At 37.1% G+C, this 72,089-nt stretch overlaps 2 protein-coding genes across 2 annotated transcripts in view; both read left to right on the top strand.

Moving 5' to 3' along the window:
* LOC122748224 (short-chain dehydrogenase/reductase family 16C member 6-like) overlaps positions 1–24,402 on the top strand; it is a 28,099-nt gene extending 3,697 nt beyond the window's left edge. The window contains exons 2-6 of the mRNA XM_043993900.1: positions 5,726–5,857; positions 7,000–7,099; positions 13,290–13,434; positions 21,359–21,484; positions 24,276–24,402. Coding sequence (XP_043849835.1) covers positions 5,726–5,857; positions 7,000–7,099; positions 13,290–13,434; positions 21,359–21,484; positions 24,276–24,402 — 630 coding nt within the window. The remainder of the gene's footprint in view (positions 1–5,725; positions 5,858–6,999; positions 7,100–13,289; positions 13,435–21,358; positions 21,485–24,275) is intronic.
* Positions 24,403–31,503: 7,101 nt separating this feature from the next.
* SDR16C5 (short chain dehydrogenase/reductase family 16C member 5) lies at positions 31,504–64,629 on the top strand. The gene is made up of 7 exons (XM_043977465.1): positions 31,504–31,588; positions 38,384–38,730; positions 49,035–49,166; positions 51,158–51,257; positions 54,936–55,080; positions 59,948–60,073; positions 64,299–64,629. The coding sequence occupies exons 2-7, from the start codon at positions 38,398–38,400 to the stop codon at positions 64,405–64,407; spliced, it is 945 nt and encodes a 314-aa protein (XP_043833400.1). The 5' UTR covers positions 31,504–31,588; positions 38,384–38,397; the 3' UTR covers positions 64,408–64,629.
* The last annotated feature ends 7,460 nt before the right edge of the window (positions 64,630–72,089 follow it).

Raw genomic sequence — 72,089 nt, 5'->3', positions numbered from 1 at the left:
ACTGTCTCATTTGATCCTCCAAAACCATTCTGTGAGGCCTATAGTATAAGCATTACTCCCATTTTACAGAGGAGGAAAATGAAATTCATAGGGGTTAAATGGCTTGTCCAAGGTCATAAAAATAATAAATAATAGTGCCCAGATTCAAACTCAGGTTCTTTGACTCTAAGTCAACTAATATTTACTGTATTCCTCTGAATTTTTTTTATACATTTTCTTTGGTGGGGTGATGAGGGCTAAGTGATTTGTCCAGGACCACACAACTAGTAAGTGTCAATTGTCTGAGGTCGGATTTGAACTCAGATCCTTCTGAATCCAGGGCCGGTGCCCTATCCACTGAGCCACCTAGCTGCCTTTTTTTCTTTTTTTATTCCTCTTTATTTTAATGAAACTTCTATATTTTCCCCAAATTCTTCTCTCTTACATGAATTTATCTTGCTTTTAGAAACTTCTGACAAAAAACCACAAATGTCATTACCAAACAGTATATCTCCTAATGTCTTTTCTTCTTGCCCCAACCCCAACCAACAGGGAAACCTCTACTAGACAACCTTAAATCTACCATCCTTCCAAAATCAAATTGCTTATCATTTTTATTTACCTTCTTTTTTTTCCTCACCTCAAATCCTTTCATCACAATGAACCTGGAAACCAAAGACATCTCAATCAAAGATCAAAGAAACCTTTGACATCTCATTAATAACAATAATAATATACCCATCAGAGCAGTATAGGAGTTAGCTAGCTGGGTCTAGCCGAAGGAAGACCTGGATTCAAATCACACTTCTGATACATTCAAACTGTACTAGTCACTTCAATTCTTAGTGCTCCAGGTAACTATCAGGTTATCAATTATAATAGCAGGTGCTAATCTCATTGGTAGAGAAGATTCCCTCATTAAGAGTTTCCTAGACAAATGAAATCACAAGTCTGTTCCAAAAACATTGGCAATAATAAATAACCACTTGTTGTTCAGTCATTTTTTGTTCATGTCCTACTCTTCATGACCCCATTTGGGGATTTCTTGGCAAAGAGACTGGAGTGGTTTGTCCATTTGCTTCTCCAGCTCATTTTACAGACAAGGAACTGAAGCAAACAGAGTTAAGTGACTTGCCCAGGATAACAGTAAGATTCTGAGGCCAGATTTGAATGTAGGTATTCCTAACTCCAAACCCAGTGTTAAATCCATTGTTCTAAAAACAACTTCTAAGAGCTTTGTGATCATAAAGGATTCTTGGAAATTGTGCTATTATCCATAGTCACGTTACTTGACCACCTAGCTGCCCAATAATAACCTTAATTAACATTTACATAGTACTTTAAGGCCAGGACATTTAAGGACATTATTTAACATCCTTGAGATAATCAAGAGTGGCAAAATAGTAAGAAGTGGCATTCTGAAGGAGTATGTGCACAAACTAATCGATTAATATACATGAAGAAACTTCTGGTCACTTACCAAACTACAATGTTTTTAAAATCCTACAATCAACCAAGTCTCAGAGTTGTCATAACTAGGTTTGCTTTTATTCTCAACTAAATCCAAGTCTTATCATTTATAAAATAATACAGTCAGAGGTCAATAGGACTAGAATGAAATTTAAATGTCATCCAGTCCAAAGTCACCCCCAAATAAGGTATTTTTATCCATAATAATAATTTTGTCAGTATGGCGACTTTTATATCTTGGCTGTGCAACCCCATACAACTATATTGTTCTAAAATCTCAGACCTTCTTCCTTGACAGGTAGCTGGAATAATCCCTCTGAGGAATCCCTATGATATCTCATATAACAAATTGCTTCTTTTCATTTTATTTTCCAAATGAGTCACAAGTTGTAGTCATGCCCCGCCTGTAGGTAGAGGCCTACATATCAGGTAATATATACTATGGAGAAACATCAGCACATAGTATGGTAGGATTCTTAAAACTTTTTTATGTCATGGACCCTTTTGGCAGGCTGGTGAAGACCATGGACTCATCAGAAAAATGTTTTTAAATACATAAAATAAAATTCAGAGGACTAGAACGAAAACCTATTATATTGAAGTAGTCATCAAAATATTTTTAATTAAACAAAACAAGTTCACCAACCCCAAGACTGGATGATCTCCAATATTCCTTCCTGTTCTCATATTCTAAGAGCTTCACAGCAGATTGACCTGACAAAACAATAGATTTGGTGTGGATGTCTTGGGACAATAGAGTCCTGTAACCTGAGACCAAAAGAGGCAGATGGTGAGTGTCAGAGAGTGGCAGGGTTCTTGATAGATAGAAAGGATTGACTATCTGGTGATGGTCTTTAACCATACCTCTAAGAGTCTTGATGACAAACAATAATACTGTGGATAGGTGAACCATTTATGAATCAACATAAGCTAGGAAACAAATAATTTCCATTACATTAAATTTAAAAGGTTTTGTACAAATAAAACAAATGTGCCCAAGATCAGAAGGAAAGCAGAAAATAGGGAACAAATTTTATAGACATTTCCTCAGATAAAGGTCTCATAAGAAATATATGAAGAACTTTGTCAAATCTATAAGAATATGAGTTACTACCCAATTGATAAATGGTCAAAAGATATAAATGGGCAGTTTTCCAATGAAGAAATTAAAACAATTTAAAGTCACATGAAGAAATGTTCTACTTCATTATTAATTAAAGAAATGCAAATTAAAACAACATTGAGATAACATTTTACACCTATCAGATTGGCTAAAATGATTGAAAAGGAAAACAATAAATGTTGGATGTGTCATTTTGTGAGAGAAAAATTCTGTCATGTTTGTTCATTTCCTAAGAAAACATGAGTAGGATATTTTTGTTTGATTTACTGATAATTCAGTTACATAAAGTTGGTTTTGTGTACATGTGTGTGTTTTGTTTTTATTAGACCTATAATTTCACTGGTTTAGGGAACTCCCAATGATGAAAATGGCTTTATTAATACAGATCTGTCCATACTCTGAAATTTTTAATCCTAGAGTTTCCTAAAATACTGAAAAGGTAAGTGGCCTGCCAAAATAACACAGACAGTAGGTAGGTGTTAAAGGCACAACTTGAACCCAAAACACCTTAATTTGTTGTTCAGTCATTTGAACTGGTGCTATATGCACAGTGCCACCTAGCTTGTTACACTAATATATAAGGGATAGTGTATCTTAATACATTATATACATAATATGATTTCTTCTAAAGGCATGATTACAAATTGCTAAACTGTTTCATCTTAGACAATGAAATCTTGATTTTCTAATTGAACTAGTTAATCAATACCTGTGCCAGATACTGAATTAAAGGGTGGAGATACAAAGACCAAAAAAAGAAGTAGTCCCTGCTCTCAAGGATCTTTTGAGGAAGATAATTATATGTGTTCAGACACAATAAGTATATACAGGAAAAGTATAAAACAAATGCAAGGTATTTACGAAGCAAGGGCACTAGCAATTGGGGAGAATGAATCAATCAATAAGCATTTATTAAGCTCTCATTACCTGCCAAGAACTGTGCTAAGCATTAAGAATTCAAAAAAAAGAAAAAAATAGTTCCTGCCAGAGGCAGCTAGGTGGCACAATGGATAGAGCACCAGTCCTAGAGTCAGAAGGATCTGAGTTCAAATCCAGCCTGAGACACCTACTAGCTGTGTGACCCTAGTCGTCACTTAACCCTGTTGGCCTCCATTTCATCATCTGTAAAATGAGCTAGAGAAGAAAATGGCAATCTATTATTCTTAATTATATTATATTATATTATATTATGTTATGTTATGTTATGTTATGTTATGTTATGTTATGTTATGTTATGTTATGTTATGTTATGTTATGTTATGTTATATTGTATATTATATATTATATTATATTATATTATATTATATTATATTATATTATATTATATTATATATATTATATTATATTATATTATATTATATTATATTATATATATTGTATTGTATTATATTGTATTGTATTATATTGTATTGTATTATATTGTATTGTATTGTATTATATTATATATATTATATATATTATATTATATTATATTATATTATATTATATTATATTATATTATATTATATTATATTATATTATATTATATTATATTATATTATATTATATATATTATATTATATTATATTATATTATATTATATTATATATATTATATTATATTATATTATATTATATTATATTATTATATTATATATATATATTATTATATTATATATTTATTATATTATATTATATTATATTAGCCAAGAAAACCCCAAAATGGGATCACAAAGAGTTGGAAATTACCAAAAAATGACTGGAAAACAACAAAATGAGACATGGAATATCATGTATGAAAAAGAGAGATGCCCATTTGGGTGGGTCTAAGAGTGAAAGGAGATGAATAGTGCCTATTGAAGCTAAAAAGATCAGATGGGGGCAGATTATGAAGAGCTTTAAAAGGCTGACAGGGGATCCTAGAGACAACAGAGAATGCTTTGATTTTATTAAGTAGGCAAATAGGGTTGGCCTTGACCTGCATTAAGGCAAATCACTTTGGCAGCTCTGTGGAGGATGTATTGAAGTGACAAGGGACATGAAGCAAGCACACAAATTAAGAAGTCATTGTACTAGTCAAGAATTTAGTGGCATTCTTACCAACTGTAGATTTTCAATTTAATTTATTTCAATTAAATCTTACTTAATTCAACATACATTCATTAATTACACACTATATGTTATGATTTGAAAATGATAGATTAAAAAAATAAATCATTGCAATAGTCCAGGCAGGCTTGAACTAAAGTGTTAGCTGTGTGAATAGAAGGAAGAAATAATATGTGACAGGAACATGTGTGTAGGTAGATATAGTGAGTCTTACCAATTTTTTTAGACATATGGGGTCACAAAGAGTAAGGAATTGGAATAATACAAACCTGGGAGACTGGAAGACTTGTAATACCTTCAATAGAAATAGATGTACTGGGGGAGAGGAGAGTTACTCAGGTGACCCTTGATTAATTCATTCCCCTCCATGTAGTTGATGGTGTCAGTCAGTGATAAACATTTATTAAATACCGACTATGTGCCAGGTTCTTTGCTAAGCATTAAGGATGCAAATACAAGAAAGAAATATAGTCTCTGACAAAAGGAAACTGAAAGGAGGGAGCAGGACAGAAAAGAAAATATGTGGTTTAGAGATATGAGGAAAGTTTCAACAGGGAGATAGATGCTAGTCACAAAACCTATAACAGCCTAGATAATATACTATATATGAGTTCCCTCTCTTCCAACTGAAGCTGTATGTAGTTGGCAGAGAATGTGCCCCAGGTTTACATTGAGATTGTTTGGTTCCTATTGCTCTCACATCATCTCAGTTAACAACTTTGCCATGAATTAATTGTGTTTCCTGGCTATCTATGAAATGTGAAGGGATTACTGATGACTTGTGAGCTATAGTTTTAAGAGTTTAAAGCAACGAAGTACCTTGAACCTAGGGCTAGCCAAGCCTTACAACGTTCTTCCCTAAAACTATGAGTTGGAAGGATGGTTAATAGTGGGGTGGTATATCAGGGAATTTAGTAGAAGAGAGTCATGGGGGAGAAAGATCATGAGTTCTGCTTGTTGATCCTGAGATATATGATAACTGTGTAGCAAGGTAACAAAGCCTTGGAACAATAAAATTCAAAGAACACAGGTTATATAAATTATTTGGGGGTTTTCTCCTATTCAGGTTAAAAAAGAAGTCGGTGATGTTACCATCCTCATCAACAATGCTGGAGTTGTAACAGGAAAACAATTCCTTGAGACTTCAGATGACGATGTGGAAAAAACTTTTCATATAAACACCTTTGCTCATATCTGGGTAAACTGTGTATTTTTTTTAAGTGTAAAGATTGTGTGGCTAATTGCATTTCTCTAAATATCTGTTTTTATCTATTCGCTTATGAAAAATCTAATAGGGATACAGTTAGACTGACAGAGCAGTTACTGGTGATCTGGTGTGGCCTCTTTCTCATTCAGTTTCATCTGACTTCTGCAGACTTATTTTATTTATGTTCCTACTACAAAGCTCTTCTGGTCTGGTCCCAAACATGATCCCCTTTCCCAACTCCCTCTAATTAGATTGTAAGTCTTTTTAGACTGGCTAGAAATTCACTGGCTAAAAAGATGGAGAATGTTGATAACAGATATTGTATGAAAGATAGAGAATATCTAGAAATTTTACTGAATGACAGGGAGATAGACACTAATCAGAAAGTCTACGACAGCACAAAAGATATATATAGATATAGATAGATGTATATATATGTGTGTGTGTGTGTGTGTATACACACACATATATACATATATGTGCATACATATATGTGCATACATATATAATATACATGTGTGTGTGTTACACATTTAATTCCATTTTGTAGGGAATAGAAATAGTGAAAACAATTTAAATACTCTCTTTGCAAAGATATGAAGGTGTCACTATAATTTTCAATGAAAAAATGCATGAATCTTATTAAAATAGCTGATAATATTTTGTAGCCAACTACTCCAAATCACTTGACTAAATGGCCAAGAGTCATTTTTTCTCACAGAAAGTTATCTTCCTCAAGTGTCTTTTCCCTCATTTTGCCTAGTTAGCTATCTTTTTTCGTGGTATCTTTGTTTTTGTTCAGATATGGAGAGGAGAGGAGTGAAATTAAATTGTTATAAGAATATTTGAAGTCCAAATGAAAAGATACACTTTAGCAGATTAGAAAATTAATGGTCACTTTCCATACTAAAAAACCAAACCTATAATGCTTCATTGATTCAGTTTGTAAAAACATTTTTATTAATGTTGCACTTATTTACTGAACATTTGACTAGACTGAAAGTTTTTTGAAGGTAGGGTCCACATCTTACATTTCTTTGTGTCTTCCATAGTTACTAGCACACAGTAGGAATTCAATAATATTAGTGGAATCAATTCATAAAATGTTGGGGTTGACTATTTATGTCTCCTAGACTTACAAAGCCTTCCTTCCTGCCATGATAGCTGCCAACCATGGTCACCTGGTCTGTATTTCAAGTGTAGCTGGGCTGGTTGGCATAAATGGACTAGGGGGTGAGTATTTAATATTGTTGACCTGATCCAGGGTGAAATGGACACTGCACTTTGGGTCCCGCCTAAATTGATAAGAAAATTTCCTTAATGAATTTGAGCTAACCAACGTTCAAAATAAACTAATCCCTCTCAGCCCCTTGTCAGTGTTAATAGGACACTGCTTGGAAAGAAAAGATTAACTTACATGCTGGTTTTGTTTGGTTGGTTGGTTTTGGTTTTTTGTTTTGTTTTGTTTTTTGTTTTGTTTTTTAGTGAGGCAGTTGGGGTTAAGTGACTTGCCCGGGGTCACACAGCTAGTAAGTGTTAAGTGTCTGAGGACAGATTTGAACTCAGGTACTCCTGACTCCAGGGCCGGTGCTCTATCCACTGCGCCATCTAGCTGACCCTGCTGGTTTTTATAATAAGAAAAAAATTCAAACTTTGGTTTGAAAAAAATGGGTTGTTTGGCATTTTATATTTCCTCAATATTAGAAATTTCTAAGGGACAAGGGATGCTTTATTCTTGAAAATTAATTTGAAAGTGTGTTTTATTCTAAGATGGACTAGTGGTACTTTGGGGGGATAATAGAAGGCAAGAAGAAATATGGTATGAGTTAGGGAAGAAGCTTCATAATAGGTGCAAGATTAAGGTTTCCAGTTCAAATCCTGACTAAAGCACCTTCAATATAATGTTCACAGATTACTGAGGGGAGTGAAAAGAATAAATTTAGGCCAAGGTTGAATGCCACTTGTCAAGGATATTATACTTGAAAACCCTGAGTGGAGTGGAAATTTGGACGATATAAACCTAGTGGGCAAACCTAGTATTAATCAATTGCATCTAGTACTATTTTGTATCAACAATTCTTGGATATAAATAATGAAATTTCTCTTGATGTCCTCTTACAAAGCTTCATCATAGTGTGGAGAGGACTTTGAGATTTTGAGAGGTAAGCCAATGGAGACAAGTTCTGGAAAAACTTATCTACATATTATTAAAAAACTGTACACTTGAAAAAAAGATGATCTCCAAGAACTAACTTCATCAAGTACAGGGTTTATCAGTATCCCATAGAATATATCATTATCTAGTAGAATATAAAGCTCTTCAGGGCAGGAGCAGTTTCATTATTTTTTTCTGTGTACTTCCAGTAGTTATTGCAGTGCCTTGAATTAAACTAATATTTTTGTGAAAATATTATAATATTTATGTATCATCAGTAGTATTTTATAGATATAGTTTATCTAGTTTTGGCAAGGCATTTGACAAAATATCTCATGCTATCTGAAAATAATCTGGAGAGGTATGAGAAAGATGACAATACAGTTAACTCTATCAAGAACTGGTAGAATGACCACATGATAGCCAAATGACAGCAAAAGAAGTATTCAATAAGGGCTTGATGTCACACTGGATTGAGAGTGCCTTAGGGATCTATCATAATGTTTTCCTGTATAACATTTTAAATTATGACATTAATAACATTCATATCAAAATTGTAGCTGATGCAAAATTAAGATACTGGGCAACAAAACTGATATCTAAAACATACATAAATACATACATATATATAGGACACAGTAATTAACTGCTATAAGATGGAATTTAATAGAAATAAATGTAAATTCCTATATTTGGCTCCCAAGTATTTTATATTGGCCACAGTTATTTTAAATGGGATTTCTCTTTCTATCTATTGTTGATGGACTTTGTTGGTAAAATATAGAAAGTCCTGTATTTGGGTTTAAAAATTGGTGGCACCTAGTCATTGACAAGTATAGGACTTGCATGATAAGTGTATGACAATATATAGGAAAGTCAATGGCAAGCATAGGAAGGAGAAAGCATGACTTGACCACAGTTTACATGGGGGGGAAAAAATCTGAGAAGTTTAGTGGACCAGAAACTCAATATGAGCCAAGAAAATAACAGGGCAGGGGCAGCTAGGTGGCAGAGTGGATAAAGCACTGGTCCTGAATTCAGGAGGACCTGAGTTCAAATCCAGCCTCAGACACTTGACACTTACTAGCTGTGTGACCCTGGGCAAGTCACTTAACCCCAATTGCCTCACAAAAAATAAAAAAATAACAAATAAAAAATAACAGGGCAACTTTTAAAAGTCCATGAGATGTCAGATCATGATCTTAAAGATCACAAGACACACATTAATGGAAGCATATATCTAGACCAAAGGAGATGACAGTCCTGTGCCCTGATCAGACTACATCTGTGTTCAGTCCAGGATGACACATTTTAGGAAAAACACTAATAAATGGGAGACTATCCAGATGAGAGTGATCATGCTGGCAAATAACAGGAGAACATACTCTATGAGGAATGGGAGAAAAAACTGGGAATATATATCCTGGAGAAGAGTAAACTTAAAGGGGACATGTGAGATAGTTTTAAATAAGCCATAATCTGTAAGAGTAAAGTCAACAAACATTTATTAAGCACCTACTATGTGCCAGATATGTACTAAGTGCTGGAGATACAAAGAAAGGCAAAAAATGGCCCCTACTTCCAAGGAGTTCACAGCCTAATGGCGAAGACAACAAGCAAACAGCTATGTACAAAGAAGTTACAAACAGTATAATTATAGATGATGAGCAGAGAGAAAGCACTAGCCCTACAGGGCAAGGTTTCTTGTAGAGGGTAGGATTTTGGCTGGGATTTGAAGGAAACTAGGGAGGCCAGAAGATGGAGATGAAGAGAAAAGGAATTCTAAGCATGGGAGACAGTCAGTGAAAATGCCCTGTCAGGAGATAGATTATCTTGTTTGAGAAGCAGCCAGGAAGCTGTTTCACTAAATTATAGAATCCATGGTGTGGTGTGAGGAGGAAGGAATGGAGAAGGCGTGTAGAGATGTAAAGTATAAAATAACTGGAAAGGCAGGAAAAGTACAGGTTATAAAGGGTTTTAAAAGCAAAAAAAAAAAGATTTTTATGTCTGATTCTGGAGGCAATAAGGAGTTATTGAATAGGAGAGTGACATGATTAGACTTATGCTCTTGGAAGATTAATTTGATAGCTTAATGATTGGAGTGGGGAGAGACCAAACAGAAGGCAATTGCACCTAGTCCAGGAATGAAATATTGAAGACCTGGACTAGAATAGTGGTAGTATTAGAAGAAAAAAGGAGGGTATAGATGACAGATGTTATGAAGGTAGAACTGACAAAATTTGCCAATGGATTAGATATGGGAGAAAGAGGAGAAACAAGAAAAAGTAAAGAGTCAAGAATGACACCTGGGTTGTGAGCCTGGGTGACTGGGAGGATGGTGGTGCCCTTAACAATAACAGGAAAGTTAGGAAGAAGGAAGGGTTTGGGGAGAAAGATGATCCCACCTTGGAGCATATTGAGTTTAAAATGTGTATGGAACATCTTATTTAAAGGAATTAGTTGTATTCTTCTTGGCTTCAGAGGAAAGGACTAGGAACAATGGGTGAAAGTCACTGAGAGGCAATAAGATCAGGGGTGAAACAGGGATATCCATTATCACCTCTATTATGTACTAGAAATAGTAACTTTAGCAATCAGAGAGGGAAAAGGAATTAAAGGAATTAGAATAGGCAAGGAGGAAACAAAACTTTCACTCTTTGCAGATGATGTGATAGTAAAATACTTAGAGAATCCTAGAGAGTCAACTAAAAAATTATTTGAAAAAATTAACAACTTTAGCAAAGTTGCAGGATATAAAATAAATCCACATAAATCATCAGCATTTCTATACATGACCAACAAAGTCCAGCAGCAAGCAATAGAAAGAGGAATTCCATTTAAAGTAACAGTAGACAATGTAAAATACTTGGGAGTCTACTTGCCAAGACAAACCCAGGAACTATATGAACATAAATACAAAACACTTTTCAAACAAATCAAATCAGATCTAAATAACTGGAAAAATATCAATTGCTCATGGATAGGCAGGGCTAATATAATAAAAATGACAATTCTTCCTAAATTAATTTACTTATTTAGTGCCATAACAATCAGACTACTTAAAAATTATTTTATAGAGCTAGAAAAAAAATAACAAAATTCATCTGGAAGAACAAAAGATCAAGAATATCAAGTGAACTAATGAAAAAAAATGCACAGGAAGGTGGGCTAGCTGTACCAAATCTGATGCTTTACGATAAAGCAGCAGTCATCAAAACTATTTGGTACTGGCTAAGAAATAGAGTGGAGGATCAATGGAATAGGTTAGGCACAGGAGACACAGTAGTAAATGGCTTTAATAATGTACTGTTTGATAAATCCAATGACTCCAGCTTCTGGGATAGGAACTCGGTATTTGACAAAAATTGCTGAGAAAACTGGAAGAGAGTATGGCAGAAACTAGGCATAGACCAACATCTTACACCTTATACTAAATAAGGTCAAAATGGGTACATGATTTAGACATAAAAGGTGATACCATAGGTAAATTAGAAGAATAGTTTACCTCTCAGATCTTTGGAAAGAACAGTTTATGACGAAACAAGAGATAGAGAATATGATGAAATGCAAAATGGATGATTTTGATTACATTAAATTAAAAAAGTTTTGTACAAACAGAAGCAATGCAGCCAAAATTAGAAAGGAGGCAGAAAGCTGAGAAACAATTTTTACAGTCAGTGTTTCTGATAAAAGCCTCATTTCTAAAATATATAGGGAACTAAATCAAATTTATGGATGCAAGTCATTCCCCAATTGAGAAATGGTCAAAGGATATGAATAGGCAGTTTCCAGATGAAGAAATCAAGCTATCTTTTGCCATATGAAAAAATGCTCTAAATCACTATTGATTAGAGAAATGCAAATTAAAACAACTCTGAGGTACAACCTGACACCTATCAGATTGTCTAATATGACAAGAAAGGAAAATAATAAATGTTGGAAAAACTGTGGAAAAATTGGAACACTGATGCATTGTTGGTGGAGCTGTGAACTGATCCAACCATTCTGGAGAGCAATTTGGAACTATGCCCAAAGGGCTTTAAAGGTGTGCACACCCTTTGACCTAGCAATACCACTATTAGGTATTTTTCCCAAAGAGATCATAAAAAAGGAAAAAGGATCCACATATGCAAAAATATTTATAACTGCTTTTTTGTGGTGGCAAGGAATTGGAAATTGAGGGGATGCCCATCAATTGAGGGATGGCTGAACAAGTTGTGATATATGAATGTAATGGAATGCTACTTTGCTGTAAGAAATGATGAGCAGGTGGATTTCAGAGAAACCTGGAAGGGCAGACATGAACTGATGATGAGTGAGATGAGCAGAACCAGGACAACATTGTACACAGTATCAACAACATTGTGTATTGATCAGCTGTGATAGACTTGACTCTTCTCAGCAATACAATGGTCCAAGATAGTTCCAAAAGACTCATGCTGGAAAATGCTCTCCAAATCCAGAAAAAAAGAACTGTGGAGTCTGGATCCAGATTGAACCATACTATTTTTTACTTTTTTTGTCTTTCTTTTTTGAGGTTTTTTCCTTTTGCTCTGATTCTTCTTTCACAGCATGACTAATGCAGAAATATGTTTAATGTGATTGTACATATGTAACCTATATCAGATCGCTTGCTGTCTTGAGGAAGGCAGAGGGAGGTGAAGGAGGGAGAAAAATTTGAAACTAGAAATCTTATAAAAACAAATGTTGAAAACTATCTCTATATGTAACTAGAAAATAATAAAATATTTTTATGAAAGTCACTGAGAGGCAGCTTTCAGCATGATATAAAAGGAAACTTTCAAACAGTTAGAAATCTGAAACTTTTGAAGGTAGTAGATTTCAAATCCCAAGAAATCAAGAGGAGGTTGGATAGTCACTTGTCAGGGTTATTATAGAGTGCATACGTACTTGTGTACCAGCTTGTAAAGAGGATCTTTGAGAGTCCTCCCAACTCTGAAATTCTGAGACTCTTCATTCCATACTTATTACATCATAGAACTAAAGAAGAGGGCAGCTAGGAGGTGCAGTGGATAGAACACCGGCCCTGGAGCCAGGAGGACCTGAGTTCAAATCCAGCCTCAGACACTTGACACTTACTAGCTGTGTGACCTTGGGCAAGTCACTTAACCCTCATTGCCCAGCCAAAAAAAAAAAAGAACTAAAGAAGATCCACTACCTCTGGTGACCTTTGAGTTTAAAAAAAGTTCTAGGAAATAATGTTAACATTCTATTAATAATAATGTCACCATCTCTTCTATATTTCAGATTATTGTGCAAGTAAATTTGCAGCATTTGGATTTGCAGAAGCCATTTATTTTGAATTGAGAAAACTAAAGAAGGATGGAATTAAAACCACCATTGTCTGCCCATATTTCTTCAAAAGTGGAATGTTTAATGGTTGTTCAACCAAGTAAGAGAATGATTTTATTTTTGTATGAATTTTTATATATAACAGATTCTGCCATGGCTGAGACAAACTGACACATTCCAAAGATCACTGGATGAATAGACAGAATCCCTACTTTTCCACTAACTAGCTGAGTGACCCTGGGCAAGTCATTTCATCTCGATAGACCTCAGTTTTTTCATTTGTAAAATAAAAAGGTTGGACCAAATGATCTCTAAGGATTCTTGATGAAAAATAGTCACCTAGACTCCTTTTAATACTTCAGGTATCCACAATTTCATCACAGTGGGCACTTCTTCCACTGTTACAGATTATAACCCCTCCATATTTTATCCTTCATGAATTACAATTAGAAAAAAAAATGCCATCTGTTAGCTGACCTGTGTTTGCACTTTACCAGACTCAGTTACCTTAGGATTGATCAAAAGACCATAGATTGGGAACTAGAAGGGACTTCAGGGGCTGTGGAGTCCAACCCACTCATTTTTGAAGTGAGAAAATTGAGGACCAAAATGTTTAAATGACTCTGCCCAAAGTGACATAGATACTCAGAGTCTGGGATTTGAACCCAGTTCCTCCTTAGAAAATTGATCTATATTCTATCACCAAGTCCATACTAGAAGCCTTTCCATCTTGTGAGGAACTGTAAGGAATAGCCCTCTGCTGGCATAGTATTTGAGGGCTGAGTCACTTCTATGACAAGATGAGCTATCAGAGTAGGACTTGGGTGTAGGTGTCAGTGAGGCCATATTAATAAATATAGGTGGGGGCAGCTAGGTGATACAGTGGATAGAGCACTGGCCCTGGAGTCAGGAGTACCTGAGTTCAAATCCGGCCTCAGACACTTGACATTTACTAGCTGTGTGACCCTGGGCAAGTCACTTAACCCCAATTGCCTCAAAAAAAAAATTTTTTTAATAAATATATAAATATAGATGGAAGGTTGGGGAGTTCCCAATCAGATTATGCTAATAATCTGATAAAATTTGGTTTTGTTTTTTTTAATCTGCCCTGAATTTTATACTTATACATTACCGGGGATCTTAAATTCCAAATGGAACATTTAAATACTTGGACATCAAAATCAAGTTTGTTTTCTAACATTTAGTGTTGAGCAAGAGAAATTCATCTCTGAAAATCTTTGCCCACTAAAGAGAAAGAATATTTTTATTAAATAGTTGAGTGTGTATGGAGAAGCATTGGGGTAATGACAGATATTGTGATAAGTGTAGGTTGCTGAATGACTCCCATAATTCAGGGACTGGCACTGGGAACAAGATCAGCTGATGAAATTCTGGTAAGCAGAGAAGCAGTCCTAGAATATAAATGTATCACAACAGTTCTACACTGTGTGGGTGTGGGGAAAAGGTCAGGAAGAGGCTCAAGAGGGAGGAGCCAGACTGAAATCATGCTGAGAACACCTGTGCTATGATAAAGTAATTATTCAAAGAGAGAAAACTCAAAGGCCAAGGCTCCATAGTGCCATCACCTGGCATCTCCTGACATCTTCCCAGAAAATCACTGCTCTCACTCTTTCATAGTAAATCCACAATGCTCTAAGGCTCATCACCATCTGGTTACCCTGTAAAACCTAATTTTAACTCCTCTAGCCCAAAACACTTTACTATCAAGAGTCTGAAATATCATGGGCCTGGCAGTCAGAGGTGCTATGTTGAGAAACAAAACATACCCCCCTTTTCTCAAGAACCTTACAGTCTAAGAAGTTGCATCAACCAATGAGTCTGCAAGGATTTATTGAGAGGGAAAGAAAAAAGAAAATTAAACAGTCCTTGTTATGGAGTAAATTACATTTTATTGGGGAGAAGGGAGGAGATAACTATAAAAATGACAACTATGCAAAAGATAAACAAATGCAAACTATACAAAATTAATATTAATAATAAATAATAATTTAACAATAAGAGTATTTCTATTTTAAGGGTTATAAAGAATTTTATATGAGCAGCATTTGATTCTCACAACAAATCTATGAGATAGATGCTATTATCCCAATTTTACAGATGGAGAAACTAAGCTTTAGCGAGATTAAGTGTTTTGTCCAGTATCAAATAACTGTGTATTTGAGGCAGAATTTGAAGTCAGGTCTTCCCTGACTCCAAGTCTAGCACTCCACCAACTATATGACCAAATAAAGAAAGGAGACAGAGTGACCAGTTATTCAGTTATGGCAATAGACTAGTTGAAAAATGGACTAGGGCAGTGAGTGGCAGACAGAGTGTAAAGAAAGATTGACAGAGACTGCAATTGGAATGTCATGACTTAACAACCAATAGGATATGGAGAATGAAATGAGGGAAAAATCAAGGGTGATTCTGAAGTTGTAAGCATCTGGGTGAATTGGAAATGATAGTGCCAGCAAAAGAATTAAGAAAAATTAAGAGAAAAAGCAGGGTTTGGAATGGAAGAGACTAAGTTCTATTTTGGATGTTAAATTTGAGACATCAACCAGATATCCATGGCTATCCAATAATCAGTTGGAAATTGGTGCCTGGAGCCTGAAGGAAAGGACAATGCTATAAAGAAATATTTGAGATCTGCTTAGAGGGTAGCAGGTATCTCTGTGAATGGCAGCAAAAAATCCCAAGAGTCATTCATCAATGGCAGGAACATGTTCGGTGGCAGCAAAATTGCCACAATAGAACCCAGAATCCTGAGGTCCACAAAGGATTTATTTAGTAGTGATGAAATAAATGGACACAGCAAGTGCTATTTAAACAATCTTCTCAATTTATTTCAATTATAGTAAACAAAAAAAAATTTTAATACCTACCTGTATGAGACATTGGGCAAGGTGCTTGGGATTTTTTATTTAGTCATTTTCAGTAATGTTCACCTTGAAGGTGTGGTGTATTTCTTCACAATGGTTTACTATTTCCTTCTCTGGCTCATTTTATAGATGAGGAAACAGGCAAACAGGGTTAACTGATTTGCTCAGGTTCACACAGCTGGTAAGTATTTGAGGCCAGATTTAAACTCAGGTTTTCCTCACTCCAAACTCAGCACTCTATCCACAGCACCACCTGGGATACAAAAGCCAAAAGCAAAGCACCTCCTCCTATCCAGGACAGGATTATACTTGTATTCTACTGTGGCATACAAGCAGTACAGAAGTAAATACAAAGTATGGATGTGATGATTCAGAGAAATTTCGAGAGGAACAAGTAAGGCCCAATGTAGGAGGTGGTTCCTGAGCTGTGCTTGGAGGGAAACCAGAGGTCAAGGTGAGAAGGAGGTGCATTTTAGGCACAAGGGACCATTTGTACAAAAGCCCAAAGGAAGGAAATGGAATGTTATATGTGAGCAACAGCCTATCTGCTTTCAATGACTTGCACTGTCAGACTTGCAAATGATAAAAATTTAGAAAGAATCATTAACCCTGGTTGAGAGAAGATCCAGCAGAGATCTTGCAGATTGGGCCAAATTTAATATGAATAAGTTTAATAGGTATTAATGTAAAGTACTACACAAGTTCAAAATGTGACTGCACAAGAAAAATAAAGGAGAGGTTAGATATCAGCTTTCCAAACAAAAAAGTTTGAAGGCTTTAGTAGAATACAAGTTCAATATGAGTTAACAATGGGCCATGCCAACATAAAAAATAAATTAATTTTAGGCTTTATTAAGGGAGGAACAGCAGAGGAACTGGTAGAAAATCAAGTAATCAGTAAGCACTTTTTAAGTGCCTACCATGTGTTAGGTACTGTTCTAGGTCCTAAGGATATAAATATAAAAAATTAAATAGTCCCTACTTTTTTAAGAATATAAGGTCCTCCTTTATTAATTTTTGTTTTCTATAAACACATTTGACTTGGTAGTACAAAATGCACAGAACTGACCTCCAAAGGTACATGTTTGGGGAAGTTAGATGGCACAGTAGATAAAGCACCAACCCTGGATTCAGGAAGACCTGAGTTTAAATCCAGCCTCAGACGCTTGACACTTACTAGCTGTGTGACCCAGGGCAAGTCACTTACCCCGCTTTGCCCCACCAAAAAAAAAGGTACGTTTGACAATTCTCTTATTTATTCCCCTACTTTCAAAAAGCTTACATTTTAAGGGGGTGAGGTGGGAGGAATACACATATAAGTATAGACAGAATTAAAAAAGAGAATAATTATAAATAAATTCAAAGTGGCTTGGGAAAGAGGATACTATAGTTACTCATACTAGAGGTAGGCAGGTACTAGAGATGTAAAGAGGTACTAGACAGTACTAGATGAAGAGGTATTAATCTTCATGTTGAAGATAGTGCTTAAGTTTCTTCCTGAAGAAAGAAAGGGATTGTATGAAGTGGAGGTGAGGAGAAGTGCATTCCAGCTATGAGAGATGGCCAGTGACAAGGCACAGAGATGGGAGACAGAGTATGATGAGTAAAAAGGAGATGACCAACTTGGCTGAATCACAGAATATAGAGAAGCGAGTACTGTACTGTGACATTTTAAAAGTTCAGAAGACATAGTTTCTGTGTAATTAATCATTTTATTAATGATACTAGCATTTTATTAATAAAAGGGTCAGTGACACTCTTGAATGCTAAAGACAAATCATGGCAGTGGGTTCATGGTTTAAATGCCCTTGGAAGACTGGGTGTTCCTGAGGGCAGTAATCAACTCAGATTGGTTAATAATTAATGAGAGAATGAATATTACAATGAGAAGCAGACCTATTCTAATGAGGGGCTGGGGAATGTAACTTTGATTATGTCATTTACTTCTGTTTTTGTTTTTTTGCTTTTTGTTTCTTTGTTTTTGTTTTTGTTTTTTCTGGGGCAATGAGGGTTAAGTGACTTGCCCAAGGTCACACAGCTAGTAAATGTCAAGTGTCTGAGGCTGGATTTAAACTCAGGTCCTCCTGAATCCAAGGCCAGTGATTTATCCACTGTACCACCTAGCTGCCCCCATGTCATTTACTTCTAAATTACACAGCCTTGGGCAATCTTATCAAAGAATTTATCCCCACCCATACCTGTGGCTTCCCCACCTTAGATTAAATTCTTTTTAAGGTTGGGTGGCAGCTGAGTCAGAATGAGGAGAAAACTAATTCAATTTCATTACCAGCAATGTCCTTCAGAGACTGAACCTTGAAATGAGGACTTTGGAAAGAAAGGAGAACTTGGGGCAGCTAGGTGGCGCAGTGGATAGAGCACTGGCCTTGGAGTCGGGAGTAAGTGAGTTCAAATTCAGCCTCAGACACTTAACACTTACTAGCTGTGTGACCCTGGGCAAGTCACTTAACCCCAATTGCCTCACTAAAAAAAAATTTTAAAATTAAAAAAAAAAAAAAGGGCAGCTAGATGGCACAGTGGATAGAGCACCAGCCCTGGAGTCAGGAATACCTGAGTTCAAATCCAGCCTCAGACACTTAACACTTACTAGCTGTGTGACCCTGGGCAAGTCACTTAACCCCAATTGCCTCACTAAAAAAAAAAAAAGAAAAAAAAAAGAAAGGAGAACTCTACATCTCCCCAAATCATTGGCTATTAATAATCATTTCTCTCAGTACAATGAGGCCAGAAAGGTATTTTGGAGCCAGGATGTGAAGGACCACAAAAGCAAAAGAGAGAAATTTATATTTGACCCTAAAGTCAATAAGAAGCCACTGAAGTTTATTGCTCTGCCCTAGTCAAACTACATAGGGAATGATATGTTCAGTTCTAGGTGCAACATTTTAGGAAGGTGATTGATAAATTTAAGTGTATCCAGAGTAGAGCAACCAAAATGGTTATACCGTATGAAAATAAATGGAAGAAAAGAAAAAAAAACTGGAGATACTTAGCCTAGAGGAGACAAGATTTAGGGAGAGAGGGATGATAATCTTCTTCAAGTGCTACAAGGGCTAGCACATAGAAATAGGACTAGGCTCCTGCTGCTAGACCACTGGGGGTGGAAGAAGAAGCAATGGGAGGGAGATAAAGAGGGGGTACATTTTTACTTCTGTTAGAAAGACTTCAAGGCAGCTAGGTGGCTCAGTGGTTAGAGCACCAGCCCTGGAGTCAGGAGGACCTAAATTCAAATCTGGCCTCAGACACTTAACACTTACTAGCTGTGTGACCCTGGGCAAGTCACTTAACCCCAATTGCCTCACTAAAAAAAAAAAAGAAAGAAAGAAAGACTTCTTAGTACTTAGAGCTTTCCAAAAGTATAATAGGCTGCCTTGGGAAATGTTGAGTTCCCAGTCACTGGAAAAATTCAACCAGAAACTAGATGATCACTTGTTTGCTGGACATAAGTTGGACTAGATGGTCTCTGAGATCCTTTCATGCTCTAAGAGTCTTTGATTCTGTTCTTTTTATTCAATCTCCGTAACCAGTGGAGAGAAGATATAATTATAACAACTCTATTTGTATAATACTTTTCTTGGGGTGGGGGCTGGGGAAGCTCTTTATAAGTGATGTCAAATAAATAAGTATTTATTAAGCATTTACTAAGTGCCAGGTATCTGTGGCATGATAGAGAAAGTCCAACAAGTCAGGAGTACAACCTACAAAGGAATGAAGACATGGAATGAAAGGAGGGATGGTGGCCTCAGCAAATTTAGGAAAATATAAACACACACACACTTAAAGGCATATGAAGAACTTCTGGAAAAGAAAAGACACATAATCCTAAAGACCTAAAGAAGGAAGGAATGTACAGGAGAACAAGATTTTTCACTAAGCTTCTCATTTGTCCAGGAGTTTGTTCAGTTTCAATGAATAAATTTTTCAATTAAAAAAATTAACATTTTGAATGAAGCTGAGAGGCCTCACAAAATTACATACTTAATTTCTACTGCACAAGGACCAACCTTACTAAGTTTTCAGGGGCTCATCAACATAAGAATAGTCACCAAGCAGTGACATTCTGTCTCTCTGTCTCTTGTCACTGTCTCTCTCTGTCTCTGTGTCTCTGTCTATCTCTGTTTGTCTCTGTCTCTCTCTGTCTCTGTCTCTCTGTATCTCTGAGTCTCTGTGTCTCTCTCTGTCTCTCTTTCTCTGTCTCTTTGTATCTCTGTCTCTCTGTTTCTGTCTCTCTCTGTCTCTGTTTCTGTCTCTGTCTCTGTCTCTCTGCGTCTCTGAGTCTCTGTGTCTTTCTCTGTCTCTTTGTATCTCTGTCTCTCTGTGTCTCTGAGTCTCTGTGTCTTTGTCTGTCTCTGTCTCTCTCTCTCTGTGTCTCTCTTCCTCGCCCACAGTTACTCATGAACATGGAATAATCAAGGCATAGAAACACCATCAATCTGTGTCAATGTAAGACATGCTTACCCTGAGGAAAATAGGATACTTGAAGTATTGATGACATGATAGAGAATTAGTCAGATGCCAAGAGATGGTGGAATGGTTGAAAATGGTTGAAAGACAATAGGAGTACAAAGGAGACACGTAAAAGGGAAGCATAAGGAGGAAAACAAGAGACTTTGCTCTGGTACTTTAGCAGCACTTTGTTTACACTCTCACCAGGGTTCAAGTTTTCCTGATTTGATTGAACTCATTTCATAACCATTTTAGTTCTTCTTGGTACTCCCAGTGCTATGTGAATGCACGATTTGCAATTAAGTCATGCTTCACATGGGTCCCGAGAGAGACCTTTCTCTCTTGAACATGACTTTTATGCTTTGGGAAAGGATTATTTATTGAGGCTGTTTGCTGGGCATACAGGAAAATGCAACACAACCAACAGGGAATGTTCCTTCCATTGACCTCAGCAGCTTCATAATCAGAAACCATAAAGCCAAGGCAGGAAATGTATTATAAGAAAATGAGGCATGTAGCCATGAGCCCAAAAGTGGTGGAGGTAAAGGAGGAAGTATGCTGGCCCCTACTTTCCTCTTCTTTTAATGTGCATGACTAATTAAAGCAATACATGTTATCGGCATGTCTGAAATAACCATTGAGGAAATGGTTGTGGTTTTGTTTTGTTTTGTTTTCCAGGTACCCGTCCTTATTACCTCTTATGGAGCCCCAATGCGTAGCCCATAAAATCGTGAATGCCATTCTGGAGGAGCAGGTTTATCTGCTGATTCCCAAAATGACATATATTGCAGTGTTGTTAAAACAGTGAGTTACTATGCATCTCTTAATCTTTCTCTAGCCCTCTTTACCTGTCAATAAAATAACTATCATTTTTTTTTCACCTGGGAAGTCTTCTACTTAAGTCCTTGTGTTGATATGAGTAGGACCTTGGATTTTCAAAGACTACACCAGCCAAGTACAAGGTTTGGCAGGTCCCCCAAAATCTTGATAACCTGGCTAAACACAGAAAGACTTGTCATCAGAAAGCTGGTCACGGGGGGCAGCTAGGTGGCACAGTGGATAAAGCACCTTCCCTGGATTCAGGAGTACCTGAGTTCAAATCTGAACTCAGACACTTGACATTTACTAGCTGTGTGACCTTGGGCAAGTCACTTAACCCCCATAGTCCCACACATAAAGAAAGAGAGAGAGAGAGAAGAAAGAAAGAAAGAAAGAAAGAAAGAAAGAAAGAAAGAAAGAAAGAAAGAAAGAAAGAAAGAAAGAAAGAAAGAAAGAAAGAAAGCTGGCCACTATGTGACAGGGTTGGGATTTGGTTTGATTTGGTTTTGTGTTGTTTTGACTGTAGGAACTCAGGATACCATGTACTATAGCACAAAGAGGGTTCCAGTTTGTATTAGAAGGGAAATTCACAGTTCCTTTAAATATTACCTAGGAAGTAGCTTCCTATTTGGTGAAGACTTTATAAAATGAATACATTTATGCAATGTAATAAACCGTTATAAGACCTTTATGGAGTAATGAGATACAGTGGAAAGAGCACTAGAATTAGAAGCCAAAAAAGATGTAGCTTTTAATCCCAGCTCCACCACTGGTTAGCTCTATGACCTTGGACAACTCACAATTCCTCTTTGACTCCATTTTCTCATCTTTAAAATGGCAATGTAATTATGCTACCTATCTCATAAGGAAGCTTTGAGGATTAAATTATGTGACGTATGAAAAGCATTTTATAACAGAAAGTACTGAATAAACATAGGTAATTATTAACTATTATTTTTATTAAGAGATGTTGCCCTGTTTTTTTCATATGCTATACTTTCTTATGTTCAAGTAAATTCATCCAAAGTGAATTAAATACAAAAAAAGATCATCCTTAAAAAATGTTTTGATTTTCATTGAATTATTTAGGTAATTCAGTTGAAGTGAGGCTATAATTGGAAAAATTAAGGACAAACAACCCTGAATATTCTGTTGAAAAATTATAAAAGATAATTGATGGGGGAAGTTAGGTGGCGCAGTGGATAAAGCACCAGCCCTGGATTCAGGAGGACCTGAATTCAAATCTGACCTCAAACACTTGACACTTACTAGCTGTGTGACCCTGGGCAAGTCACTTAACTCTCATTGCCCCCCCCCCCAAAAAAAGATAATTGATGGTTAAACTTTCTTTTCTGATTACAATTCTTCCCGTTTATTTCTGTAATTTAAGTGATTTCATGGAATCATAGATTTTGGGCTCAGAGAGACCTTAGAGGGCCCTCAAATCCAATACCTTCATTTTACAAATAAGGAAACTGAGAGTGACAGGTTAATTGACTTGTACAGAGTCAAACACCTAGTAAGTATCTAAGGTGGGATAGAAACTCAGGTCTTCCCAGTTCCAAGACCAACACTCTATCTGCTGTGCCATCTATCTGCCTTATTCTTTTTTCCCATGAGTAATAATCAAATAACTCACATTTGTATAGTACTTTAAGGTTTACAAAGCTCTTTCTTCATAATAAATCTAAGTTAAGCACCATAATATTATTATTGTATTATTATACCCATTTTACAAGTGAGGAAACTGAATTCAAAGAAGTTAATAGCTTTTGTTTATAAATCTAAGTCCAGGGTTTTTTCAGTTGCAATTCTCTGTCTCTTCATGGCCCTATTAAGTTTCCTTAGGTCACATAAATGTATTCTTTTTACAGTCAAGCCTCTACAATGTCTTAGTAGGAGATTTAAAGAGTTGCCATGGAGAGAAAAATCTCCCTGTCCCTGATGGCCATCACTCTGATGATGGATCCCTTTCAGATCAGCTAGGCTGGTCCTCAGACTGTGTATTAATTGTCCATCACTAGGCCTGTAATTAAAGACTATTAGGATCAGTAGGACATGTTAGAGGTTATACTTCATAGTCGGAGCCTTCAAAAAAAAATCAATCAGGTTAATGTAGTCTACACCACGCTGCCTCTAAGGTATTCACTGCCATTATTCCTCAGCAAATTGTTCTAGCTTCAGTTATATAATCATTTGTTGTCATTCAGTCATTTTTAGTCATGTCTAACTCTTTGTGAAGTTTTCTTGGCAGATACTGCAGTGGTTTGCCATTTCCTTCTCTAGCTCATTTTATAGATGAGGAAACTAAGGTAAACAGGATTAAGTGGTTTGTCCAGGATCACATAGCTATTAAGTGTTGGAAGCTGGATTTGAACTCAGGATGATGTCTTCCTGACTCTAGGCCTGACACTCAATATACTTCACCAACTACGTGTCCCTATATGAGCATACCAAGCTCTGTTTTTTACTGGTTGCTAAGTGGTTGGACTTGGTGAAAAAAAACCTCTGTCTCTGGAACCAGAGGACCTAACTTCGATCCCATCTCTGATGCTTACAATCTGGGTGATATTGGGCAAATCACTACCCCTACCTAAATCTCAGTTTCTTTGTATGTAAAATGGCCTCTGAAATCCCTTCCAGCTCCAGATCTATGATCTTCTTATGATCCAGATTAGTATCTAAAACTATTGTTGTTGATGTTAATAGATTTTCAAGGATAGTAGAGAACCTTTAATTGATACTGTAAACAATATTATTTCTCTGTTTTCTCTAGTTCGATATCTACAAAAATGGGTCTGGCCCTTGGTGATTTCCTTGGAGTTTTCAATTCTTTGGATAATTTCCGTGGTAGAGTGGAAACAGATAAAGTCCAGACTGTAGCAAACACAACAAACCAATAATTCAAATTCCAAATACAACAACATAAGGAATAATTTTCACTTTTTTGTTTGGTTGGGGTTTTTTTTCTTTCTCATGGTTTTTCCCTTGTGATTTTTCTTTCACCACATGATTGATGTGGAAATAGGTTTAACATGATTGTACTGTGTAACCTATCCAATTACTTGCTGTCTTGGGGAGAGGGAGGAAAGGGGGAGAAGGAGAAAAAATTGGAACTCAAAAGCTTACAAAAGTTAGTGCTGAAAACTATCTTTACATGTAATTGGGAAAAATTAAATAGTATTAAGTGAAAAAAACCCACAAAACAACATAAGGAATATAGTAAGTGATAAAGAGCAACCCTCTTCCAGAGAGGTGCTGGCAATTCCAAATGTGCCTACTCTATTCCCAGAAGTTTCTATGTTCATTTGGCATTCATTTCATGTGGCATTCAGAATTTCATTGTAGTTCTTGTTACCCCCCATTCCTAACTACCTCACAGAGTTCCAATTATCTTGGTGAATGGTGTTAAATCCTAAAAAAAATAAAATAAATAAGAATCTTTCATTATCTTCATGTACTTTCATTTTTTTAAACACAAGACATGGAAGAGGAAGGAGATGCCACAAAAGCAAACAAATTATGTCATAATTTCAAACTATTCTAGACATAATCCCTAACAAAGTAAAATCCTTCATGAGAATTCTAATACTTAGAGTACTCACTCAGTGCCCCTACCCCACCAGCCTCCAAGCAGCAGGCACAAGATCACAAGAAAGTTCACAAGCTTGTGGAAGACCTAATGGTAGAGGGGCAGCTAAGTTGGTGCAGTAGAAAAAGCACTGGCCCTGGATTCAGGAGGACCTGAGTTCAAATCTGGCCTCAGACACTTGACACTAGCTGTGTGACCCTGGGCAAGTCACTTAACCCTCATTGCCCTGCAAAAAAAAAAAAAAAAAGAACTAATAGCAGGGTTAGGTAGGGGACCCCAAAGGCATAGGTGGCTACATGGAGCCTAAAAGGAAATGAACTAAATCTAAATGGGAGTCAGTCCTATCAAGACACAAACCCAGACTAGCAAAGGCTACATCTTCCAACTATAGGAGAATGGGGCAGCCTAGGGATTCTACTCACTAGCAAAGAAAGAGGGGGCACAAAAGTGAAATTATCAGTGAAATGTTTTTAAGTTGAAAACATAAAAAATATCAAGAGAAAGGCCCAGGAAAAGTTCAACACACAAGCAGGTAAGTAGAAATGACAAAAAAACAAGCTGGAATATGAGTAAAACATCAAAGGGAATATGAAGCTCTCTTTTAAAATATTATAATACAAAGGAAAGTGAATTGTTGCCTGATGAAAATCAGAATTCTATGGACTCCCTACAGTGCACAAACCAACAAAATAGGGTAGAATGGTTTAAAAGAAAAAATAAATTCATAAAAGAAAAAAAACATTTACAAAGGTCAGAAATTACAGTTCTCAACATAAAATTTAAAGTTGCAATTAGAGGATTAATAATATTAAATTGATGATAGAAATTCTCTCTAATGAAGTGAGAATTTAACAGATTTTGAACAAAAATATATTCATGTAAGCTGGGGAAATGTTGGTAGAAAAGAAGCCAAAGATAAAAATGTTAAAAGAAACATAAATTCTAGGCAAATCAAAGTGACTAATCTTGAAGATGGAATGCAGAGAAATTGTTTAAAATGTAATTGTTTTTAAAAGTTTACATGTAATTTGTAATATTTAATGAAATAAATAAAAATAATTTTAAAAACAAGGAATTCAAGGTGATCTTAAAACTTCAATAGATCATCTTGGTCACATGAAATTGAGAAGGTTTTGCATGAGCAAAACTAATGCAACTAGAATAATAAGGTAAGCAGTCTACTGGACAAAGATCTTTGCATCAAATATCTGCTAAGAGCTTGATATCCAAGGTATGAAAGGGACTAAAATAAATTAATTAGACCAGAAATGGTCAAAAGGTATGCACAAACTGTTCTCAAAAGAAGAACTGCTATTAGCAATGATATAAAAGAATATTGCAGATATTAGTAATAAGAGAAATGCAAATCAAAACAAATCTGAGGTTCCACCTCACCTGACTGATGCTGGTTGACTGAGTCTGCTTTTTTTTTACATAAATGGCCCTTTGGGGAGGGACATTTAGTATTTTTCTTTATTTCACCATTGTCAAAGAATCCATGACCAATTGGTTCATTTCTGTACTTGGACTGATTCTCAAATAAGCACTGTCAACTAGCCATATATCAGTCAGGTGTGAGGTGTAATCCCAGATTTGTTTTGCTTTGCATTTCTTTTATTAATAGCTGAAATATTCTTTTATTTGATTGCTAATATTTAGAATTTTTAAGAACTGTTTGTTCATACCTTTTGACCACTTTTGGTCTATTATGTTTGCTTTAGTTCCCTCCATATCTTGGACTTTCCTTTCCATTCTGTAGAGATGGTGGCAAATTGACAGAAAAATAGGTAGAGGGTACTAAAACCACACAATCTTTAAATCATTTATAAACATAAATGGAGCTGTTGGCATTATAAAAGTGAAATCCTTGTCCAATGACCAACAAGTGTATGTACTACTGGAGGAACTGAATTATTACTAGAGAAATTAAATTATATCAGTCTTGATCTCTCTACAAATCAAAAGACAAGAGACTTGCAGTTAAATGGAAGGATGAGTCAGTTTTTCCTGGGTGAGATACATAAAGGATTTGATTTTATTGTGTGATCAAAGACAATAGAAACCATCATTTCATGGGAGTTTTGGTTCCTCCTATTGCAATTGGTGATTTCATATTTGGAAAAAAATCACTACAAAAATAATGACAACTCAAGCACCATCATCTGCTTCAGAAAATGAAGCAGAGAAAGTCTATGAGGAAGTTGATTAGACCCTTCCAATTAAATTTACACAAACTTTGATTTGTAATCACTTTAATATAAAGGTGAATAGGCAAGAACGTGAATGCTGAAAACATAAGGAATAGGTGTTCACTTTGGCATTACAATGATACAGAAAAGATAAGAAAAACCTGTAGGCAAAGATTACATTTAAATTTGTTAAGGATCCCATATTTAAATGTTTATTTGCTAAATTCATAATAAAAAAATAAAATTTACATTTAAAAAGTAAATATTTAATATTTTTAAATCAATATATATCATATGTATATATTGCAAATACTATATATTTGCATGTTACATCATAATATGCAAATAGGTAAAGTCATATGTACATTACAAAAAACAATATCTTCTTTTCAGGAGGAGAAACAAAGTTAATTGATTTTTTTAAAATAAGGAATGAGAGAAGCCAAAGACACATATCAAAACCTCATGCCTATTCATTATGAAAACTTTCTTTCCTTAAAAAAAATGAATCACAAAGCACTAAACATAATAAGCACTGAATCACATCACAAAAAAGTAAAATTTATTATATTCTCATTCACAGGGAAAAACTCATTACTGATACAAGAGCCATACCAGAATCAGCTATCTATCTACTATACTACTAGGCTACTAAATTGTTAGAAGCAATAATCAAAATTAGTACAAAATAAGGGGGAGAGAACATTTTTAAATGAAGTGAAATGTTTATTACCCAGGGGAAAAATAAGTAAAATTAATACTGAGATTTAAAAACACAAAAAGCTTGGAGGAACAAGGCATAGTTAGCAAAATATTTTACTTCATAAGCATGTGATAATAAGACTGGTTATGGAGACAAGTGGGGAAAAATGAACTGGGAAAACAAGGATTGGTCAAGTGACCAAAAATAACAATGAGAATGAAAAAATAAGTTTAAAAGAAATGCATATGAATACAATAACATCTTCCAAATCATTAATAAGAAAAATGCAATTTAAAGAACTGAGGGATTCACTTCACACTCCACAAATAGGTAAGACAATATAAATGCAGAAATTGTTCATTGTTGGAGGGGTAATAAGAAGACACACACTAATACACTTGGTGGAGCTATGATCGGATCCAACAATTTAGAAAAAAGTATCTGCTTTTCTTCATATACATATTACTGGTTTATATAATGACTGAGCCTAGAACAGTGGCCCTCAGCTAGTATCAGGTTCTAACCAATGAAGTTACTCCACCAAAAAATTAACATAAACTTGAACTGTTTTCTGGGAAGTGGAATATTTGTTATCTGTTATCAGTTATCTTGCCTTTGCTTAGAATCTGGGAGAGGAAATGGGCCTTTGAATAAACATGAGATAAAATAGATTATATACAGATAAATTTAGAAATTTCAGACATAATTTTGCCACAGAGCCATAGATATGAAGCTTTTCCTTTCCATGAACCAGAAATAATTGTGGCCATGATAAATTACAGAGATAGGATATGGAGAACTCAGCCATGATGAGCCTGGTAATGTCTTTAGGTTCTTAGGTTCTCTAGACCTTCATAGATAGGAAAAAAGGGAGGGAGGAGAAAAGAAGGAAGAAGGAGTGAAAGAAAGAAGGAGGGACTCAGATTTTTAAACATCTTCACAACAAAAAGGGTAGGAGAAAGAAAAGGACTGTTTCCCTATCACCCAAGATTTTCTACAGGACTCATACATTGAGAAGGCAATTCCTTTATCTGTCCTCCTAAAGTCACATGTTAAATCAGCTATTCCAGGAAAAAAATATTCAGAAATGAAGTATTTCAAACTACTTCCCTGCAGATTGGGTGGGAGGGAGGAGTGATCCTGTTTAGAGGAATCCTAAATGTCAGCTGGCTTTTTAAAATACCTAGAGGTAAAAAAAAAGGGGGGGGGGATAAGTGGAGTGAACTTGGTTTCCAAAACTAGTGCTAAATTTTAAAAGATTTTTTGTAAACCCAAAGAGTTTGGGTTGGGGTTTTTTTCCCCCTGACTGATGCTCTCAAGACATACTTGTACTAAGCCTAACTTCCTTCCCAATAGAAGAAAGAAGTAGGGTCCAGTGAAGAGACTGATAGGATTAAAAGAGTTGAGAGCCTGGCTTTAGATCCTGGCCCTATATCTTGGTTTTGCCACTAATTACCTGTGTGACCTTGGACAAGTCACTCTCCCTTATGGGATGTTGCTTCATCAATCTGTTAAAAGATGGGTTTGGGATCAAATAAAAATAATATATAATAAAATTGTTATTTTTTTAAAACATCAATATTAAAAGAGTGAGTTTAGTGAGTGAAAAGAGGGAAAACTGTAAAGATACAATGTGGGGGCAGCTAGGTGGCACGGTGGATAGAGCACCAACCCTGGAAGTCAGGAGTACCTGAGTTCAAATCCGGCCTCAGACACTTAACACTTACTAGCTGTGTGACCTGGGCAAGTCACTTAACCCCAAATTGCCTCACTAAAAAAAAAAAAAAGATACAATGTGGTTAGAGAGTGAAATTTCAAAGTCTGATATTTTAAAGGTGGTATAATTCCCAAATATGATGAGATCTAAAGTGTAGTCATTTTAATGTCTTTACTCTTGCCCACACAGAAACTCATTCACTATTGTAGGTGTTTAAATTTCAGTGCCTCTCTGAACTGTAAGCTATCTTCCAAAATAATCTAATTCAAATCATAGACAGGATAGTGTATGCAAGGGAGTGTCAACTACAACTATTTATAAGATTCCTCCTTTGTAAAGTCTCCCTTTAATCCCCAAAGCTAAGAAGGTAAAACAAAATTTTTTTCTGATTATTTCACTCCTGCTAGACAGTAATGATCAGTGCCCACCAAAAGGTTTGTCAAGAGCAGATGAAGAAAAGTGTCATAATTAAATCCTTTAAACTAAAATAAAATGGGAGTTGAAAATGTTTTCAGTTTATCTTTATGCCTGCTGCATCACATACAATGCCTTGCATATTAGGAAATGTTTTTTGTTTGTAAATTGTTTATTAAACTCCATGATACAATGGAAAGTGGTGAATTTAGAGTCAGAGGATGTGGACTGCAACGGCTGGTTTTCCTATTTGTTGCCTGTGGGCAAGACATTTCACCTCTCTGAGCCTCAGTTTCCTCATCTAAAAACTGAGGGTGGTGGAAAAGATTGTTGCTCCCAAGGTTTCCCTCTATATTGGTTCCTGGAACTTGTTAAAAGGTTTCAGAGGTTCCAACTCTGCCACTGATGCTGGTAATAGCCCAGTCACCTACTAGGTGGCTAAGGAACTACAGGTTTATGTATTATGCATATTTTTATACCCCCCACAATGGCTAGCGGTGCCTTAAGAGTGGTAGGCACTGGATAAATATTTGTTGAATGAATAGTAGGATTCACTGCTGGATAGGAATCTCACATTAACAACCTTCATCCCCACTTACACCCACCCCCACACATTCACATCAAAAGGAAAGGGAATTGTTAGTAAATAGAACGAAGAACAATGTCTGGGCTAATTTTTCATGATGATGCCAGACTGTGAGAGTCACATTAAAAGAGAATATAGGCACTCCCATTGCCTTTGCTAGTTCAGAGTCAGCAAGCGTTAAGCAACGGGAGAGTCCCCTGGGATCCTTGTGGATGGTCCTCCATCACTCCTCGCCACACCGAACCACTGTCTTTTCTCTCTCCACCCCTCTGTCTCCTTTCCTTCCTCCCCTCCTCTTCTGTTTAAGCCTTAGGCCTGCCAGTGCCACCCAGTGGCTCTCGGGGGCACTGCGGGGCCCCACAGGTGACAAGCGCAGAGCCGAGCAATTCCTCCATCCAGGTCTAGGATGGAGGAATTCGATAACGCTTTGTCTATAGAACCGCATCCTCAGGGGGCCGAGAAGACTTGTCTCCCTGGTGCTGGAAGATGTGACTCAAACCCTGTCCTGTTTTTCCTTGCCCACGAGAGGGTTCTTGTGGGCCCCACCGCAAGGGCAAACTGCTTGTTTTCAAAGCTGGGGGTGGGGGTGGTGATGGTGGGGGAGCGAGGAAGGAAAAGGGAGAGAGACGGGGACGGAGGGATGCTACAAGAAGTTTTGGCAGTTTAGATGGTGCGCGCCTCTGCTGCTAGTCGAGCCTGGGGAACTCACATGACCAACAGTTCCCAAGTCCAACACCAACAACTTCAGGGCGCCCATTCCAGGGCAACATTCCAAAGCTAAAGCGCAGGCGCAGGGCGTCACAGCCTGGGGTGTATACGGTGTGAGCTATTGCTTCCACTAGGAGGGCTTCAGGAACGGTCTGCGTCCAGAGCTTCCAAGAGCTGCAAGTAAGTGGCATTAAGTGGATGTGGTGGAGAAGGTGATGAGCAGCCGGGACTCTAGCTTCTCTGGAATTGTGTGTGCCGAGGGTTTGTAGACGAATGTTCTTGAGTGCCTCTATCGGGCTAAAGTTGGGTTTCTGGGCTGGGGGAAGATCTCCTCGACTAAATTCAAGGGGGGAAATGAGAAAGGGAAGGGGAACAGGAGTGGCAGATTCCTATCCTGCTTTTGCCTTCTACAATCCTGAAACTCTTCTTCGCGTCAGAGGTTGGTTTCTTGGTCTCCAGTCTAGTTGATTAAAGTAGTAAGGGAGTTTCCCAGTCCCCGAAACTTTTAGCTTTGCTAGTTATGCAGTTTCAGATATTCTGTTTGCTGATGTCACCCAAGCATTCTGAGTGGAAGCAGAAATAACGAAGAGGTAATTTACTAGGTGTGTCAGGGAGATGTAGCTAAATAAGTAATGGGAAGTAAACTTTATTGATGTGGAAAGGCTAGTCCTTTAAACTTCACTGCTACACACACACACACACACACACACACACACACACACCCCTTGCACATCTCGTTTAATTTAGAATGCTTATAGTGCTTTTGCTACAGTTTAGTTTAGCTGGTGGGAACAAAGGAGTGTTGCAGGACTTCCCCACTAAGGTGACTCAAAGACCAACTCCATGTACTGCTGATGGCTGTGGTTTCTCTGCTTCCCCAAATCTTCCTCGCCACCACTCCTACAAACACACCTGATCGCTCCTCCGCCCACGGAATGGGTGGCTTGGGACGTGTTTGCTGGGGTTTTTCACCCGTTTTCTTTTTCAGTTAACAAGCATTTATTTTCTCTCCTTACCTTTCCCTTCTGTAGGTCTCCTCCTTTTTCTTCCCTTTTTCATGTCCCCACCTACTACCCCATTCTCTTGCTGCTTTCTGTAAAGGTGCTTAGAGGGGTTGTAAATCATCTTTTAATTAAGATAACAGAGTAGTTGAAAGTTAGGCAAAGAACTCCCATTCTTTTCTGGACCAGAGTATACAGAGTAATTGCTGGGGGTTGAGATAACTTGGTATAGGTGAAATTTCATTAGATAAACAACTGAGATCTGGAATCTAGCTGGGCCTCAGTTCCTTCATTCAGAAAGTAGTAAGCTTCGATCTACATTCAGACTCCAAGAGTTTTACTCCATCAGCTTAAATATTAAAAAAAAATTTTAAGAAACTGTGGAAAAAAAGAAAAGAAAAAAGAAACAAAATTAAGTCTTAAGCTCCTAACTTTATGCCATACCCCCACCACACTAGGTTCTGAGGTTACAAAGACAAAATCAGGACAGTCAACAACTCCAAGTAGCTTACATTTTATTGGGGCATCACAGCATGCATTAGTAAGGGAAGGAGATATACTGATAACTAGGGGAGAATTGGGAAACACTTGTAGGAGAAGACACTTGAGCTGTCTTAAAGGGAGCTAGGAATTCTAAGAGACAAAGGTTTGAAGGGACACCATGCTAAGTATGAGAAATAGTTTGTGCAAGGCACAGAATTAGGATATGGAAGGTCAAATTCAAAGAATCAATCAACAGGCACTTATTAAGCACCTACTAGGTGCTAGCCTCTGTCCATTCAGAATCAGTCCTTGCCCTTGAGGAGCATCAATCTAGGAGAGCCAATAATATATGCATATGTAAATCGATACCGAATGGAATCAAAGTACCCAAGAAAGGCTTCATATTGAATGTGTTACTTAAGTTGAGCCTTGAAGGAAGCCAGGGATTCTAAGAGGGAAAGGTGTAGGAGTGAATCCCAAGCATGGGAGACTGAGAGGGAGAGGGCTGGAGACAGGAGATGGAGTATGAGTAACTAACTGGAAAGATAGGTTGGAGCCAGGTTGTGAAAGACTTTAAATGCCTAACAAAGGAATTTCTAAAGGAACAAAAAGTAGGCTAAGATGGTTAGAGTATGGGAGAAAAAGTAATATGAAGTTGGCCTGGAAAGACAGGCTAGAGGCAGAATATGGAGGACTTTGAATACCAAACAAAGGAGTTTCTCTCTTATCCTCTACGCAAGAGGGAGCCACCAAGCTTCTTGTTCAGAGGCTTGGGAGAGGCAGGATTGCATCTCTAAATTTCTCTTTGCCTACACCCAGCTTTGCTATCTGGAAGATGCTCATGATTGCAATGAACTCTACCCTCCTTCTCTCAGAGCTCTGCCAAATTCATTGCCACACCCATTCAGGTACACAAAGAGGACAATCAGGATTGTTCTAGAAACAGTGATGAAATGAAGTCCTGAAGCCTCTTGTTCTCCTTCCACCTATTTCCTATATTAGAGGTTATTTCTACCTGACTCCCAGATGATTGGTGTCTTCTGGGTGCACAAAATCCACTCTTGATTCCCTAGAACACCTCATCCTGGCCTATTTCCTTGGAGCAGCATTTGAAGATTACTGTAATTTTAATTACAAGGGCATATAGGGTTCAGGGGCAGCTAGGTGGCGCAGTGGATGGAATGCCAGGACATCTCATTTTTCTACTTTCGAATCCAGCTTCAGACTCTTACTAGCTGCGTGACTCTGGGTAACTCGCTTAACCCTGTCTTGCCTCAGTTTGCTCATCTGTAAAATGAGGCAGAGAAAGACATGGCAAACCACTCCAGTATCTCTGCCAAGAAAACCCCAATTGGGCTTGTGAAGAGTTGGACAAAACAAAATTTCAAGGAACATATTTCACCTACTTAAGGGGGGGGGGGGGGGGAGACAACTTATTTTAAGGACTTTGTTATCTTAAAATCTATAGGAATGCTGCTGCTAATCACATTAAACCTTTTCCTCCCCACCCCTTACCAAACAGGTTCAGCTATATTTTTTTTAGAATTTCATTTATTTGAATATGCCTGAAAGTAACATTTATTAAAATTAAAAAAAAACAATTCAGACTAGGTCCTTTATACTGAATTTAAATTGGTTCTTACTGTATAGGCAATATATTCCCTTTATAAACTACAATAAAATGTATAAATGTAACAATTCAGTAAAGGAATGTATTTAGAGTGAAGGATACTCAAAATATATTTTAAGATGACAAAAAAAGTAAATTATTGAAAGATGACATAATAGTCTAGACTTAATGCAAGTATATTATCAAGCCATATATACATATTATTTTTTTTCTAAAGGGAGTCACCTTTCTTTAGGGGCAGGATAGTGGCAAATTACTGAGTAGTAACTCAAGTTTTTAAAAATATTTTTTGGCAAGACTATACACCTTAATTTCTCTGCCTGAGTTCTTTCATCTGTAAAATAAGGGGCTTAAGATAGATGACTTCTCAGTAAGTCCTATACTGAACTTAATTTAACCTTTACTTGATTGTGAATCGTTGGCACCTCAAGATCACCAAGAGAACCCAGTGTTCTATTATGAATAAGTATATTGTTTAAGTGAGATCTATCCCCTTTTATCTCTTCCCATCTTGATTTTTCTGTGCTATCTTGCCACTATTTCTCTCCTCTCCCCTCACCTTCCTCCTTTTAAACCCCTCCACCAAACTTATTGCTCCTTTTTCTCCTCTCCTCTTCAAAAACATTCAGGCAGGCAGAAAGCATTCAGTATGTACTTAGCATGAACTGGACACTGTGTCTAGGAATACAAAGACAGAAAGTCAAAGATGTTGCACTCTAATTCATGAGAGGACCTGTATATACCTAGTCATGTGCAGGCTCTAAATGGAGTAAATGGATGATTCACTGAGTAATCACCATACTCTGAAGTTAAGATGTTTCCTACGCACCCTGAACCCTGTCCTGTGACAAAATATGTCACAGATAATTGAATTATTTGGGTCCCAGCTAATTGAAATCACCCTCAAATTTGGTTGGCAAATTCTCTCTGTGCTCTCATAGAGTGGGGGATGAGAGGGAAGGAGAGAGAAAGAAAGAAAGAACAGAAGAGCATAACAGACAGATCACTGAGGAAAAGATTGTGCCTGAGAAATAGGGTAAGAAAAATTGGTACAGCTAACAGTGGATAAAGCACCGGCCCTCGGATCAGGAGGATCTGAGTTCAAATGCGGCCTCAGACACTTGACACTTACTAGCTTGTGTGACCATGAGCAAGTCACTTAACCCTCATTGCCCTGACAAGAAAGAAAGAAAGAAAGAAAGAAAAAGAAAGAAAGAAAGAAAGAAAGAAGAAGAAGAAGAAAGAAGAAAGAGAGGCAGCCTAGGTGGTGCAGTGGATAGAGCACTGGGCCCTGGAGTCAGAGTACCTGAGTTCAAATCCGGTCTCAGACACTTAACACTTACTAGCTGTGTGACCCTGGGCAAGTCACTTACCCCCAGTTGCCTCACTAAAAAAAAAGAAGAAGAAGAAAGAAATCCCTGTTGACAGGGGCAGGCTTTCTGAGTTATATATGAGATATATACTGAGTTTCTGCTTACTTAAATTTCTGCTAATATCATAAGGATATTTGACGATTCATTCAGCAAGTATTATGTGCAAATTAAACAGTGGGAGATAAAAAGATACTTTAAAGCCTAATAACAAATGATGTCTGTGTAGATGAAAATAGCTGGTATGGTATACATGGAAATTAGCACTTAGGTAAAGCAAACGATCTTGTGCTAGGTGAAGGTTAGTCTTAGAGGGACTGTGACCAGAGTCAGAACAAGAGGAAGGAGAGGAGAAAAATCTCCTAGGGCAATGTTATGTGTGAGCTGGAACAATCCAATGAGTGACACTTTTTAGTACTTTAAGAAAATAATGTTATATATTTTACAAAGTATTAGAGCAATTTTATGCTGTGGCATATAGGTCATTATTTTGTGTTATATCAAGTTACCTGAGTACACTGAAGGTTTAGTGCCCTTCTATAATTATAATTAATACCCAGAATGGGCAGTTTTCTTACCTAAAATATATGAATGCCTTGCCCAAATCTGACTGATTCAACTGAAACTCAAAGAGAAATATTTTTAATTTTTTCAAGCTTGGGAATTTTCACATAACCTCTGGGGAAGTTATGGATAGAGTGCATTGTGTATCATTGCAGTGAAAGCCCTTTATAAAAGTCTCCTTAGTGTGAATTGGTAGCTTTATTGTATGTGTAAAATAACACAAAAAGCTATAAGATCTTGGAAATCTGTTTCAGCTCTATGATGTTATAAGGGGACAGAGGAAATGGCAGGGGTGGGGGAGGGGCCGTGGGCCATACCACTTAGTGAAGCATACTAGCTTAATCATTTTTTACTTTAGAAAAAATACAACTATCAACTTTTCTGAATAAACTGCTCCATACCGAAAACAAATTCACTATGCTTATTTATAGATACTAAATGTATGGTGTTAAATAAGCTTTGTGTAAAATTTTATTATGCAACATTGTTTTCCCTTTGACCTATTTTTCTTGCTCCTCAAATTTGTAACTGTATAATAATACGCCCAACTCCAGGGAATGTTGGGACAATCCTGAAGCACTGTTACCTGCTTTATTGATATGTAGTGGTCATTTCCTCCCTTAACCTCAGCATGGCACTAGCCGTTGGCAACACTTCCTTTTTTTTTTTTTTTTTTTTTTTTAGTGAGGCAATTGGGGGTTAAGTGACTTGCCCAGGGTCACACAGCTAGTTAAGTATTAAGTGTCTGAGGCCGGATTTGAACTCAGGTACTCCTGACTCCAGGGCCCGTGCTCTATCCACTGCGCCATCTAGCTGCCCCTTGGCAACACTTCCTAAGCCTCAACTGCTTCTGTTCCACCTCCAGTAGTGTTCTTTCAATATCCTTCCACGTCTTTCCACTTGGACTTGTCCTTTCAGAAAAACTGAAACTAAAGCCTTAATTACTGTCACCATCTATAAAGAAGGTAGAAGCCAGGTTTAATTTGATTCAAACAAAGAGATTAACTAGACTTAAGTTAATAAATTTCTAATTGGTCTGAGAGATTCTGTTCTTCATCTCCATCATGAATCCCAAAATTTCTGACCTGGATAAGGACCTCAGAAGTATTCTAGTACAACTCGTACCTAAGTAATACCCTTCTGTTGTTATTCACACCTCCATACCCTTCTGTATGCAGTCAGGTCCAACTTTTCCCCTATCTTAGCAAAGATAATATGGGAATAATTTGTTGTTTCTTTCTCCAGCTTATGTTACAGATGAGAAAACTGAGGCATACAGGGTTAAGTGACTTGCCCAAAGTCACAGAGCTAGTAAGTGTTTGAGGCCAAATTTGAACTCAGGAAGATGAACCTTCTTGACTCCAGGTGCAGCACTCTATCCACTACACCACCTAGTTGCCCAGAATCCCTTCTACAGCATCCCTGACAAATTGCTATTCAGCCTTCTTCAAAGATCTCTGTCAAAACCCAAATGATAAGCAAGTGAGGCTTGGGCCAGGACCTGTTAAATGTAAGAGGGAATCCACTGTCTCCTTAGTCAACACCTTCCACTTGGTAGAGCTCTAATTATTAAGAAATTTTCCCTTACATATTGAGCCAAAATTTGTCTCTTCATGACTTCTATTCATTGCCCTTCCTTCTGCTTTCAGAGATTAGAACGACCTCTAATTCTTCTGCTATGTGTTACTTGAAGACAGCTTTCATGTAGGCCCCAGAATCTTCTCTTCTCCTAGCTAAATATCCCTAGTTGCTTCATCCAATACTTAGCATGATCTCCTAGCCCTTCATCATTCTTGTCACTCTCCTTTGGAAACTTCATAATTTGCCCAGTCTGTCAGTGTCTTTCTAAAAATGTCACTCAAATCCAGTTTGTCAAGGAATGCCTTTTCCAGAATATGGTGCCCAGTAAATTCATCTCTTTTTATAGGCATTTGCTGAAATATGTCTTCCAAGATGAAAGCCATGAAGGATCTGCTCATTTTGGGTGGCAAATTTATATATACCATTTTGGAGGCTTTCCTTCACTTCATAGTTCCAAGGCAAAAGAAAAACGTTGCTGGTGAAATAGTCCTTATAACGGGAGCTGGGAGTGGAATTGGACGATTATTAGCCTTAAGATTTGCCCGTCTGGGAGCTATTCTAGTTCTCTGGGATATCAATTCAGAGAGCAACCAGGAAACTTGTGAATTGGCCAAAGAAGCTGGTGCATTGAGAACATATGTCTATACCTGTAACTGCAGCGAAAGGCTGGATATTTACCGAGTGGCAAATCAGGTAAGTCCTGCATATCACTCAGTTCCTTTACGTTGTAAAATTATATCAGCTACCCAAACTTTTAATTAGTGATTTGACCAAAATTTGCATTGAGATAGTTCTCTATAATATAGTAATCTAGTTTGGCAAACATTAAGTGCTTACTATATGTGAGGCATTATACAGTTATCCCTTCCATATCACAACTTTCCCCACTGAGGTTTCTATATATCATGGGTTGGCATAAAAAATTAAATAGCAAATTTGGGGGAGTTTTTTGGAAGCCCCAGACGATGCACAAAGGCCAGCAGACAACACAGAAAGAGTTTAGAATCTCAGAAATGCATAAAATATAGGTATAGTATTGTATAATATCAACCTGTTTTATCTTTTAATATAATACAATTCAGACTTCTTCTCTGGTGTGAAAGGAGGGCCAAAAAATATTACAACTATTTTCCAGATCACGGGGGCACTACACCCCTAACCCCTGAGATGTGGGAGAACCATACTGGGTGATGGGTATACAAAGTTAGATAATGAATGATACAAGCCATGCCCTCAGGACCTTACAGACTTATTCATACTTATTATGCATCTACCATTAGTTTCCAAAGTGATTTAAATTGTTTTGTTACCACTTGTATGTCAATACATATAATCAAATCTGAATAATTTATTTAGCCAAAAATCTCTTAATCCAATTTTACTTCTAGACAGGTCATTTATAGGGAAGGAGAGTTGCCCAATAGACCAGGGCCATAATTTGATGAAGCACTCCCTTCCATAATTCCACATACCATCATCCTATACCTTTTCTTCCATGCACCCAGTTTTAATGAGGAGAGAAATGTAAAATTGTGTAAATGTTATTTTGCATCATTGTCCTATAACATGGTAAACAGTCATAGTGAGAAGAAAAGCTATCAAAACATAATTCCAGCTGTGTAAGATCCCTTCTTTCCAGGCCTCCTCTGCCACTTCTGTTTCCAGTGGGAAAAAAGCCAGGCAGGGTGTACTAATAGTTAGCTGGTCTCTTTGCTATGTAAGTTTTGTCTTTTATTTGAATGATTAGTTTTATGCTATTTCTTGCAGCCAAATTTAGCTATAGGACTCAGCATAGTGATTGACACATAGTAAGTGCTTAACTTACTATAACTAACTGACTACAGATCAGAATTTAGTATCTGAAGGGCACTTGAATTGCATTTGCAACATTTTTTTCAACTGTTCTTGAAACTTTAGCTGTTGCTACTTTATATGTCTTCTAAAATTTTGTTTATATTTGAGATCATAGGTTTGAATAATGGCTGTGTGACCCTATTGATGATAACCTATATATTCTTAATTCAAACATCAACACTACCTATATTCAGGCATTTACAGAACTAGCATAAGGTAGACCATTTCAATGTAAGGTTTTGGTTTTTGGTTTGTTTGGTTTTTTTAACATTCCTTACTTTGCTTTATGTATTTAAAATTATATTGATGCTTTGCTTAGAAAACAATAAAATATAGGCACAGTTCTATTTTTTAATCCCACATTCTTTTCTTCTTGGGAACCTAAGAAGAAAATTGGCTATGTTTTCTGAATATAAGCCACAGGTCATTTTCATATCATTTGCCAGTTTAGTCATGTCTTTCTCTCCCATCCCCATGCTCTCCCTGAGCAATTGATTGTCTTGTCTTGCTTATAGGACCTTATAATTCTAGCCATTTGAGACCTTTTTACATTCTAATGAGCTGTCTCAGCAACCTTTGTCATCTGGAAATTTGATAAGCATGTCTTCTTTCTCTTCATCCAAGTTGTTCATAAAAATGATGAACACAATAGAGCCATGTGACCAGGCACTAGAGATTTCTCTCTAGGCTGACATCAATTCATTAATCAGCACTCTTTAAAAATGATCATTTAACTAGTTACAAATCTATCTAACCTCCATTTCTAGAAGGATATTATAATTATGTTCCTTATTAAAATCCAATTATTTTCTCTCTATAACTTTTCCCTGTTCCATTAATCTACTAAATATTTCAAAAAGGAATTTTGGTTAGCTTGGGATGATTTGTTCTTAGAGAAGCCATTATGGCCAGTGATGATTGGTTCCCTTTCTAAGCGCTTACAAATCAGAGATCTGATTATCAAGTCTAAAATTTTTACTGAAATCAATGTGAAGCTTATGCGTTGATCTAATTTACAGAATCCATCCTTTATTCCTTTCTGGAAATTAAGACAATGTTTTTCCTTATCTCATTCTCTAAAACTTTAACCATTCTTCACCAGTTCCTCAAAGTTAACTTACAATATCTTCTCTGTGGATTTCTTTTTTGCCCTGGGTTGCAATTCATCCCCCTTGAAGTCTTACTCTTATGCTTTATTGTTATGTTGAGAGAACCATTGTTTTTTGAAGGCAAAAAACTCTGGCAGATTCTACAAAGATGAAAAGGATTGAGATACAACCCTAGCAACATACTGAGTCTTCTGTCTAAGGACTAGCCTCATTATGTATGGAGACTGACCTGTTAGTGAAGAATTCTTTGACCATGGCAGCCCATCAAACAATGAAAAAGACAAATTTACCACTGTGGTGATAGTGGAAGCAGAAAAGTGAAAAGGAGAATGAAAATACTATGATGCACAGGTTTTTTTTATTATTATTTATAAACATTTATTTAATTTTTGGCACCCATAAGGTAAAATCTTTGACTATTCACCAGCAAAGAATGTAATAATATGTCTTGACATTCTCCTTGTAAATGCCAAAAGGAAGTCGCAGCTAAATTGAAGGATAACTCTGGTTCTTTTGGAGAGGCAAAGAGGAGTTTAAAATGTTGACTTTGTCATACATGCAAAGGGAATGAGGAATATTGTGTTGCACCGCTCATGATAAGCATTTGCGGGGGGAAATACCATGAAAATAATCACAGTTTATGCACCAGCATAAGCAGTAAACTATGAGAATATAGAAAATTTCCACTATTCAATAAGAGCCTCCAAATTAAATCAATATATCCTTTAATTGACTTAAATGTAAATATAGACATAGAAGAGAATGTTATATGTATGTATACATGCATATTCAATTGATTACAAAAGGACTACCACATTGTTAAATTATATTTATGTCTGTTTGAATATTATTAATTTTATTTTCTGGGTTTGGTTTTGTTTGGTTTTTGGTGCTTGCCTTGTGCATGGCCTGCTGATTCTCTTTTGGAAGAAAGTATTCATGATAAGGCATAATCTTTCCACATGGCATACAAACCTTTGACCTTATTTCTCACTCTTGAACCATGTTTTTATTTTTATGTGTGCGTATAAATATAACCACATGCACACATAGATGTGTATATATCTATTACTATTAATTGAGGTAACTCCAACTTAATCTATTTAAACTATTTCCTATGGAAGTTTAACTAATGTAACTCAATTGACAAAAAAAAAAAGAAAGAAAACTAAAAATACCTAGGAACTATTTCAGCCAGAAAACAATTAGGAGCATATATGTAAAACCTTAGAGTTTATTTTGTCAAGTCAAATCAATAAGCATTGATTAAGCCATTCTATGTTCCAGACACTGTGCTAAACACTCAGAATACAAGTACAAGCAGAAAAATAGTCCCTGTCTTCAAGGAGTTTACACTCTAATGGGGAAATATAATATATTAAAAGAATCTGGGGGTACCGGGAGGAAGATTTTCATCAAGATAGAAGAAGTCTGGGAGGAGAATTGAGTGCAGCCTGTAGAGGAATGAAGATATGGGGGTCCTTGGCATCTGAGGTGCCAGCTAATCAGAGGGAGACACTGCAAGAATAGAGTTTTTCCAGTGTGTGAAGTCCAGGGCTGCAGTGAGCTTACAGGGTGTAGAGGTTTCTGGGTTATTATTGAAAAAAAAATCTATAACGAAAATCAGGAGTGCAGCCTAGAAAGGAATGAAGACTAGGATCTAGTCCAATCTCCTAATTTTACAGATGAGGAAACTGAGACTCAGAATGTAAACTGGATTATTGAGCATTATAGAGTAGAATGATGGAAGTTTATGAGTAGTATCTTCTCATAAAATAGCAAGAAACAGAAAAGAGAAAAATAGGTTTATGTAAAGGTTGGCTAGAAACCCCACTAAGTCAGATCTTTATGAGAGCATTTAAGGATAAAACTAGAAAAAAACACAACCAATAGATGAAAAGTGAATATCTACTAATATTTCTATGACAAAGTCTTTTCCTCATTAGTGCCACTGAACATAGTATTTGGACTTTAACATCATAGTACCTGGTTGTGTTCTGAATAAGAAAAGTAGAAGTGGTTCTAGAAGAGCAACTAGAATAAACCAAGTATACAAAGAAGAGAGGTATTTTTGAGGTAATAGTTTTGAAGTGATAGACTTCATAATAGCAAATGCTTAAGGGGGGAAAAAAATCACAGATTCTATTACTTTAAAAAGGCAATCAAGAAAATACTGCCAGCTTCCCACTCATAGACCTATGTTTCCCTCTCTAAAAATCTGAGAATAAAATACCCAAGAATCGAAGGCATCCTTGATGATAATATGAAAAAGGAATAGGTAGTCATTCACAAACAATATCCTACCACAGATCATATCTTTACAATAACACTCTTGGCTAAAAGATACAGAGGATTCACAAATCCATTGTATAGACTATGAAAAAAGAAAAGATTTATTAGAGAAAAACTCTACCTTAAAGATTCTCCGGTGAGATATCTCCTATCAAAAGTTAAAAATCATACAAAATTCCTTGGAAAAATATAAGATAACTCTGATTCTATTCAGGAAGCCTTTATTAAGTGCCAACTTTGTGGTAGGCACTAGAGTAGTTGCTGTAATTTCAAAGACAAAACTGGAAATGTCCCTCCATTTAAGAGCTCACATTCTACCAAATACAACCTTTTGATGAATAATAAAGAATAAAATATATGTTTGTTAAACTCATTTTTCCTTGTCAAAAACTATGTCAAGTGCGATCTAAATCAAAAAGGAATCCCTATAGATGAAGTCCTCTACATGATCTTGTCTGCAGATGACCTTATACCAAGCAACAGTCCCTGAAGTATTGTAAATCATCCTAAATTAAATCTATAATCTCTCAAACTGATTTAGCCTAACTATCCATACTAGAAAAACAAAGTAGATGAGGAATAAATATCATCAAGACTCTGACATGTGGTTGGATGGATGACCCATAGATATAGTCCATCAGTACATATGGTTTAGTCAGATAACCTCAGATGCATGAAGCTGGGTCCAGAATTGAATAGAAGAGTAGGTTGGATTGCATTTGGGATATTTTAAAATGACCTGAATAACATTAATCTCCTTGAAGAAAAAGAAACCCCTTTTTCTAATCTCAGTATCCCTTTGATACTTGGTTGTGACACATAGATCACTGTCTCTGAAGAATTAAAGTTACAGGTCACTCTAGAGGGAAAGGAAAGGCACATATTAGGCATGAGTATGCCACCAGTAATGAAATGTGCAGGAGAAGTGGTTTAAAAGATAATCATCTGAAAGCTCTTTGCCTGAAAAAGATCACAGAGCAAGAGCAAAGAATTACCAGTGGATTGCCTATATGCTGCATTATTACCCACACGGTATCAGAGAACTAGGTTCTACAGTGGATAGAACTTTGTACTTATAGTCAGGAACTCTTGAGTGTAAATCTGGCCTCTTACTAACATGTCTAGCACAGAGACACTTATTAGTTGTGTGATCCTGAGCAGATTTATGTCTGCCTCAATTTCCTCAACTACAAATTGGAGAAAATAAAAGCACCTACCTCCCAAAATCATGATAAAAATCAAATGGAACATCTGTTTAAAAAAAACACAACTTAGCACAGTGCCTGGCAAAAAATAGGTACTTCTGTTACCCTCCCCCCCCCAAAAAAAAAGACCTGGAAGACCAAGCATGTAGTATATGTTCCACTGTAGATTTGCAGGATTGTTTATTGACTATTAACTAACTGAAGATGAGGACAGAATGAGGAGGTACAAATGGATTACAGTCTGTATCAGTGAAGGGAGTACCCACATTGATAGGATCTAAAATCACTTGGCATAATGATGAAAGTAATTTGTGAAAGTCAAAAAATGGATTCATTTAGAGCAATTAGTTTTCCTATTTCCTCACCTTTAATTTTTTATCATTTGTTCTTCTGTAATCAGTTTTAAGAGATTTCTCTTTGATAGAGAAGGCAGAAGTCAAATAAGTGTTGGTTCTGCTTCCCCTCAATTATACCATATTCTACCAAGCAGTCAATCTCTCCCTGCTCTTTGCTCCTAACATACATGAAATGTACATTAAATCTTTTCCCCCAAAGTTCTGGCTCAGCTCATTGTGGGCTTTAGCCTGACTGAGAGAATTCTTACAGGTCTGTACCATATTTTTTAACTTTGATCCTTGAACATTTCTCCCCCATTTATAACTATTGAAAGGGATAACTGGGTAAGCCATTTAAAAGTTTCCTTTACTTGACACTTCTCCAAGCAATCTCATTCTTTGCATACAACGAAGATACATTTGATTCCAACAACTAAGTAATAAGTGCCTAATAGGTGCAAGGCACTAGGCTCCGTGGTAGAGAAGCTGAAAACCCTCAAATGTTGTAACAAATAGTTATAAATATTTTCTGAGCATCTACTGTGTGCAAAGAAACTGACTAGACACAAATACTAGATAAGATGTATTCCCTGCTTTCATGGAGCTTATAGCCTAATAAAGAGATAAGATAAAAATAATAGCTGATAAATATATTTGAGAGAAGGGGTGCAGGGCAGTGGTATGTGAGACCCAAGAGGAAGTGTCATTATCAAGAGTAAGGATCAGAGAAAACTTCATTGAGGAGGAAACTTTTTTTTGGTTTTTTGGGTTTTTTTGTAGGGCAGTGAAGGTTAAGTGACTTGCCCAGGGTCACACAGCTAATGCGTGTCAAGGGTCTGAGGCTGGATTTGAACTCAGGTCCTCCTGAATCCAGGGCTGGATTGTGCCACTTAGCTGCCCCCAAGGAGGAAACATTTTAATTGAACTCAGAATAAGATTAATAATAATTTCCAAATGATGGATAGGTTAAAAAAATTCAGTAACATTTGATCCTTGAAATGTAGAGATTTATACTAATCCCCATTTCAATAGAAATAGTCAATCTATAAACATTTATTAAGTACCCGTTATATGGCAGGCACTGTGCTAAGCACTAGTGATAGAAAGAAAAGTAAAAGAGAATCTCTCCTCTCCAGGAGCTCAATATCTAATGAGAGAAACAGCATGTAAAACTGCTGTGTCCATGTGTGGCCCCTAGATCAGCCAAATTAAACTTTAATTTGGAAATGTTTAACAAAATAAATAAAAGTACAGTACAACATAGATAATGTTCATTTGTGCTCTTGTTTTTGTAAATCAGTATGCAGCTATAAGGATCTATTTGTATTAGAGTTTGACATCACTAGTTTAGACTTGGCCCTTTGGGGTGATCTGTTAGGGTCCCTTTTAGCTCTGCGAGTCTTTGAATCAGATGAATTCCTGCTTAATACAACAGATATGGATGGGAAAATCCTTGCTAACCTGTAAGTAAACCTTATATTTAACTCTTGTGAAAATTTCTTTTTTCAGCATAGGCAACAGAAGAGGAGAAAATGAATGCAAGGAAACATCTTAACTCAAATTACATTTGATAGTGTTCACTTTCCACTAATGGCATCCTGTGAAAGGAGTTCAATCACATTCAAAGAGCATTTTGCCATGTGATCATTAGACAGGAACGTTGTAGGTTCCATTGTCCACTTTCACTTTCTCAGAGATTCTTAGAAGGAAGAAAACTCCAAAGTTTGGGCCTCAGCATGCTTCTGCTTCACATTAAGCCCAACTCTCCACATTGTAGGAAGGAGGGGCTTGAATAGATTGCTGGGAAGCCCCCACAGAGGCACTTGTATAGTTAAATGCAAAGTAAAAAAGAGAACTAGTTTGCATGTATTCGTATAGAAGGGAAGAATTGGGGTAGAACTGTTCATATTACTGAAACACTTGTCATGCCTTGCCCTGGTACATTCAAAATATAATTTTATTTATGGAAATTGATTTGCCTAACTTTTAGGAATGTGCTAAATTATTGTAAGTGAAACTGCCACAGTTTCCTGCTGCTAAATGGCCGGCATAGAAAGGAAGCCTGGCCCCATGTAGGTGTAATCACTGGTTCCCTTGCCAGATCAAAACAAAGGTTTCCTTTCTTCCCTTTCCTTTCCTTTCTTAGACTGGGTCTCCCCATTTCTCCATCAGGCTAGAAGTGCAGGGGCTACTCATGGCCTGATCCCACTATTGATCAGCCCATGAATTTCGACCTGCTCCATTTCCAAGTTCAGTCTTGCTTCAGCAACCTGACAACCTCTCCTGACCCTCCTCTGGGGACTCATATTGATGCCAGACATAGTGAGAACACTTGATCAGCTTAGCCCACTGCAGCTCAGAACTCCCTAGCTCAAGATATCCCCTAGCCTCATCTTCTTCCCTATCCTCCCTATTAGCAGGGATTAAGAATAGGTGTGTACCACCATACATATCCACAAAGAGTTTTTACCGGAACAGCATCATTCTCCCACCTTTCCACTTCTTAATTCAAATGGACTGACCTGGTTATTTCCAACCTTAATGTCAATACAATTTTGACTTAGTCATTTATCATAACCCTTCTCAACAGCACCAAATCAAAGTGTTTTCCATGCTCTTTTTTTTCAGTTTTGTCTAAAAGAAATAAAATAGAATACTACACAGTGAGATAAAATTATCTTTGCCTTACTATGCAACCTCTTAGATTTACTTCAGGATACAGATCCAATAGCTTAGAGTCAGCCCCAATTCTTTAACTCTGATGCTATTAGAACACATTTGCAGTAATAGATTTGATAGATAGCAATTTCAATTAGTTTCCATAATACCTGCCACACACAAACTGTGCCCTGACTGATTTTGCACTCTTGTGTATATACCTCTTGGTTTCTGGGGCACCTGTAGGAAGAGATGATAGTGATAAGAAGCTAATCTGTATTCATACTGGAGATCTTTCCGATAACAACAGGACCACTTCAACTTGCAGTTGTCTCCAACTTCTTGACTGAGTGTCAGTCAAGATGAAGATTGTATGATAAATTATTTGTGGGGGCGAGTGTGACAATGTCAGTTCAGGACCTATAATTTCATCAACATGGAATCTCCTCTACCAAGTCAGATCAGCAATTTCACTGTAACTTACACAGAATTATAACCTTAAAGAATTGCCTGAAACACTGAGAGGTTAGGAGATTTACCCACAGTTACAAAGGTAGTTTTTCTCAGAAGCAGGACTTAAACCCACATCTTGTCTTCATTTCCAGGCTGGCTCCCCACCCCCTACATAAAGCATACTACTTGTATTTGAGTACTAAAAAATTACTACAGCACAAAAATAAAGAGAGGTCTTTTGCAGTTTTTTCTACTGACAAACTCTTTCCTAAGTAATATTTAAAGAGTCTGTAATTTTACTGATATGGGTACTCCCTCTGCCAATTCAGGCTACCAGCATGGTTCAGTGGAGATAACAGGAGTTCTGGAGTCAGAAAATGGGTTCTTATTCAGCCCCCATTATAACATATGTAATCTTAGACAAATCACCTTATCTCCTTGGGCCTCAGTTTCCTCTAAAATGAAGAGATTGTACTAGATAGCTTCTTAGGTGCCACCTACCTCTAAATCTGGGCTCTTGTGATACTATGAATTCCCTCTCTAGTGCCATAGTAAATGTTTTCATGATTGCCATGGACAGAAAAGTTCATCCCCTGGTAGCCAATATTGTGATGCTAAGACTCTGAATTTACCTAGGCTGGTCTCTTATCCACTGTTGGGCCTGTAATTAGGGCCTTTGGAACTTAGTAGGACTTAACAGAGATTGCATGTTCCTGATAATAGCTTTCAAAAACCAGAGTCACTTTAAGGCAATGGTAAAACTTCAGAGTAAGAAATCAATGGAGATAGCACAGTGGATAAAACACTGCCCTGGATTCAGGAGGACCTGCATTCAAATTTGGCCTCAGACACTTGATAGTTACTAGCTGTGTGACCCTGGGCAAGTCACTTAACTCTCATTGCCCAGCAAAAAAAAAAATATCTATCTATCTATCTATCTATCTATCTATCTATCTATCTATCTATCTATATATATATATATATATATATATCAATGGAGGGCCTTCAGTTCTACTCTGGTTCACTAGTTAGTGAAATCATGAAACTCATATTACATAACAAATTGCTTCTTTTTGTTTTCTCCTATCCAGGTTAAAAAAGAAGTTGGTGATGTCACCATCCTTATTAATAATGCTGGGGTTGTAACAGGAAGACGGCTCCTTGAGATTCCAGATGAATGTGTGGAAAAGTCATTTGATGTGAACTCTAAAGCACATATCTGGGTGATTTTCTTCATGTTCTTACAATGTCTACAAAACTGTCTTAGCATCCAAGCGCCCTTTTGTAAATTAAATTAGTCAAGTTGTTTTAAACAAATAATTATTTATTTTCTGGCATTTGGTAATAACTTCAAAACTCTCTGAAGGTAGTATAATTCAGAATATTGGTTCTGAATTATAGGATTACTGCATCCCAGGTGTCATCTAAACCTCTGATATTTTTTTTTTTACCAGAACTATGAGTTCACTGGTATAGAACCATTGGGCTAGAACTATGATTTCACTGCTGTAGGGAAACTCTAGTGACAAAATACTACTCTACTAATGCAGATTGGTGAATGCTTTACAATTTGTAATCTTACAAAGTTGCCTGGGTCAGCGAGAGCTTAAGTGACTTGCCTATGTCCACATAATCAGTGCGTGTCAGAGGTAGAACTTGAACTTAATCAAAGGTCAGTGCTCTATCCTTCATAAAGCTAGGTGGCATAGTGGATAGAGTGCTGGCCTTGGAGTCAGAAAGACTTGGGTTCAAATCCTCCCTCAAATACTTCCTAGCTACATGACTGAGGAGGGTAAGTCACTTAACCATGTTTAGCCTCAATTTCCTCATGAGTAAAATTATAATAGTGCTTACTTCATAAGATCATTTTGAGGCTCAAATGAGATAATATATATAAAGTACTTTACAAATCTTTAACCAATTAAAAAAACAAATAATATTTACATGTCACTTTACAGTTTTCACAGGGTTTTCCCCATATTACCTACCTGAGATTTTTTTCTGGTCCCCCAACTTTTCCCGTCTTTCAAATCTCTGTTCACCTAGACAACAATATGGTACAATGGATAAGTATAATGGAAAGAACACTGGAGTCAGGACACATCAATGATAATCCTGACTCTTCATAAACACACCATTACTTTAGGCCAATTATATAACCTCTTTGGGTTTTAGTTTCCTCATCTTTAAAAATAAGGAATTCAGGGGCAGCTAGATGGCGCAGTGGATAAAGCACCAGCCCTGGATTCAGTAGTACCTGAGTTCAAATCCGGCCTCAGACACTTTACACTTACTAGCTGTGTGACCCTGGACAAGTCACTTAACCCCCGTGGCCCTGCAAAAAATAAAATAAAATAAAATAAGGAATTCAGACTAAATAACCTCTAAGATTCCTTATTTTCTAGATTTCATTCTGAAGCTGTCCTCTTCATACCATTCCCTGAACCATATTGTCTTCCTGTCTTTAAGACTCAATTCAGCCAAGCCCTTGCCAGAAAATCCTCCCACACTAATGTCTAAGTAGGTTGAAACTTGTAATAATAAATTATGACTAGAACATCCATAATTATTGTACATACACTTGTACATATTATACATGTACATATACTTCACCAATTACATTAATCTGTTGATATGATTGCTGAGGGAAACTAACATTTGCAGGTTGAGCCTGCCCAAATGTAGAGAAGAGATTAATATAAAGACATTTTCATTAACATATTGAACTAAAAATGAAAGGTTGTTGATAAAGATCATAAATATCATTAACTCAATTATTTCTGGATGTGATATCTTCAAATTGATTTAAAAAAAAATAGGTAGTATTACTTATTTTTAGGCCCTAAACAAAACTTTTCTCTGTATGTAGGTTCTCTTTCCCAGTTTGATAATGGGGTGGTCCATTTGTGTGTATGTCTATATATACCCACATGTATATACATATATGTTTGTAAGCATATTATGTGTGTTACACATACATGTGTGTTATATGCATGCATGTGTGTATGCGCATGTATACTTACTAGCTATATGTCCTTCTTTGTTCTCAATCATAAGTTCCTCTAAGGAAGAGACTATATTTTGATCTGTGCTCTGTAAACTCAGTGACATCTTTTTTCTATTTTTGATATGATAGCAACATGATCAGCTGAAGTGAAAGGAATGTTATATTTGACTAAACATTCTTAATATTTTATTTTGCCATACTTTGTAGACTTACAAAGCCTTCCTTCCTGCTATGATTGCTAATAACCATGGACACTTGGTTTGCATTTCAAGTTCAGCTGGATTAGTTGGTGTAAATAGACTATCAGGTAAGTACTGTATAAATTAAACAATCAATGTTATGTAATATTTCACATTGCATTTTTCCTTTGCAAAACTTAACTTAGAGTTGCATAATAACCCTGTGGAAAGTATTGACCTAATTTCACAAGGAAATCAAATTAAGAAATGAAGTATATAGCAAATTGGAATTAGAACTCTAATCCTAATTCTTCAAGCTTCCAAATAGCAAGTAGACACAAATACCATCTATTAGATATGTTTATATAAAATTTAAATGTATAGCCTGGATTAATCTTTATCTCTCACATAATCACCTTGACCAGAAACTAAAACATGGCCCACACAGTTTTGTGTTTCACAGTTGGTAAAACTTTCTAATAATTATAACTTTCCAAAAGTGGCATGGGGTCTTCTTCACCAGAGGTCTTTGACGAAGACCAGATGACCACTTGCTGATATATGGGAAAAGTGCTTCTACTTCAAGTTTGGGTTGAATTACATAGCTTCAGGATGTTCTTTAAAACTCTGAGATTCTGTGAGTCTCTGCTCAGTCTCTAGAGAGCTGCTTGAAACTATTAACAGATTGTATATGTGAAGATTTGTTGGGAAGCATGTTTTTGTTTTTTTAATGAACTATACAAGTTTACCACAACCACAATATCTTCCTTTCTCCCTTGCCCTAAATAAATAAATGAACAAATGATGACACAACAAATAAAGATGGTCTATTGATTATTAAACTACATTTATATCACAGAGTAAATAATATTAATCTGAAATTTCATTCATTAGTCTCTCACTATAATAAGGGTGGCAGGAATCTCCCATCCCAAGTAGCCTAATAATCTCAGCCTTACTACTACTCTGATGCAAATATCTCAGCACCCTCAGGGAAGTCAGTCTGTGCTTCAGTCCCACCTCCCAATAATGCAGGGGTTCTTAACCTTTTTTTGCATCACAGACCCCTTTAGTGGTCAGGTGAATCCTATGGATTCCTTCTCAGAAAAAAAAAAGTTTAAAATGCATGAAATAAAATACATAGGATTACAAAGGAAAGAAAATTAAGTTATCAAAATAATTTTAGACCAAGTTCACTGACACCCCCCCCCCACCTAAAATCTACACACAGGTCCTTGGCTTAGTAGGGAGAAGAGTAAAGGGAAAGGGGGCCCTCCTGTCACTAAGGCACCCTTCCAAATATACCATATCATTGTGCACAGTAGGTTTCAGTAAACTATCATTAATTCTGTAGTTATACTAATGACAAATTATTAAATAGCTTGATGCTTAGAGAACTTTATAATACCATCACCTGTAAATACACGCTTCTACTGTCTTATTCTATTATAGCCATAAAGAGATTTTCCCAAACCTTCCAGGCTATCAAAAATGTTACTAGTTCAAACAAGCTCACTATGACCACCCCCACTCCTCTTCCACTACATTCCTCCTAGCTGCTCTCCATACCCTTTCTTATTACATCTCTCTTTTCTACTTAACCTCATTACACCTCTCCTGTTAAATGACTTTCTTCCTATACTCTCGATCTCAAATACACATTACATTCTACTCTCATACCCACATACAAGCACTGGAATGTCATAAAACTCACAATTCCCCTCATATTTTACTTACTGCCAGTTACATTTCCATCCATTTTCTTTGTCTTCTGCCCATGGCCAGAGGCAGCAAAATGGTTCCTAATCCCGATGATTCCAATACCAGTTTTCTTCTAGGTACTATTCCAGCCATGTCATTATTTTTTGTCCTTCATTTTCAAAGAAGATCGGTGACATCTCAGGGTGATGTCCTGACATGCTCATGAATTGGATTTAAGTGAGGCAGAGTTGCAGAAAACCATCAACCTCACTCCCTCTTTTAGATTATTTGAAATCCAGTGGCAAGACAAAAGTCAGGATGACTAGCAATGGCTGGGAATGCAGTAGATGACCTTGATGTTTTTGATGTCTAACCAAGCTCTAAGCATCCCACAGGGCTTGCTTCCGCTGTCTTCATGGCCATTGGAACAAATTGTTCTCAACCACCCATTCCTTCAGGAGAAGTTTTCATGTGCTTCGAGTAGACATCCCCCTAACTCACTGACAAGAAGCCTTTCAGTTACCCTCAACCTGATTTTACCCATCTACTGAGATGGTTTTATCAGGGTGTGGCTGCTGCACATGCTATAGCTTCTTGGAGCCACGGGTGAGAGTTGGATGAATCAAGTGGACACCAAAGGTGGATGGGCAGCCCTGAAAAGGGCTCAGCAAGTCTTCACACCAGAGGTGCTAATCCTCCTGAACAGCCCATACACCATAACTATATTCTAGCCATACTCTGTAAGCAAAGATTTCCCCTTTCACTTTAGAAAAGCTGTAAAAACCACTTTAGCTGCTCCTCTCTTTGAAACCTTCCCCATCAAGTAAATTGAGATTTCACATAATTGGAACAAAGGGAAACATGACTATAGGCAAGAGTGTTGGAGCATCCTGGATAACACATTGTGAACAAGAAATGAGAGGCAGCATGGCTTGTAAATAGAGAGGTAAACTTAGAGCCAGAAAGACCTGGGTTCAAGTCTTACCACTGTCACAGACTGACTATGCTACTCTGGACAAGTCACTCTTCTGGGGTGAGGGCTAGCTGAGCCCTTTTTAGGGCTGCTCATCTACTTTTGGAGTCCCCCTTCACCTGTCTCTTACCTGTGACTCCAAGAAGCTGTTGCATGTGCGAGACCACACCACAGTAAAACCACCTTGGCAGATGGGTTAAACCTTGTTGAGGATAACTCAAACCCATCAGTGAATTAGGGGGATGTGAAGCATATGAAGAATTCCCCTGACAGAACAGGTGGATGAAAAGAATTTGTTCCAGTGGTCATCATGATGGCTGAAGTAGGCACTGTGGAGTGCTTACAGCTTGGTCAGACTTCAAAAACACCAAGGTTATACACTTCATCTTGACATTTGTCTTGCTACTGGATTTCAGTGACTCTGGAAGAGAGAGTGAGGCTGATGACTTTGTGCAATTCTGCCTCACTTTAATTCAATTCATGTGCAAGTCATGACATCACCCCATGATATCATTGGTCATCTTCAAAAATGAAGGTCAAACAACAACAACAGCTCTAGGCAACTCTCTGAGTCTATACATTGTAGAGAAGGTGCTCACCTGGAAGTTCCCTATAATCTATGAAATCACAGGGCCAATTGCTATCCCTCACAAAACATATAGGAGGCCATCAAGTCAAGTCAAGACTACTTGAAATCAGATAGGATTATCTCTCTTAAGATAGGAGACAGAGGTTGAGACTACCAGGACACCATTTTGGCATGGATCCTTTAGGATACAATGTACCGATGGCCTGGGCCAGTAGAGTAAAAGAGTGCAGCAAATATGGAGAATTGGTAGCATAAGCCTAGAGGTTTGCTGCCACTTTTCCCATCCTAGAATCTGCAGGCACCTATCCTTTATTCATTACCCAAAGGCTATTTTTCATTTGCCACTATCCCTTCTTCCCTATCCCCTCTGATTTCCCAGTGGAGACAATACTAATTCACTTGACTGATATGATGTCTTAAATATAAAGACATTTGAAAAAATAAGGAATACACTCTGTTGATTTTAACATTTAAAGTGAACTTTTATTTTGTGCAGCTTAAAATGTGCTTGTAAGTACATTTGTGTTGGTTTTCTTCTCACAGATTATTGTGCAAGTAAATTTGCAGCTTTTGGATTTGCTGAGTCCATGTTTTTAGAACTACTTGCCCAAGGAAATACTGGGATTAAAACAACCATCGTTTGTCCATTTTTTATAAAAACTGGGATGTTTGAAGGTTGTACTACTGAGTGAGTACTTTTATTTTTAATAAAATATAATCAGTTTTCAATTTTATGGATAAAGAGCAATTGGTCTAGAAATGTTTCTCCTTCCATTTCAGCCTCTCTTTCCTCCTTCCACAACCCTGGCTTTTATAGACTTTTTGGGATGGCGTAGGGCTGACTTGTGTGACTTGCTGGTGGGTAGGTACCTGAGGGAAATTTGGCTTTTGTCTTTTCATCCTTCCTCTCTTTTTTCTTTCTTTTTTCCTTCCTTCCTTTCTTCCTTCCTTCCTCTTTCTTTTCTTTCTTTCTTTCTTTCTTTCTTTCTTTCTTTCTTTCTTTCTTTCTTTCTTTCTTTCTTTCTGTTCAGTATGAATCAAGTAGTTTGATCTGGCTGCTATAAAAACTAATGCCTTCTTAACTTCCAGAACAAAAAAGGTCAGTATTCCTATGGTGCTCTGCACTGACTTCCATTTGTATTTTTTGTCTTCTCCTAAAATTTCATTGATATAGGAAGTTCCAAGTGGAAAACTCCCTCTACCAATGCCAGTTGACAATGGTATTACAAGTTATGGTCTCAGAGAGTATGCTGAGACACTGAGAAGTTAAGGAACATACACAGATCCACAAAGCAAGTATGTTTCAGAAGTCAAATTTTTGAACCCAGGTCTTCCTGAGTACAAGACTGTCTCTATGTGCACTGGTTACTATGTAAAATTCTAGGTGCTTTATTTTAGGGTGTACTTAAGCAAACTGGAACCAATCTTGATCCTATAATTAGGATCATAATATCATAGATCTAGAAGGGAGAGATCATTTAGTCCATCCTTCTCTTTTTGTACATGAGGAAAGTGAAGCCCAGAGAGGAGAGATGACTTGCCAAGTATCATACAGGTAATAAGCAAAGGAAGTGAGATTTGAACCCAGGTCCTCTGAATTCAAAGCCAGTGTTCTTTTTCTCCACTGGATAGGAGGATCCACTGGAGGCACTGGAGATGGTGAACCTATAAAGAGACAATGTCAAAAAGAAAAAAGAGAGAGAGAATGTCAAAGGTGATGTGACAGCTGTCTTTGAAGTACTATCGTATCAAAATAAAACAGATTACATGTTCTGCAAAGTTCCAGAGGGCAGTACTAGGATGCGTGTTTGGAAGCTGTAGAGTGATTTAAGTTCAATGCAAAGAAGAATTCTCTAGCCATTAGACTTCCCAATAATGGAAATGGCTGCCTTGTGAGGTTGTGAATTCCCTCACTTGAAGTTTTCAAATGGTGACTAGAGGATCATCTGTCAAGGATATTACAGAAATGACTCATGCATTGAGTAAGAAGCTAAGCTAGGTGACCTCTTAGGTCCCTTCCATGGCTAAGATTATGAATCTCTATGAAATTTCATGTTTAACCCTTAGAGAAGAGGTTTTCAGCTAATTGTCAACTATCCATTGGGACTTCTGTAATTCTTAATAGCTCTTCACTTACTGATCTTTTTTTCTGCACTCAGAAAAAAATATCTTTTTTTTAAAATTACCTTATTTTAATTTTTTTAATTTCTTTTTTTCACTTTCCACTCACCCCCACACCCCCACAGTGGGGAGGGGGGGGAAGGAAGAGGGAAAAAAAAAAGAAAAACACTTGGAACAAACATGCATAGCCAAGCAAAGCAAATTCCTCTGTTGTCTATTTGGGGGGAAAATCTCATTCTGCACAACCAACTCTCCATCAAGAAGTGGTTAGCATGCTTCATGATCAGTCCTCTAGAATCATGGATGATCTTTGCACTGATCAGAGTTCTCAGATCCTTCAAAGTTATTGTTTTTTTCTTTACAATGTTGTTACTATATAAATTGTTCTGCTGGTTCTGCTAACTGCTCTACAGTTCCTGGGTTTGTCTGAAGCCATTCTTTTCATCATTTCTTGTGCCACAATAGTATTCCACAACATTCATATGCCATGATTTGTTCGGCCATTCGGCAATTTAGGGACTTCCTCCTAGTTTCCAGTTCTTTGTCATGACAGAAAGAGCTGCTAAAAATATTTTGGTTCATATTCTCATTGGACCTTATTTCTGTCCCAGCTTCCTACCCTACCTTCTCCTTCCTACTCCTACCCCACAAGAATCCTTTTCTTTCTCTTCACCCTCTCAAGTGATGATATCATTCACTCCCATGAGTTCAGATTAAAATCTCTGTGCAGGTACTTCCAGTACTGCCTATTTTCAACTAGATGTCTTAAAGGCATCCCAAACTCAACATAAATCATTATCTTCTCTTCTTTCCTCCTCCCTCCAATTTATAGCTCTTCTGAACTTACAAACTATTTCGATCAAGAACACCACCATCCTTCTAATCACTTTGGTACACAAACTCAGAATCATCCTTAACTATTCATCCCTCTCTCCATATATTATCAAATCAGGGGCGGCTAGGTGGTGCAGTGGACAAAGCACCGGCCCTGGATTCAGGAGTACCTGAGTTCAAGTCCGGCCTCAGACACTTGACACTTACTAGCTGTGTGACCCTGGACAGGTCACTTAACCCCCATTGCCCCACAAAAAAAACCCAAACATATATTATCAAATCAGTTACCAAGGATTCTCAGTCCTACCTTCACATTTCTCACCACTGTCTCTTTAACTTAAAGCTCCCACCTTAGTTCAGATCCCCATTGACTGAGACTATTCCAGTAGCCTCCTAATCGGTCTCCCTGTCTCTCCCCTCTCCAATCCATCCTCCACATAGCTGCTGAAGTGATATTTCTAAAGTATAGGTCTGACCATATCACTCCACTATCCAAGAATTCTCAGAAGTTCTCTGTTGTCATTAGGATAAAATAATAAACTTTTGCTTCCAAAGTCCTTCATAATCTGGCTCCCATCAAACTTTCCAGGCTTATCATATGTTACTTCACTTCACACACTTGGTTTAAGCTAAAGTGGCTTACTTGCTGTTCCCTATAGGTGATATTGCCTCCCTTATCTTTGTGGCTTTGTACCAGCTGTCCCCCATACCTGGAATCTACTCCCTCTTCACCTCTACCTAGATTCCTTTAAGACTTAACTCAACTGGGGGCAGCTAGGTGGCACAGTGGATAGAGCACCGGCCCTGGATTCAGGAGGACCTGAGGTCAAATCCAGCCTCAGACACTTGACACTTACTACCTGTGTGACCATGGGCAAGTCACTTAACCCTCATTGCTCTGCCAAAAAAAAAAAAAAAAAGACAACTCAAATCTTGGACATGATGCTTGACCAGATTCTTTTCATTTGCTAGTGCCCTGCTCCCAATTAACAACTTATTTTGCACTTGCTCTTCTTTGTACCTGTTATTTCCTCCCTCCCCCAACAGAATTAATCCTTGAAGGTATGATTTCATTTTTGTCTCTTAATATCCGGCCCCTAGCATAGTCCCTGGCATGTAGTTGGTGCTTCATGAATGCTTGTTAAATGAACTGGATAAGAATAGCATCCATATTCAATTGTCAGGTGCATGGAGGTAGCAAGCACCCCTTTCAGATAACAATTTTAGCCACCCTGAATTAAAGGGTCTGGATCACTAACTTAAGACTGGTTTTATTTTCTAATTTCCCAAGATCTAGCTATTGACCTAGAATTTTTATTTTTTTCCATTTTAAATTTTGTTTTATCACAGCTTTATAGAGAATAAGCAAAGAAATGTAAGAGGTGGGGAAACCCATTTACCAACAATTTTATGAAGTATCTGCTATGTGCCAAACACTGTGCTAGGTGTTAGATAGTCAACCACAAAAATGTGCAGTGCCTGCTCTCAAAGAGCTTATATTTTATCAGGAAGAAAACATAGTCACATATAGGCAGATACAAAATAAATGCAGGGTAAATACAAGGTAATTTGATGGGGAGGTTCTAGCAGCTGGGATGAGGTAAATCTAGCAAGGCTTCTCTGAAGAGATAGCATTTAAGCTGAAATTTGAAAGGAACTTGGGATTCTAAAAAGCTGTAATAAGAAGGTAGTGGATTCCAGGCAGGGGAAACAGCCTTTACAAAGGTCTAATTAATAGATATAGAGGAAGATTCATCTTCCTGAGTTCAAATCTAGCCTCAGACCCTTACTAGATGTGTGACCATGGGCAAGTCACTTAACCCTGTTTGCCTCAGTTCTTCATCTGTAAAACGAGCTGAAGAAGGAAATGAAAACCACTCCAGTATCTCTGCCAAGAAAATCTCAAATAGGGGCATGAAGAATCACACATAACTGAAAACAACTGAATATCAACAACAAATGTTGAGTGTCATGTGTGAGAAACAATGAACATTAAGGTCAATTTAGCTAGACTATAACAAGTACAAAGGGAAGGGATATATGATAAGTTTAGGAATGTAATTTGGAGTCAGATTGTAAAGATCTTTAAATGCCAAACAGAAGTTTATTTTTGATCCTAGAGGCAACAGGGAGTCACTTGACATTAATGAATAAGGGAGTGATATGGTCAGATTTGATTTTAGGAATATCACATTGGCAACTGTGTAGAGGATAGGGAGAGACTTGGAGCAACTACATGAAATAAGTACATGGCTAACATCTTAATAAGTTACACAAGAGTTTTATCCTCAATTAATAAGGTAATAAGATAGTAGTGCAGCCAACAGAGTGCTGGGCAAAGAGTCTGAAAGACACTTATTAGCTGTGTGACCTTGGTCAAATCACTTAACCTTTTTTGTTGTAAGAATCAAATGACATTATTTGTAAAGCACTCAAAATCCTGACACATAGTAAGTATTGTATAAATACTAGTTATTATTGTTGTTGTTACTGTTATCATTAACAAGGATTCTTTTCAGAATCTAACTTAAAAATCAGTCAATCTCTAAACTACCTTGACTAATTCTTGTTAGACTAAGTTACTGTTTTCTGTTTTTCAGAAATCCTCTAATGTTGCCAATTCTAGAGCCAGATTATGTAGTCAATAAGATAATAAATGCGATTCTGGAAGAGCAAGTTTACCTGTATTTGCCACGATTTCTATACTTTATATTATTTTTAAAAAGGTAAGCTGATCTCTATTTTCCTCTTTTTATATCTTTGACTCTGTTAATATACCAATTACCTTCCCACGTCATGTTTACATCTCACTGGTAATAAAATATCACTGGTTATAAAATATCAGGTTTGTTAAAAAGGTCCATTAATGCAATGTGTTTTTTTAAAATTTCTACTATTAAGAACAAGAGTTTATGCTTATGGGCAAAGGGCTTGTGCAGTAAGAATGCACTCCCTCCAGGGTGGTAACTTGATTTTTCTTTTCTATACCTGCTCAGTGTTTCAGTATCATAGAGGTGAGCTAAGAGTTAAGTGTTAGAAACTGACTGATTCACTGATCCATTGACACACAGTAATGAAGTTTTAAAAGGAGTCATTTTCTGGCAAACAATGATAATGGACAAGTTAAAACGCACATCAAGTATTGGGATCCTGAATAAATAATAGTCCCTTAGATTTTCTCAAGAACATGCTTTTATCAAAAGGAGTTCTGTTCTCTGTGGTTCCTGAGATAGTGTTGGATAGTAAATTAGGTACTTAAAAAATTAGACGTGAAAAAAAACTAAGTGATTAAAAACCTGAAATACTAGACAGGTAAGTTTCCCTTCTTCAAAAATGATTACTTCTTAAGACATCTAGAAAGCTAAAAGACTTGACTCACTCCTCTCCTCCTTAGATGTCAGTCTATTGAAGGATTAACTAGTATGGCATGTTCCTTAAAGGATCATAGCATCATAGACTGAGAACTAGAAGCGACTTAATAAGTCATCTATTCCAATACCCTTATTTTACAATGGTGAAACTGAGGCCCAGATAGTTTAACTAACTTGTCCAAGGTCACGCAGGTCATAAGTAGTGTGACTGGGATTCAAACCAAGCTCCTATGACTTGAAATTCGGGAGTCTCTTTGCTCTACTGTTTCCTTAATTGTATAGCCTCATTTTTTTTTTTTGGTAGAACAGCCACATAAATAGTAGCAGCAGTTTGAACAACCTGTTAGGTCCATGTGGAAGTCAAGCAACTACTATCTTTGGAGTTCTTTTTGAAGGGAACCACAATTTATAATTTCTGTTTCTTAACCCTCAAAAGTTAGATATTGCTGTGAAAGCCAGCCATCATAATAATTATTGTGTAATGCTTCACATTTGAATTATTTGGGTTTATAAAATATTTTATGAGCATTTCCCTTTGATCCTAAGAGCAATCCTATGACTTATACCAGGCAGATCATTTTTATCCATCCCATTTTAGAGATGCTAAAACTAAATTTCAGCGATATTATTGCTTGCCAATGGTCATATAGCTGGTGACTAGTAGACTTGGAACTTTCTCCAAGTCCATGGTTGTTTCTACTATATGAAACATTCATTCTCAGTTTGCCCTACCCTTCTTTCTTTTTTGTTTAGGCTTTTATAATATAGGTTATATATGTGCAATCATGTAATACATTTCTGTATTAGTCATTTTGTGCAAGAAAACTCAAAGGAAGGAAGGAGGGATGGAGGGAGGAAAGAAAGAAAGCAGGAAGAAAGGAAGGAAGGAAGGAAGGGAAGGAGGGAGGGAGAGACAGGAGGGAGGGAGGGAGTAAGTGAAAGAAAGAAAGAAAGAAAGAAAGAAAGAAAGAAAGAAAGAAAGAAAGAAAGAAAGAAAGAAAGAAAGAAAGAAAGAAAGAAAAAAGAGAATAGACAGGCAGATGGATAGATGGATATAGATTGACTGATGGATAGATAGATTGACTGATGGATGGATTTGGCCTACCCTTCTTTCTAAGTGGCATTCAATTCTGGTGGTTTTCAGTGATATAATAAAAAGAACACTAGATTTTCATTCAGATAACCTAGATTCAAATCTCTTTTCTATTTAGAGAAGTCATTTCACCTCTTAAGAGCTCAGTTTCAAGGCAGCTGGGTGGCACAGTGGATAAAGCTCTGGCCCTGGATTCAGGAAGACACTTGACACGTACTAGCTGTGTAACCCTGAGCAAGTCACTTACCCCTCATTGCTCTGAAAAAAAAAATCTCACTTTCCTCATCTACAAAATGAAAAGATTAAATGGACTAAATGACTTCCAAAAGTCCCTTCCAGTTTTCAATCCTATGATTCTAAGAAATAGTGACCAATAGACCACAAGTAGTCTTTTGAGGTTTTTTGGTTTTTGGTTTTTGTTTTGTTTTTTTTCCCCAGGTCTACAAACTGTTCCATGATATAGGACTATAGCATTTGTAATGTCTAAGTGAGTTTCCTTGATAACAGAGGGACAAAAGGAAAAAATAAATCTGTTCATTCTGAGTGACTCTCTGCTAGATACTAGACAACAAGTAGAGTTTAAGCATTGAGCAGTTAGAGTAATACTGCTTCTGCCACTACCATTACAAATTGAAAAAAAAAAAGAATCAATTGAATCCTACAACTCTTAACCCTGAGTGAGTGTAGCTGATGCTTGCATTTCAGAAGAGGGAGCCATGGATAGAGGGAGGGGTACAGAATTTCTTAGGTAAAAGAAGCTACATCTTCTCCCTTTACCCCTCTTCATATCCTACTGATAACTCTCCACTCCTTTATCTCCACTTCTACTTTCCCTGTTGTGTGAAAACACTTGGGTAAGATAGAATATAATGGGTCAAAGGTTATTACACTAGAAGGAACATTTTGGAAGTATATATGATGGCAACTGGCAATGGGTAGGTTACTAGTCCATAGATTATTTTCACCCACCACAGTAATCTGAACACCAAAATATTTGGGGACCACTGCCTCAGTTATTGGATTTAATCCATCTCCTTGGTACCTCACTTGCTTATAAGAATTTAATTCTTTTCTGAAGTAAACATGTTGCTATATTCTATGACATCAGTTGACATGATTGAAGGACTCATCTTTTTGAAGTCCCTAGAGATGAGCCCAGCATAATCACATTTTAGAAATTTCCCAAAGATCACATCTTCCCAGTTCCATAAAACTCCAGAAGAGTTATAATTAATAGGCAATCTTTACATTTCACTGCAATATGTTCTTAGAAATCTTTGACATCCTGTGAACTGCCTCTATCTTAAAATTCAGGAGTCTTTCTACACAATACTGTTTCCTTAATTTTTTATCCTCTACCTATGAAGGGAGTTATTCATGCTGATAAAATGGTTCAACAATATTTCTTGCCTTCTTCAAATTTAGGACTTTTTTGGTAACAAGTTAGACAGACCAAATCTCTCTTTAAGAAGCTAAATAGGAAAAATAGAATTGATATCTTTTTTTATGTTTCTTTTAAAATGTTCTTGTTTATAAGTGTAGTTAAAATATACCCATTCACCTTTAAGCAAATTGTGTTTTGAAGAAATAGCCTGTAGTTCTCTTCCCTGCGACCACCAGATGGTGTACTCATGCATAGTGAGAATGGAAAGAGGGCTTCAAGATGCAAACATGAAGATACAGCCTTCATTAAAACAGCTGAATGAATGACATGGTATACAGAGATCTTGTAATAATAGCAATAGTACTAGTAGTAGTAGTTTTTAACTTTACAAAATGCTTGACATACATTAATTCATTTGAGGTTCCTACCAATCCCATGACCTTATGCAGAAGGTACTTACTTTCATTATTACCTCATTTTACAGAGAAGGAAAATGAATTTCAGAGAGATTAAGTGACTTGCCCATGGACACATATCTAGTCAGTGTAAAAGGTGGGACTCTATTCATCATACCACATAGCCTGAGTTGTAACACCATGGATGGCTTAGCTAATTGTTATAGTTGTTGTTATTGTTGTTGAGTAACTTTAGTCCTGTCCAACTCTTCATGACCCCATTTGGGGTTTTCTTGGCAAAGATACTAGAATGATTTGCCATTTCCTTCTCCAGCACATTTTACATATGAGGAAACAGAAGCAAACAGGGTTAAGTGACTTGTCCAGGGTCACACAGCTAGTTCGTGTCTCAGGTCAGATTTGAACTCAGGTCTCCCTGACTCTAGTCCTGTCACTCTATTCACTGCACCACTTAGCAGTCTGATGGCTTGACCTACTAATCCAGAAATCACACATAGATCTGAGGTATGTGGAAAGATGAGATCTAAGAAAAGACTACTTAACCTCCCCAGAGAGAAATTTTGCAATATGTGTGAGCCTGTATTTAGGCAAAGAAGAGCTTCGGGAAATGACATTTATATTTACCTGATCTGACAAAAGTATTATGTTGAAATATAACAAGAAATTCTGTCTTCATATTCCCTTTAGCTTTTTGCCGACCAAGACGGGATTGGCTATATGCGAATACATGAAAGTCTTTGACGTAATGAATTGCTTCACAGGACGAGTAAAAAAGGACTTGAAAATCAAACTCTAAGGAAGATGTCGCTCAGAAATCCAAATCCAACACTGCCAAATATTTGTCATTTCAAAGAAAAAATGACTAATGCTATATGACACAATTTCTGAACACCTGTAAAATATGCATCCTACTACCTAGGCTAATATTTAGCCTTACCTGATTAGCCCACTACCTACCTAGCCTAAAATATATATATGGGGGGCAGCTAGGTGGCACAGTGGATAAAGCACCAGCCCTGGATTCAGGAGAACCTGAGTTCAAATCCGACCTCAGACACTTAACACATACTAGCTGTGTGACCTTGGGCAAGTCACTTAACCCCCATTGCCCCACAAAAAAAAAACCAAACAAACCTAACTAACTAAAAATATATATATATACATACACATATACATATATATATGTTATATGGGTTTTTTTCTATTCTGGGAATGGGTAGGTATTCTTTTCAAAGATCATGACATGCCACATGTACTTTCTTTGGGTGGGCAGGGGGAGAGGAAGGATATCAGGTAGACATCCTATTCTTAATGATTATTTCCCTCATCCAAATCTTTAGGTGACTTGAAGGAAGATTCCATGTGAACCAAGCTACTGCTGGCTTCAGTGGAGGAACTAAAGGTTATGGGGTTGGCTAAGGTCCAGAATGTATTTACATAGATATCACCATACTTGCTCCCTTTAACCTAGTTCCTTTTGAAACAGAGAAAGTTAATCTCTCAACCATCTTGTAGAATATAAACACAAGGATACCATCTCTCTGCTCATCAGTAAGACACCTAATCTAGTCATCTGAGGTACCAAATGAGACAGTTGGGTTTCAGATACATCCAACCACACAATTCTAGTTACTTCACAATACATACATTTGCATGATCTTAGAAAGGTCTTTTATTCTTTTAGAAAAGGGATCATAAAGAGTGACTGCCTCCCATCCCAGAAATGAACCCCACAGAATAAGATTCAAGTTTTTCCATAGGGCACTTTCAGAAAAAAACTATAGTTTCTTTATTATTCTGAAATAATCACAGAGTTAATCTGTGAAATTAATCTTAAATAATCCCATAAAATTAGTGTTTAATCAAGTAGATCAATCTAGTGTTTGCATATCAGAATTTTCTTAATTTTTTCCAGAAAATAGAAAATTTTTATATACTCATAATGTTCAAGAGTGTTTTGATGTCCAACTGATTGTATTTTTAAAACCTAATCATCAGTTGGCAAGGTATTTTTCTTCTTTAAAGATTAACTATGAAAGCAAGACTAAAAATTATGCCTGAGTTTGAAACTACTCTCCATCTTTACAAACCTCTTTACTATTAGGAATACTTTGCAACTCAATAATATGTTGGTGGCACCTGCAAGACAAACTATGGAAGACCTATTTATGTTTCTTCCTTCCCTTCCCCCTGCCCTGACTTCTTTTGTGGAAAGGAATAAGGAATATCTTAGACGATGCTTAGTAAGATAACAAGATGAAAATATTTTAAAATCAACAGTCCTCCATTAGTATGGGAGTTCTTGGATGGGTAGAAATTAAATTGTTCCCTGCTAATGGTTTGTAAAGCTATCATAGCCCTTTGCAACTTGCACAACAAACCTTTATCTTCAAGTATTTGTATTTCTTCTCTCCTCTACCATCTCCTTTTTGTTGTCCATTTTATATCTCTGGATCTCGATTAACAACTGTTGAGAATCTGGGAAAATAAAGGTAATATACAGAACAAAACAGGGAAAGATCTCCTTTGTGCCAAAACACATAAAAATATCATTTTATTTCATAGGAAATGCCCTACATTCAGTCAGGCACTCGAAGCATTTACTACATGCCTCAATTTTGCCAAGCACTAAGCTAGATGCTAGAGAGACGTCATTTTTTTTTTTTTTAGTGAGGCAATTGGGGTTAAGTGACTTGCCCAGGGTCACACAGCTAGTAAGTGTTACGTGTCTGAGGCCAGATTTGAACTCAGATACTCCTGACTCCAGGGCCGGTGCTCTATCCACTGTGCCACCTAGCTGCCCCGATACGTTGTCATTTTCAATCATGTCTGAATCTTCATGACCCCATTTGGGGTTTTCTTGGCAAAGATACTGGAGTGGTTCAACATTTCCTTCTCTATTCATTTTACAGAAAAGGAAACTGGGGCAAATAGGAGTAAGTGACTTGTCCAGAGTTACACAGCTAATAAGGGTCTTAGGATGGATTTGAACTCAGAAAGTTGATTCTTCCTTACTCCAGGTCCAGCATTCTATCTGCTGTGTGATCTAGATGCCCAGAGATAGCAACATTATAATGAACAAAAGAAGAAAAAAAAAGGAGGGCAGCTAGGTAACACAGTGGATAAAGCACCAGTCCTGGATTCAGGAGGACCTGAGTTCAAATCCAACCTTAGACACGACACTAGCTGTGTGACCTTAGGCAAGTCACTTAACCCTCATTGCTCTGCAAAAAAACAAACAAAAAAAAAACACAATCAGCCCCCCTTTCAAAAAAAAAATGCTGACACTAACATTCCAATTTGTTCAGTTGAAAAGTCAATTAAGAATGAAACAATAGCACTCCTATACTACAGTCATGCATTATGCTACTTTTAGGACCTATTTATTTAGTTAAAGAATGAAGGCAGAAACTAAGGAAAGGGAATCTAACAAAAGGCTAGGGAGCATAGTAGGCATCTACTACATCATAACTCATCTTACAATAATTATTTCTAATTGGAATTGCTGGAACAAAGTCACAATTCAATTGCAAGTTCATAGTGGCCAGAAAATTGTCTAAACAAATTCAGATCCTACTTTAAAAGCTCATATTCATAAGTGAGAGACTGCATGTCAAATAGGAAGATTGACCAAATCATAAATATTGAGGTAATTTAGTGCCAACTAGCTATCTAACTTGTATTTTCCATCCATGGGGCTCATTCAAAATGCCGAATGAGTAGGGATAACACACACACACACACACACACACACACACACACACACACACACACACACACGACTCCCAGAAGGGAATAAGGCAATGAGACAACAGTAGGATCCTGTACATAAGGAATGCTCCATCTAGTCCCTATGTAGTTATCATCCACAGACATTGTTCTTTCCCTCCAGAACCACACCATTCAGTGGTGACAGAAACAGCAAGATTCTTTCTTCCTGGATATGGTATTTTTGTTTGTAGGTAAGAAATTGGAGAGAACACTTGGTATGACCTAGTGGTTTTGTTTTTTTAACTTTTTCCATGTCAAATACAGGCCCAAGAAACACATGGAAAACTTGTCAACAGTCCACTTTTCATTTCTCCAGGGGTCTAGCACCAGCATGCTACCTGGCACTGAGAGGAGATCATTCTGAAAACTGGGGGGAGTGTGGATGGACAGAAGTTGTAGAGAATTGGAGCCTGAGAGAGTGAAGACCATGTACCAGAGGGACAGAGGATGAGAAGGGAGAGCAACAATTTCCTTGAAAATGTTAATTTCCTTCCCTACAGAATGGGAATTCCATAAAGATACATGCTTTATATAAACCTGGATAGTCATCCATCATTTTGGGGGGGCATTTCCAGCCAAAAAATAGAAAAGGATTTCCCTAGGCTTGACTAATACAGCCCAATCACTAGAGAAGGGAAAGGTGATAGGTATTTGTTCCTAACTTTTACCATTAAAGAAAAAAGTAAATAATTGTCTTCAATTAGTGGAGAGATCAGTGAAGGAGAGAGTCATGATAGAGTATGGAGGACAAATTAACCTTATTTCTTAGTTCATAAATGCTGCTGTCCTGGGTAAAGGAAATGATCCTTCCTACCTAGTATTCTGTTTCTGAAAGTGGTCTGGAGAAATATTTTGTGGGGGATTATGAACCATCATTAAAAACTAGGTGGCACAGTGGATAGATCATGAAGCCTGGAGTCAGGAAGACTCATCTTCATGTGATCCTAGGCAAGTTACTTAACCCTATTAGTCTTAGTCTCCTCATCTCTAAAATGAGCTGGAGAAGGAAATGGCAAGCCAGTATCTTTGCCAAGAAAACAGCGAATGGGGTCACAAAGAATTGGATACAACTGAAATGACAACAATAGTGATTCATCATGGTTCAATTTATCAGATACTGGCTGTGCAAGGCATTGTGCTAGGGACTGGACCAAAGGACAGGACTAAAGGTTCTTAACAATAATACCTAAATGGATCCATGATCTCATTGCTGTGAGTATTCGTTCTAGGGGAGCAGCTCCTATCTGTAAGACCCCCTAATGACTTGTAGAGTAGATAGGGCACTGGACTTGGAGTTAGGAAGACCTAAGTTCAAATCCCACCATAGACAATAGCTTTGTCACCCTCGGCAAGTTGCTAAACCTCTCCATGCCTCATTTTGCTCATCAGTAAAATTAAGAGATTGGGTTTAATGGTCTCTAAGTTTCCTTCCAGCTCGAAATCTATGATCCTGTAATTTAAATCTTTATTGAATCTATTTTTTTTCAGCCTGTAACAGTATCTTGGGGCAGTACTTTCCATATATTTATTTTTTGCTTTCCACATATTTATTTTAAGCAGTGTAAATGTCATCAAATTACCTTTGAGATAGTCCCTAATTGTTTGAGCACCCCCTCCTGCCCTTCCAATATTTTCAGAGTGAAAGAACCAATAGCTCTTCAGATTAAGCATACACTGTGAGTCTCACATTTTAAGAGGGATATTAACCAAATGAAGAACAGCCAGAGAATGATGACAAAGATGTTGAGGGAGCTGAAAAAAAAAAGTCATGTGGCAAATATTTGAAGGAGCTTAGTGTGTCAAACATGGAGAAGAAAAGACTTAGAAGGCAAAGGTTGTTACTTAAAAAAAAAAAATTAAATAACCAGAATGGGCAGCTCCAGAACACAGAATAAGTACTAGTGAGTAGAGATTGTAGGAGGCAGAGAGCAGATTCCATATAAAGAATTTTCTTTAAAAAAAAAAAATGGAATGGCCTGTCTTTTAAGATATTGAGTTCTCAGGGCAGCTAGTTGGCATAGTGGATAAAACACCAGCCCTGGATTCAGGAGGACCTGAGTTCAAATCCAGCCTCAGACACTTGACATTTACAAGCTATGTGACCCTGGGCAAGTCACTTAACCCTCATTGCCTTGAAAAAAAAAGATATTAAGTTCTCTATAATTGGAATTACATGAATAAAGGCCAAATGTATTTAGATTTTTGTAGGCAGAGCTCCTGCATCAAGTTAGAAACTGAATTAGACCATCTCTATGGCCCCTTTCAATGCAATCTACAGGGGGGAAATGGCTCTTAAACCAAAAATCATTGCCATGTAATTTAAACTTTACAATTTAATAATTGGAAGTTTTTGTTTTCTTAGTGTCTTTTGCTTTATTGCCCATCTCATAACATCATAACTGTGGGTACCCTCCAAAATTAAATTCTGTATCTGTCTTTCTATATGCCCTCTCTCTTGGTCATTCCATCAATTACCATGGACTTAATAGGACACAGGCATTTATTAAGCACCTACTATGTGCCAGGCACTATGCTAAGCTCCTTGCAAATATCTCATTTGATCTTCTCAACAACCTTGGGAAGCACATGCTATTATTATCCCTGTTTTAGAGTTGAGAAAACAGACTGGCAGATGTTAAGTGACTTGCCCAGGGTCATGCAGTACTACATCACCAACTAGAAACCAGCTGGACATGCCCAAATGGATGCACCATAGATTTCAAACACGAAATGTACAAAATGGAGTTTTGTACATTTCCTCCACAAAACTCCTTTTCCACTTGACACTTATTAGCTGTGCTTGACACTTACTAGCTGTGTGATCCTGGGCAAGTCACAACCCTCATTGCCCCCCACAAACAAAAAAATAGTAAGTTTCCAACATTGAATTATAATTAAATTCATCCCTTGTTACCAGTCCCAGGTATTTTGGAATTTGGAGGAGGAGAAAGAGGAAGAAGAAAAAGAAGATGAAGGAGAAGGAATATTTATTATTGTACTGGTTGTTGTCGGTTTTGGAGAGTAATGGTGGTTATGGTTGTGATTATTATTGCTGTACTTGTTTTCTCATGCAAAGGGACAAAAACAGTAAATGATGGGGGCAGCTAGGTGGCACAGTGGATAAAGCACCAGCCCTGGATTCAGGAGGACCTGAGTTCAAATCCAACCTCAGACACTTGTCACTTACTGGCTGTGTGACCCTGGGCAAGTCACTTAACCCTTATTGCCCCGCAAAAAAAAAAAAAAAAAGCAAATGATGATTTGGGAGACAGGTGGGAGAGAACAAGGTACAGCAGAAAGAGCAATGAAGCTCTCACAGTAGACTTAGGAGTTAGTTCCCCACAGTTCAATGCCAACTTTGCTATCTGAGTTCCCTTACCTTAGGTAAGTCATAAACATTACTGGTTCTATATTTTCCTCATTTGTAAAATGAGGAGATGGAGTAAATGACCCCTGAGGTCCCTTCCATTTAGATCTATGATCCTGTGATCTTCAATTTTAACTAATAAAGTTATTAAGTCCTTGCCAGAAGGTGCTGTTTCATTTATGTTATTTAGAAGTAAAAACAGTGCTCCTAAAATACAGTTTCTGTGTTTTGTTTGTTTAACATAGTGTAATTGGGGAAAGGCCTAGTGAGTGTGGTGATCGCCAAATCTGAGTCATTTCCTATAATGTGCATTAAATGGTCACATTTTGTAGTACTTACTGGATGCTTTACATACTACTGGATGTTACTCACGAGGCCTTGCACAGTGAAATGCTCTGGCTGGTAATGAGGATGACTAATTCATTAACCTTAATGCAGAGGCTGGATTCTTTTGAGAAACTTTGCTAAATAAACACAAATGAGTTTGCAGGGACATGTACAGTGTGGGTGAGTTCGGGGTGTGTGCCTTCTCCTTCAGGGATGTTGTTTAATATTGTGAAACCTGTTTGGAGGAGAGGTATTCCAGCCTCCCCAGGCAATCATTTCAATAAAGATTTAATCCAATCAGGCCTCTGGTTCTTAAAGAGAACAAAAGCTCCACTCTTAAGTTGTGAAACAGAAAACTTTTGTTTCAGATTTAGGAACCATGGACCTGGAACAGAAAAAGTCAGTAGTAAGGTTATGAATTTCTACCCATAAGAGAAAAATAAAAGTGCTCCTTTTTTTAGTCCCAGAATAAGACTATCATTTAAATAGAGTAACAATACCTCAGCATAAAGAAGAAACAAATTATGGGCAAAAAAATAAGATTCTCCTTTGTCAGTACCCATGGGCCTCTTTCCATAAGAAATGTATTGCTGAAATATTTTTTGTGAATATTTTTGTTTGTTTGGGGTTTTGTTTGTTTTTGTCAAATGATGCTTTAATACCAGGGTTCTTATCCCTTTTGTGTCATAACCCCCTTTGACAATCTGGTGAAGGTTTCTGGGAATAATGTTTTTAAATGCATAAAACAAAATACATGATATTGTTATGGGGTTGGAACATATCAAGGAATCTGGGACTATTAAAGTTTAAACTGGCTAGCTAAACTAAAGGACATGGGTCTGGGCTAAGTCTCCTTGAGAAGCTAAACTAAAGGATAGACACACCTTGAGAAGAAGTAAGGGAGATAAGCCCATTAGGTGTGGCTGCCTGATCTGTACCGAGATAACTCCAGAAGTCAGGACCACCACCCCTCACTCAAGCTTCCCCACCCCAAAAAGGAAACTTTCCATAGT

Source organism: Dromiciops gliroides, chromosome 1 (genome assembly GCF_019393635.1).
Source record: "Dromiciops gliroides isolate mDroGli1 chromosome 1, mDroGli1.pri, whole genome shotgun sequence".
Lineage (NCBI taxonomy): Eukaryota > Metazoa > Chordata > Mammalia > Microbiotheria > Microbiotheriidae > Dromiciops > Dromiciops gliroides.
Note: the sequence above shows the minus strand (reverse complement) of the source record. Positions and strands in the feature narration are given on the sequence as shown.

What these genes read in the sequence shown, in the direction of transcription:
- SDR16C5 (XM_043977465.1), top strand. Translation starts at nt 38,398, where the DNA reads ATGTCTTCCAAGATGAAAGCCATGAAGGATCTGCTCATTTTGGGTGGC. An exon ending in ACTCTAAAGCACATATCTGG is followed by an intron (nt 49,167 to 51,157) that starts GTGATTTTCTTC and finishes CATACTTTGTAG; the next exon opens with ACTTACAAAGCCTTCCTTCC. An exon ending in TGGTGTAAATAGACTATCAG is followed by an intron (nt 51,258 to 54,935) that starts GTAAGTACTGTA and finishes TTCTTCTCACAG; the next exon opens with ATTATTGTGCAAGTAAATTT.